General features: G+C 42.6%; 2 protein-coding genes and 1 long non-coding RNA gene across 7 annotated transcripts in view; 1 reads left to right on the top strand and 2 right to left on the bottom strand.

Moving 5' to 3' along the window:
• Positions 1 to 5,312, bottom strand: part of Osbpl1a (oxysterol binding protein like 1A) — a 177,718-nt gene extending 172,406 nt beyond the window's left edge. For 2 of the 4 annotated variants that reach the window (XM_048447930.3, XM_048447932.3), the window contains exon 1: positions 5,170 to 5,312. The gene's annotated coding sequence lies outside the window, so the exon portion shown is untranslated. The remainder of the gene's footprint in view (positions 1 to 5,169) is intronic. The other 2 variants (XM_048447933.3, XM_048447934.3) reach the window with 1 other exon arrangement.
• A 33,497-nt stretch (positions 5,313 to 38,809) lies between these two features.
• Positions 38,810 to 43,778, bottom strand: LOC148120059 (uncharacterized). Its single transcript, XR_015734741.1, has 2 exons — positions 40,991 to 43,778; positions 38,810 to 40,743 (listed from the first exon to the last, which is right to left on the bottom strand). It is a non-coding gene; the product is annotated as an uncharacterized LOC148120059 (long non-coding RNA).
• Positions 43,779 to 43,787: 9 nt separating this feature from the next.
• Positions 43,788 to 65,167, top strand: Impact (impact RWD domain protein). Of its 2 annotated transcripts, XM_048447927.3 has the most exons (11): positions 43,788 to 43,951; positions 44,708 to 44,836; positions 45,946 to 45,998; positions 47,038 to 47,100; positions 50,508 to 50,593; positions 54,863 to 54,985; positions 55,672 to 55,769; positions 58,262 to 58,335; positions 60,200 to 60,290; positions 61,937 to 62,071; positions 62,712 to 65,167. In XM_048447927.3, the coding sequence occupies exons 1-11, from the start codon at positions 43,916 to 43,918 to the stop codon at positions 62,775 to 62,777; spliced, it is 954 nt and encodes a 317-aa protein (XP_048303884.2). In that variant the 5' UTR covers positions 43,788 to 43,915; the 3' UTR covers positions 62,778 to 65,167. The 2 variants fall into 2 exon arrangements, with proteins under 2 accessions (XP_048303884.2, XP_048303886.2); XM_048447929.3 differs by lacking the exon at positions 44,708 to 44,836 and having other exon boundaries at positions 43,789 to 43,951.
• Positions 65,168 to 68,971: the final 3,804 nt, after the last annotated feature.

The following is a 68,971-nucleotide window of genomic DNA, read 5'->3' as shown; positions in this document are numbered from 1 at the left end:
AGAGAGCATGCAGGCTGGAAGCAGAAGGAAGATCCGCTTGCCTAGGGGGAGTGTGTGGGGCTTGTCTCTTAAAGGGACAGCACAAGTCAGCAGCAGTCCCCCACAGCCTCTTAAGTTTGAATGTTAGTCCAAAGTTACAGGAACTGTGTAGGAAGGGGTTAAAAGGTGTGGCCTTGCTGGAGGAGGTGTGTGTTATGATACAGTGCAAGTGGGACCCTGGCAGGTGAGCCCAGGATGGGTGAGGGCTGTGAACGACAAATACACCATACAGACAGAGTAAGTGTGAAGTTTATTGAGACGAGTGGGGGACAGGGAGTGGGAAGGAGAGGGAGAGGCCTGCCTGCCTGCCTGACTCCTCAGAAGAGCAGTGGGGAAAGAGAGATTGGGAATGGACGGAACTTATCTCTTAAAGGAACCTTTGCACCTGCAAAGAAAGGCAGCAGCCATAGGACCCTGGGCTGGCTAGGGTATTGCCTAGGTTCATCCCTGCCAGAAGACGGGGGGGGGGGGGGGGGGGGGGGGGGGGGGGGGGGGGGGGGGGGGACATAATGCCTGAATCCTAACAGTGTGGCCTTGTCGGAAGAAACTACATTTCTGAGGGTGAGCTTAAAGGTTTCCAAAGTCCACATCAGGAAAAAAAAAATCTTGAGCTTTTGGGAAAGGAAAGATTCCAATGACAGAGGAGTAGGAATCAGAATTGCTGACTTTTCAAGGCAAAGTGAGTAGCTAAGAAATTCTCAAGTTCTGGGGGAAAATCATTTCCAATCCCAAAATCTACAACTAGTTAATCAAAAGCAAAAGTCAAATAGACATGCAGAGAGGAGCTGGGACTTCAAAACTCTACCAGTCCAGCTGTGCTTCCAGATGTGCATGCACAGTGGTTCTTAGAAAACTAAGGTGGTCATGGCCTCAACTTCATTCAAGGAATGCCAGGGAAAAACAATGAACTAAATACAAACACTAGTTATGTTTGTTATAAAAGGAGTTCAAAAACTGGCCTTTGCCACAGCCTTACAAATACATCTCTGGCTGTGGTCTCAGCTAGCTGGTAAGCTTTTTGTGCCCCATAGAGATTTATTTTTTTAATTTTTAATTTTTTTTCCTGGAATAAAGTTTGCTTCTGGTTTATTAGACTTTGGTGGTCTGTCCCCATATCTGCGTGACCCCCCCTCCCACCTCCATGGACCCAACACCCAGCATCACAAAGGAAAAGAAAAATCACAAGCAGATATTTATTTTATGATTGGATATCAACATGCCAATATAGTACTTTAGCTACATTATGGTCTAAGAATTTTAATGGGAAAAAATTAAATGTTATAAACAAATATACATAGAAACTAAACCTTAAAAGGTATTTCAGATAACTGCTTAACTCTGCGTTCCAAAGTGGCCACTGCTAAATGGGATGTGTCCCCATGTTGTGTTCTTTAACTATGTAGGAGCTGGAGAGATGGCTCAGCAGTTAAGAGCACTGACTGCTCTTCCAGTGAACCTAGGTTCAATTCCCAGCACCCACATGGCAGCTAATAACTGTCTGTAATTCTAAGATCTGACACCCTCACAATGACATGCAAGCAGGCAAAACAGCAATATACATAAAATAAGAATAAATTATTTTTTAAAAAATTACTATGTAAAAGGCATAGAAATGGTCAGAACTTTTGCTCTGATTACTTGTTCCCAAGCAACTGATAACTCTTGCACACACGTTTTTACAACTATGGCATTTGCAATGATCCAAACAACTAGATGCATTTTTGTTTTAGAAACCTGGCACTGGTAAGAGGTTCCTAGCTAATCTAACAGTGAGTTTCTGGTTGAAAAGCCAAAACACAAGAAATTAAATTATTTGCCAAGTGGATGATAGCAGAACCACAACCACAGTCCAGAACTTGCAATGTCGGGATAAAATAATGCAATCTATCTCATAAACTTCAGGCCAGTGCCACGGATTCTGGTCATCGCTCCCATGTGGACACTGAAGAGAGGAATCTGATTTTAGGCTTTCTAAAACCTAGCAGTTCAAGGAAAGCAGCGGTGTGAGAGCGGTTTGGGGAGCGCTCTCTAGTGTTTCCAGTTAAAGATAAAGCTGCTTAACTTTTCATGCAGAAAACTTTTTCCTCTAACTCTCAGGTAATCTCTCTGCCCCGAGGATAAGCACCGTTCTTCTGCACAGCTGCCTATGCCCAGGCCACAGGCCACCATGTCAAACCCTCAGGCGGGAGACGATCCTCTTAACACTTATCATTTGAATCACCTCCGGTCTGTGTAGTCAGAGTCCACTTAATGCCACACAGAAAATTCTGCCTAATAACTGGGTAATTATCATTTCATATAAATCCGGTTGAAAAACTTAATGCTTGATGAACATTAAATAAGGCCTTCCTTTACAACACTGTTTCAACTTTATGTGCTACATCTTATTTTTTATCTAGGAGGAAGCTTCCTGCACCCCCGACTTCAATTTCAACTTGAAGATTCTGAAACTTTAGGGTTTTGTTGTTGTTCTTTTAGTTTGGTTTTTGGTTTTTCGAGACAGGGTTTCTCTGCCACCACCACCTAGTCAGAGTCTAAAACTTTTAGCTAGTGTTTCAAAACAGCTGGTCTACAGAAGCTACAGAGGAGTCTCAAACTGGACAAATATTTTAATAATGACAATACTAACATGGAAGTTGGTGGAATCTTATTTTTAATAAACATTTTTGAACCTTAGACAAGATGAATTTCAATTTCTCCCACTTTATTTCATACTTGAAAATCAATTATCTTGCAAATGAAATTAAAGTCATATAATATTGATGCATCACAGTTTATACACTATAGAAATCTCTCTTTAAAGAGAAGTTGTGAGGGAAAGAGTCTGGCAGTTGCTCTGGACAGCGTGCCATTCCTGAGTGCAGGACATCCCCTAACTCAGCTCCTGGTCGGGACTAGAAGTGTGAGTCACTTTTAAAGGGAAGTAAACACAAAGCACGCTTGTGGTTTGCTTTCCAATGGCACACGATGGGACATGTAGGTATGGACTGCTTTCATGTGTCATAATATCCTCCTTGCGGGCTAATGAATGGGAAACGCCAATGGAGTAACCTAAATCATCTATTTCTTACACAAGTGCTTCCCACAGACCATTCACACTGTCAGCATCAGTTCAGTTTTGGGAGAAAAAACTTCAAGTTCAGTCACGAAGACCATTTCAGATAAAAGACACGATACCCAAAATCATAAATATACCCTGTGCAGAATATGTGACATTTCTGTTTCTCATTGCTGTGTGCATGGTATGTGTGGCATGTTCATGTGTCTGTGTGCACAGCACATGTGTGAGGTCATATAATCTCTCTCCTGGCCTTCTATCTTGACTTGGGGTCTCCTGGTCACCATCTCTAACAGCTAATAGCGTAGGTGTCACAGAAACTTCCAGGGATCCCCCTGCCTCTGCCTCCTCTCATAATGTGGCAGCCCTGGGATTACAGAAAGACCAGGTCCTCACAACACTAAGTAGTTCACCAACTCAGCCATCTCCCCAGCCCTTTCTGAAACTTCATTAATGAACTGGCATACGCCAATAACTACGCTGCAAAACCTATGTACTCTTTCTAGGAACCTCAAAGAATTTACAATGCCATCAACAAAATCCTGGCTGAAGCTGACCCAGATTAAGAGACCTGCCAAGGTTCTTAGCCCTTCACACTTCTCACACACAGGGCTATCTTATTCTCTCTCCTCCATACGTTACTAGTTGACTTCTACTTTTTACTGACTTTTTTTTTCTGTGAGCACTTATGAAGTCAGCTTCTTACTGTGTGAACATGTAAGAGACCGTCACCAAGTCCAGTGAAGTAGTACAGGCTTGCAATCCCAGCACTCAGGAGAATGACAACCAGGGAATAATATCGTCTTGAAAATAAAACAAAAATTGCCAAAACAGAGCTCTAACTGAAAAATACTATGATCACACAGTTCTCAGTCAAATCAACAAGAGAAAGTTTGTAATTTAGTGGAAAATGCATCATAGAACCCCCCCCCCCCCAAAAGAACCAACCAATTCTTTCACAGACTGGTTCCTTCTGGAACCATCTCATTTCCCTTTAAGAGAATACAGGAGAAGGGGACTTTTTAGAGAAATCCTGCCTGGCTGTTCACAGGTATGCAAACTGCTTGAATAATACCTGCAAAATGAGCAGTCCCCAGAGACAGGAATTAAACACTGCCACCACATCCCCGATGATATACAATCAACACTTAACAAGTGTCACTGAACAACTATTTCCGATAAGGCTGCTTGAATTCTGGGAGTTAACTCTTATTTTGATTATCAGCTACCAAACACCGCTGGGAGCTACTCTGCCCGAGAGAAACTAAAAGGATAAACTTTGAAAGTGTTAGTGACATCTTTCTCTGTGTAGGTTGTACGTGGGGCTCACCTGACAAGTTAAAATTAGAGTATCGGAAGAAAGTGGACTTTGTAGCTATTCCATAATTACAGATGCTTACAATTTCATCCGAGGAACTTAGAATTTATATTAACCATGGTGCAAGGGAGAAAAAAAAGCAGCACTGCGTTAGCATGTGAACACTGATGACCTCCAACATAGTCAACAATTTCCAAAAGCTAAGAAATGAGTCTGTTCCAAACTATCCACTATGTGTCTTTTACAGAGAACTGAAGGACTTCAGCAAAGACCTTACTGATACAAAGCTAGTTCAATTCCATTATCAAGCAGCCTTAGAAACCAAATAGCTACTGGGCAGCATTCAATCAGCTTTGTCTAACTTACTAGCAGACGCTGAGCCATTCAATTTTACAATGCTGCCTACTTAAAAACACCGGACAGCTGACAACTCCAAGCAGGAAAACGCGATTCAATGCCTCCTGCAGATCTCTGGGGCCACGGGTTAAGAGTCAGGGCAGCTGCGGTCATTCGATTGCTAAATCGCCTTTTGCTGTCGTTGGGGTTTGTAGAGGCGGTCCGGGACAATGGTCTCACGCACGACGCGTGACTTCCATTGTCAATCAATCCTCCGGCTGGAAGGAAACTACAAGTTAGGACACGCGCTCCTAAGTCGCTCGCAGTTGCGCGGCGTGTCGCACCCGCAGTCCTGGCTCCCACAACCGAGATCCCGAGGCTCCGAGGCCCGTCACGCCCCACCCCGAGCCACACTGACCTGCGCGCTCGCGGGCCCGCTCCTGAGGCGGCCTCCACACAAGCCGGGCCGTGCCACCGGGCGGCCGTCACCCACGCGGACCGCTTTCACGAGGACGCCCCGGGGATCCCGAAAATGAAGCGTGCGGAAGCTGAGAAACCGCGCCTCCGGAGCCAGGAAGGCCTGGGAACGCGCGCGCCAGAATTGTTGGCGCCCGGTCTGGCACGTGACCTGCTGCTGGGCCACGCCCCTCTAGACCACGCCTCCTGCCGGACCAGCCTAACTGGCCGCCTCCTCCCAGGGGCGGAGCCTCCGCTCTCCTCCCGCCTTTCTCCTAAAGTAACTGGGGACCAGACCTGGGCGATGCAGAGGGAGGCAGCATCGACTCCGAGCAAAACAGTGGGTTAATACTGTGACGACTCCTAATAAACAGATACATTACCCTGAAATCCAGGGCTATTTCTTTAATTTTTATTTTGGTTGCTACTAGACCCATGTAAACTTACCTGGCAGTATAAATTAGCCACACCTACTTCTTTTTGAACTCACACTTCATACAGATGTAAAAACTAGTATTTACATCATACTAGAGATGCGTGAAAGATGCATAGAAATTGAATGGAAATAAGATTTTACAAAATTCCCTGTGCTTCTTCTCAAGAAATAATCTCTGGTAAAGAGCATACCTTTTCACACTCTGACCCATCTAGCCAGAGGACTTACCACACAGTGAAGGTTCAAACTCATATAATTTCATCTTTAAAAAAGAGTTATACATAAGCTCAAAAGCTAGCTTGTTAACATCTCAACTTCTAAAGGTTTGCAAAAGGATTTAACAAACGTATTTGTTTCCGGTGAAGAATTAACAAGCATCATTTTACATTTTAAAAAGGCTGAAGGTCTTGACGTTCATTCGGGTCTAGAAACTTGTACTGAAAGCCTGTCACAAGCAGATTCCTTATTAGACTGAGTGTGACCCATCGCATGTGTCTGCCACATATCACAGGTCTTTACAAGTGATGTCATTGGAGAACACAAGCAACCCGTTCTGCAGGTTGATTCTTTTCCTAATAAAACAGGCATTAACTACTGCAATGTCTCCACTGCAGATTCCAGGATAACTACCACGGTGATATTTGCTGAGATGAAACCCTGGGACTTGAAGGAAAAAATATCGGACTATTTTATTATGTAAACATTTTATAGGGAGACTTAACCATATTCACTGCAGCTAGGACATTGACATCAGACCAAAGTAATGATTCTACCAGAGTCCAACTTGGTGAAACAGTGAGTTAGACTTATAGGTTGGGGCTTACTTAGGGAAATGCGAATGACCACAAAGCGGCCACATCACTAAAAAGTCTCAACTCAGCATAGATAACAACTTCCCCTGTGCTGTGGAGGTAGACTATCCCACTTGGGCAACCATCCACCTTCTACATACTCTAGCAACATCTAAGACTACATGTGGCTGGGGCAGAGTCACAAATAACTGGGATGGAAGCATACGAAGAGAGTCTGGAGCCTCAGGTGAGCGTCGGTTGACGCCCCCATCTCCTCCTGCTGGGGGTCTCCCGCAGGTTGTCACAGCTACTGTGATGAGGGTGGTAAAGACTGTTCTGAGGACACCGGTCTACAACACATCTTCACAGGGAAAATAAAAAGTGACTGTTGAAATAACTTCCCACGTGATTCCATGAGAACCTTCACTCTCACTGTGAGGGTTAATGCCTTGAATTCATTGATTGCTCACTTATAAGTCCCTTCTTCAGTTTGTAAATGAAAAATGATCTCTAGCCCATGGCAGGATGAGGCATTCCGTTCTTGACAGAATTACTAATTGTACTGTGTTTTTACAAGTGTTTTGATGTTGCTGTTTTTGTTTCTTTGGTAGTATAAAGAATAAGAAAGGAGGAGCTCACTACTTATGTTAGTCACTTTGCTGTTTCTGTGATAAGACGCCATGGCCAAGGCAACTTAGGGAAAGAAGATTTAATTTGGGCTGTGGTTCCAGGGGGTTAGGGGCCATGGTGGTGGGGACTCTGGTCTGCATGCCAGCAAGCAGCAGCCAAGTGACGAGGACAAGCTGAGAACTCTCATCCTGGAACACAAGTCTGAAGCAGGAAGAATAACCAGAAATGGTGGGAGTCTTCACTCCTAAAGCCTGCCTTTAGTGACAAGATCATACCTCCTCTATGTCCCCAAACAGTAGCAACAACTGGAGTCAAATATATGAGCCATCAGGGGATATTGTCATCCAAATTCTCACCACCGCTCTTCCCGAGGATTCAAGTTGCATTCCAAGCACCCATGTCAGGTGGCTCACAACCACCTGTGATACCAACTCCAGGGCATCTGAGACTCTTCTGTCTTTGTGGTTACTTTCCCTCACATTTTCACAGACACACATCTAAATATAATCTTTAAAAAATAAAATAAATATTTTTAAAAAGCTAAGAAAAGATACAGTCTTGTCTTTTTTCTTATGGGACAGGTGAAATACCCCATAATGATAATGTAATAGAATCCATTATTCTAGAACATCACTGTTCTGCAAAACTTTCCACAGAGACAGAGTGGTTCTGTCTTGTCCACTATGGCTAGTGTCGGGAGCCACTAGCCATTTGGAACTATAAGACACTTGAAATGCAGCTTTGTGGTAGATTCTTATTTTAGCTTTAAACTTACATAGTCTTTTATGGCTATCAGTTGCCATTTCAGACATAGAAATTCCATAAGTATTGTCACCTTGTTGTCCTCAGTTGTAACTCACCCTATTTAGAGAAGCATCTGGCAGTTATACACCCTCTAGACTCAACAGATAAATGTTTTCCTTCATGTTCCACTCTGAGAACATGAGCAGGCAAGCATTTAACTTCCATGTGAAGGCTATGACAGCATTATAACCCCTCTCAGCAATGTATGTTAGAATGGAGATGCATCACATAAGAGAACCAGAAGCTTAGCTTTGGAGAGATGGGAAAGGAACCAGAGAGCAGCTACTCACGGCCATACTGTTTCCATGCTAGCCTGACCCAGACTGGAAAGTGAACCAGAGACTTTGAGAGGAGGAGAGGTTTCATCAGAATTGGCTTCAGCCAGGACTCACCTTGGATTCCTTGTTTGAGTCAAGCCCCGTAGAATGCTTCCCTACCACTTTCCATCCTCCTGCATCCCTACAAGTCTTCCCAGAATAGGAGCCTCCTCAGAATCCACTACCTACTTTGTGTTTTGCCTTAAACACTGCGGAATGCACCTGATATGTTGCACGTTTTGAGAATGTGCCCTGATGCCAATGTGTCTTTGAACATGCCAAAGTTTTCTTAAGTCTTATCAAAAGGAGGGGATTATGGTCTGAGGCCTTGGGGAGATTTGTAGGTAATCAAGGCCTGGAACATTGAGAAATAGGTAAGATGTCATCAGATAAATCCAGATAAATTGTTGACTTGGGAGAAATTAACCATCCCAATGCCTCATATTAAAGCTTTATAATTAATGTCAACTTCAGATCATCCAAACTATGAGGTGTTGGGAGACACGGAGACTTAAAAGGTGAATTTTGTTTTGTTTTGTTTTACCTTTACCCAAGTATTTAATAATCAAAAGCAGCTAGTATGCTTTAAAATACTAAATTATTTGGACCAGGTGTAATGGAACACACTTAACCCCAGCACTCTGGAAACAGAAGCAGGCAGATCTCTGAATTTTAGACCAGCCTGGTCTCTATAGTGAGTTCCAAGTCACCCAGGACTGCATAGTGATTCCCTGTTTATGCGTGTTTGTTTTGTTTTTTGTTTTTTTGAGACAGGGTCTCTCTGTGTAACAGCCTTGGCTGTTCTGGAACTTACTTTGTAGCCCAGGCTGACCTCGAACTCACAGAGCTCCACCTGCCTCTGCCTCCCAAGTGCCGGGATTAAAGCAGTGCCACCACCGCCCCAGCGAGGCCCTGTATATATATTCCATTCAAAATGTCCACTTCCTCCCCTCCTCCCATTCCCTTTTCGCTCCCCCATTCACCCTCCTCCCTCCCCCTCCAATCTTAAGAGAGGGCAGAGTATCCTGCCCTGTGGGAAGTCCAAGGCCCTCCCCCCCTCCATCCAGGGTGAGGCCCTGTTTCTAAAAAGACATACTAAATAGATATGGAATTGTGTGCACCTGTCTTTTCCCCTGGTTGTGACACAGGTGTCTCAGTGACCACTTCCCACCAAGGACCGATGTTGATGGCTCCTAACAGGGAAAGTCCAGAAAGAACCCGATATGCAACAGTACTTTCTTGTTGAAACCACCAGCCCGCAAATAATGATACGGAGACTTATTATTAATTATGAAAGCTTGGCCATTAGCTTAGGCTTGTCCCTCTAACTCTTACAATTTAAATTAACCTGCTTTTCTTATGCTCAGATTTGTGAAGTCCTACAAAAACCAACAAGGAGATCAAATCCCAGATGTGAAAGCAAAGAGCCTTTATTTTATGCAAGTCTGCAAACTCTGTCTCTCTACATGTCTAATGTATTGGAATAATGGGAGAGCCCCAAGCTCAGAGTTGGGTTTTTAAAGTAGTAAAGGTGGGGGTGAGGGGTTTCTAAGGTTCAAGGCCCCGATTGGCTGACACTGTCTAGGGGTGTCCTGATGAGTGTGTGCTGGCAGGTGATCCTATCTACCATGGCTGGAACTTTAGGCTTTTCCTTTGGATGGTCTGTTTTTGGGTGGTGCTCTGGTAAGCTTAGTTTATGGTCCTCCCTGTAGCCAGGTATTGCTTCGGGGTAAACTACAGAGACTCAGGACTCCTTTAAACGTATCTGCAGCAGAGTCCTACTCTGGCAGGTGATAATGGTTGGAAGTAAAGAACTCCTTTGGGTGGTCTGTTTCTATTTAGTTTATCATGGCTGGCTTCTACACTTTAGTAACCTACGGTCTTCCACCTGGCTCAGTTACCTCTACTCTGTATTCTACTCTATAAGTCTGACTTCTTCAGTGTCCCCCTGGCTGTAGAGGGCCAGACTTGAACTGCATAGAAACTCCGTGCAGGGGTGACTTGAGGGAGCATTCTCACTTACAGGCTTGGCAAACCAAGTCAGCAGCAGGCAAACCACTCCCATCAGTAGAGTGCCCTGCCAATGGTCAGTCCTTGAGAACACAGACGTGCACTTTGGTTCAAAGGCTCTGATTAGGTTGTGGTTTGTCTTCTGATGAGGTGTTTTTACATATTATATTACAGCAAGAGTTTTTCCCATAACACCGAGCTTTTCGTTTAGATTAGCTAGGGCACAAAGCTCTTGAAATTATTTGCAACCAAGTTCCTAGTCTATGAAACTATTTTCATGTATTAGTTTCATGATTAGTTTGAATCGTGATTTGAGTATTATAAAGAGTATTGGCTTTACAATAAAGTATGCAGTTGTATCTCCTACTCTGCATCCCGTGTCCCGATTTCTGCGGCACTACCCAGGGTCATCCATCACCGAGGAAGTTGGGGAAGGGTCCCCAACACCTGGCATCTCTCATAATCTGGTGCCTAGATTCCTCCTCTTCTTCCTCTTTCTCTCTGGAAATCCCACCTATCCGCTTCTGCCTCAATATTGGCCATTCAGCTCTTTATCACACCAATCAGAGCAATGCATATTCACAAATGTCCCACAACACCTGTAGGCTTTCTTAGTGACAAGTTACAAGTATAGAACTGGCCAAATTAAGCAAATCAGAAATGTTGTCATCAAAGAGTTTATCTGATGAGGATTAACTAAGGTACTTCTTCAGATCTGAGAAAAAACAGGCTTTCCGGGGTTCCACTGCTAAAGAAAATGCATGCCAAGTTTCTTTCTTTCTTTTTTTAATTATTTATTTATTTATTATATATACAATATTCTTTCTGTGTATATGCCTGAAGGCCAGAAGAGGGTACCAGACCTCATTACAGATGGTTGTGAGCCACCATGTGGTTGCTGGGAATTGAACTCAGGACCTTTGGAAGAGCAGGCAATGCTTTTAACCACTGAGCCATCTCTCCAGCCCCATGCCAAGTTTCTTTAACTCTTTTTTTTTTTCATGAGAGGAGTCAGGGATGAGCAGGGTTTTCACATGAGACTGAGGTTCCCAGACAATGTTTCCAGCCTTGTTCTTAGCCTTTGCTTTGAGACATCCCAAGAACTGGTTTTCCAGCTGTGACTGAATGGTGAGCAGTGTGCCTAACAGCTGGCTAGCCCTTCTCTGCACCCTCAGAAAGTCTGCCTGATCATTGTTCTTATTTGCTTGTTTTTCATACAGAGTCTTATCTCGTCCACTTATAATGGAGCTGAGGCTGACCTGAGACTCCACTGTGCCACCGTACCTGCCTGTGCAGTGCTGGGAGCTGAACCAGAGCTCTGTGAATGTTGGGCACAGCTCTACCAACTGGGCTACAATCCCAACTGCACAACTCCCTGCTGAGGCTTCCTTCTGGGAGCTCTTATTCTTAGCCCAGCAGAAGGGGCAGGATCAGGGTCTGTCAAATGCCCCCTTCTAACTAGTCTTAACGAAGATGTGGTGGATGAGCTCTGGCAACAGAACAGTTCTCTGGGAGCGGCAGTGAGTCACTGAGTTCACTCTGTTTTCTCAGAATTTCCCAGAGTACAAAGCGTAGTCCTTAGCCAGGGTAAATGTGCAAAGTCACAGAGAGAGAAGCGAGAGCAGAGAAAGCAGAAGTCCGGGGACAACAGAAGGAGAGATGACCAGGCCAGGAAAGCGAGAGCAGGGAGAATGACAGTCCCTTGTGTTGTGTAAAACACAGAGCAGAGGGCAAAGGGGTGGCAATGCGCATGTGCGGCACAGCTGCGGCTCTGCAACCTTCCGCAGCACCCGGGTGGCTCTCTCTGTATTTTGGCAGATAAAGAGTACACATTGCCAGGTGTACCTTGAGTGCTTTTCTACTCGGTGAGCCAAAATACAGCTTACCATACTACTATTAACCCGCTTTCTCATTCTCAGCTACCCAACTGTTAAGCTCTAAAGAGCAAACCTGTCGAAACCTTTCTTTTCGGGAGCCATCTTGTGGTGCTTAATATTGTCGACTTTCTGGGGCTTAGGGTCACCCAGAAGACAAACCTCTGGGAAGACAATGGCAGCAAGGTTGAACTGAAGAGAAAAGACCCGCTCCCCCCATGTGAGTGGCGGGAAGGAGGAAGTAGGCAGAGTTCCAGGTCCACCTCTCTTCTTCCATTGGCCTCACGTGCCTACCGCCACGCTTCCCCCTCATGACGGGCTGCATCCCCAATCCGTGAACCGGAAAGAACACTTCTCAGCTGTGTTGTCACGGAGTCAAGGAACTGTGACAAGGGACTGAAGAGACGACTCCGGAGGCGAAGGGACATTGCCACCGAGCCTGACAACCCGAGTTCCAGCCCTGAAACATACATGATGGTGGAAGGAACCAACTTGGGCAAGTTGTCCACTAACCTCCACACACGGACACACTTACAGATAATTTTTAAAAACCCCCAAAGTAACTAATACAGACGGCTTTCTCCACTGCCTCTTCTGTACTTTGTTACTATATAACTTCTAAAATACGTCTCTTTTCCCCTGTCTCAGTGAACAGGAGTCATCTGGCAGTCCCTGATACGTCCGGGTCACAGGGATCCCTCCAGATGAGTCGCTATAGCATGTGAAGTCACAAAGGCCTAAGAAGAGTATCTCATGGGCCAGCCTTTGGGCCTGATTCAAAGGCTGAGTCAGTCACAGATTCATGGATCTTATATCCGGAAGAGTCATCAGAACTCATCCAGTCCAACCTCAAACCAAATGGTCCTCGACCATGTTTTGAAGAGGTCTCTCCAAGGCTGGGCTGTGAGGTTTCAAAGTTGTCAGGTCACTATATCTCATTACAGACCAAAGGGGTCATTTAGAACCCTTACTGTTAGAAGTTCCCTTTAGTGTGGTGGTTCTCCCCTTTCCTAATGCTGTGACCCTTTAATATGGTTGTGGTGACCCCCAACATAAAATTATTTTTGTTGCTAATTAACTGTAGGGTTTGCTTCTGTTATAAACTGTAAGGCAAATATCTGACATGCAGGATATCTGATATATGAGTCCCATGAAAGAGTCATTCAATCCCCTCCCTCAAAAGGGGTCGCGACCCACAGGTTGAGAACTACTGCTTTAGTTGGTTGGAGGGGCAGGGATGACTGAGTTGGTGTAGTGTTTACCTCCTGTCTTAGTTAGGGTCTCTATTGCTGTGCAGAGACACCATGACCATGGCAACTTTTATAAAGGAAAACATTTAATTGAGGTGGTGGCTTATAGTTCAGAAGTTCAGTTCATTGTCATCATGGCAGGGAGCATGGCAGCGTGCAGGCAGACATGGTGCTGGAGTTGAGAGTTCTACATCTTACAGGCCACAGGAAGTAGACTGAGACACTGAGCATCGGAAACCTCAAAGCCCACCCCCACAGTGACACATTTTATCCAAGAAGGCCATACCCACCCCGACAAAGCCACACCTCCTAATAGTACCACTCCCTATGAGCTTATGGGGGGTCAATTACATTCAAACCACCACACCTTCCAAGCAGGGGGGACTGAGTTCTATGCTCAGCATCCACATGAAGTGTTGCTGCCTGGTGTGTCCACATTTGTAATCCAGGTGTTGGGAAGACTTAGACAAGAGGTTCCCTGGAGCTCACTGGCCAGACAGCCAAGCCAAATCAGAGTTCCACGTTGGGTGAGATAGAGGAAGACAACTGGCAGTGACCTCTGACCTCCACATGCTTGCACACACATGAAGTGTTAAAACGATAAAGAAGCTTCTCTTACTATGGTAAGTGCTCCCTCCACAGGCCACTCTCTGCGGGTTTTCATTGTTCGAATGAAAACAGGATTCCCCATTCACAGGGTATCCTAAGAATTTAGCAATAATTAGAGATGTTGTGTGGCATCTTCTTCAGAATTAAACCGCTCCCTCCAAATTGAAACATTGTCCTGGAAGGGGGCAGGGTAGCTCCTGAGCCTCGGAAGGTAAATAAGAGGTCCCTGATCTTGGAAAACAAAACTTGAAAGCTTCCTGAGGGCTACCACAGGGGTAAAGAGAGGCTGGGGCGGAGACTCAAGGCAGCCCCCCTGCAGAGAGCCCTCCTGCTGAGAGAGGACCCTGGACTGTCTGTCAGCAGCTTCAAGCAGTGCAGGAGGGCTCTAAGCATCCAGCTTCTCTAAGCTCCACCAGTGTTGTAGTGGGCTTTCTGTAAATCTCTGTCTCCTGCCTCCATTTTTGGAGGCCCTGCCCCTGTGCCCCTTGAACCTTGAACCCTCCCGGAGGAGAGTCTAGGTAGCCCGCCAAACCTTGACCCCTACCCAGAAAAGGTCAAGACCACTCCCAAAGGCTATTTAAACTCCCCCCTGCAACGTGGCTCTGTTGGCGGTTTTCCAGTTCCCCTCTGGGCCACCCTAGAGCGCAGGAGTCCAATTAAACCTGGATATCTTTTAATTTGGTCTGACTTGATTTGACTGAGATTGTTTTGTGTTGGCAGAGAGCTCGTGTTAGAAAATATTCCTACCGCTTTCCCAGGACGCAGCTGCTTTTGAGTCATCCCTGCTCCTGTGAGCACTCCTACCCACACTCCTCCAGTGACCCCAGTAAAACAGCAGTGGCTCATCACGGTGGCTATTGCTGCAATCCTTCCTTCCATCTGTCATGGGCTCCCTTTCTGGAGTAGGTGGCATCACCTCAGGAAAAGGCTGTCATCTTGGTTTTCCTTCTCCAGACTTGACATTCCAAGACGTTCCAAGCCATCTTTGTGTGACAGCTGGTCGTTCCATTGTTCTTTGGAGTTAGTACTTTTCTCTCTTCAACCTGACTGCCAGAATGAGGGGACTCAAGTCATTTCTATGAAACTGGGAAATGCAGAGATGCCTGGCTGCTAAACCCAGTTTCATCGAAACTGCCCAACCAGTGATGGCTTGACCAGTGTCTTTTTCACAGCTACAGTGTTTCTGAGCTCTCTGCTTCCCTCTGGTGGTAACTGATTTTACGTCAATTAATAGAGACTGAAGGATGGCAGTTGGGAGGGTAAATGAAGGGTTTAGGATTAATGATGGAAAGATGGGGAGAATGGTGGGTAAAGACTAATCTGGGCAGAGAAATTGCCATTCATCATTATCTCATTCATTTTTCAATTGATATAGCATTAAAAATCATTATTTTGTAAGTAGACACATGTGAAAGGTATTATCTTAAACTTGTTGACAGATAAAAGATAAATTTGTGCCAGGTGGTGATGGCACACACCTTTAATCCCAGCACTCAGGAGGCAAAAACAGGTGGATCTCTGTGAGTTCGAGGACACCCTGGTCTACAGAGTGAATTCCAGACAAGTTCCAAAGCTACACAGAGAAACCCTGTCTCGAGAAAAAAAAAGAAGAAGAAGAAGAAGAAAGAGAGAGAGACAGAGAGAGAGAGAGAGAGAGAGAGAGAGAGAGAGAGAGATTTGCTAACAGTCTTCCCCTTCGAGACTTAATCCATGCATATAAGACGAAGACCTTTAAGTCAGAAAGTGTACTGAAAGATGGAAAAGATGCAGGTTCTGGGCTCTCATGGTGGAAGGCTATAGTGAAGGCCTGAGGGGGAGGTGTCTTCGGAAGCTGAGACACTGAATCATTCAGGAAGACACATAGAAGTGCTATGAAAAAAACATGCTGAGTATCAGAAAGGAGTTCCTCAGCCCCCCTAGGGTTCCCATTCCAATGAAACAAAGTTAGGCTAATGGGAGAAAAGTATAATAAATTCATTTAATCCAATTTTTGCAGTACACAAAAACATTGAAAAATAAAGAGCTGCTCAGGGCTGACTCTTTGTGGTTAGGTTCTCTTTGTTAATATTATTTGTCTTGGCTTGTGTGAGTGTGGTGTTAGGGATAGCACCCAGGACCTTGCACACCTAGAATTGTTACTGTTGTCCGTCTTGTCTTGTGTGGGTGTGGTGTTAGAGATGGCACTCGGGGCCTTGCACACCTAGGCAAGCTCTCTAACAGCTGGCTACATCCCCAGTCTTTATGCTTTTATGCTTCATGACAAATGAAGAACATGACAGATTAAGAAGGCTCATCCAGTGGTGACAGACTAAGGGGAACCCCAAAATGCCCACATGCTCAGGCTCCTCTTGATCTGTCTGGATGACATTCCTCTTTCCTGAGTATGAGATCAGATTCCATGTCGAACAGGGGTCTGATGACCAATATCAAACAACAATCAGAAAAATCTTCATAACCAAGTTCTACACAGAAAGGCAAGAGAAAGTTAGAAAATATTTCTAAGTTTTATGTCCAGCTTTGGGGAGAAGGACTAGTCTCTATGTTCTACCTTGGGGAGGAAAGGGGGCAGGATATAGAAGAGCCTGAGAAAAATGTTTCTTCGGAGCCCTTCCCTTTAGTTCAGAGTGTAATGGTAAAATAAAAATAAAAAATGCTGCAGGATCCCCGGCAGCGGCAGGCAGCGGCCCATGTGGTGGCAAGCAGAGGGCAGGGGGTCCCGAGAGCAGCCAGTCCCAGGCAGGGAATCTCCAGGTCCCCAAGCGGTGGCTGGGCCCCGGCAGGGAGATAGGCAGCAGGAAAGAGACAGAGACATGAATAGGTAGGCCATGCAGAGTGAGGTTGGATATTTATTTACCGAGTTATGGATGGGGAAGGGAAAAGGGGAGAAGGGCAGAGAGGCAGAGAGAGAGAGAGAGAGAGGGGGGGGGGGAAGGGGAGAAGAGGGGAGAGGCAGAAGCTACCTCTTCGAGAGGGAGATAGAAAAGAGGAGAGAACTCAGGCTGGAAGCTAAAAATCAGCCTGTCTCAGCAGACAGAGGGGGGGAGGAGTGGGCGTGGCTTATCTCTTAAAGAGACAGAACAGATCATTACACATAGTGCTCCACAGGCCAAGACACTGTACCGAGGGTTCCAGTGGTCTGAGTCCTCACACGAGCAAGTAAAATATGGTACATAAAGTGACAAGGGAGGAGGAGAGGAAAGGGTAGACATAGAAACTGGAAGATTTCTGTATATGCAAGACCACACCACACATGCTTGGACAAAGTATGCACTGAGCCCTCAGGAAGACTCAACAGCCTAGTCAGTTGAGAGCCAAGGACTGAGGGATTGTGGGTGGAGGACTAATTGAGATTTATGTAGGCAATACATGAAATTCCAAGGTGAGTGTAGAATATGAAGCTGTGGTCAGTCTTGTAGAAATGACTTGAAAGCTGTGAGACTTGTAAAACATGGGCAGAAATGGTATGGAGGAAATAGGTCAATACTGCACTTGACAGTTGGAGGAAATGGGCCAATGCTGCCTTTGACAGTTTGTAGGAAATGGGCCAATGCTATGTTTGACAATTTGGAACAAATGGGTCAGTGCTGCACTTGACAGTTTGGAGGAAATGGATCAATGCTGCACTTGACAGTTTGGAGGAAATGAGCCAGTGCTGTGTTTGACAGTTTGGAGGAAATGGGCCAGTGCTGTGTTTGATTGTCTCCTTTCGAAGCACAGACTTCACTCTTGGAGCCCTGCATCTCTTCTCTCCCGTCTACAGTCAGTAGATTACTTTACTTCCAAAGCCATTAGATGGGAGCTCCATAACTCTTACCATCATGCCAGCAAACTCACCAGCTCCCATACCTTCTGATGGAGAGGAAAAGGACCCCCCCCCTGCCTAAAACCACAGCCTCAGCTAGGATGCACAACCGGTCCCTCCTTCTGTCCCTATCAGCCCTCTCTCTCCTAGACTTTCAAATGCTCTCAAAACACATGAACATCCTTAAACACCCTCTTCTCAGATGGTTCCATTTTCCTTTCTTTCTTCAGACTTACCCATGAAAGAGTAGTCTACACTGGCTCTCTCATTTCTCCCTTAACTTCCCTACTCTGGCTTCCGCTCAGACTGGAGAAGGCAATGGAGTCATTCTCTCAAATGGATCTTCACAAACTTTTGCTTTGTTTGACCTTTCAGCACTCGCTGTGGCACTGGTGAACCCTTCACTCTCTGCAGGGTCCTTCCCGACGTCTAGGGTTAGGAACCACTCTCTGCAGGATCCTTCCTGATGTCTAAGGTGATGTCTAAGGTTAGGAACCACTCTGCAGGATCTTTCCCAATGTCTAAAGTTAGGAATCACTCTCTGCAGGGTCCTTCCCGACGTCTAGGGTTAGGAACCACTCTCTGCAGGATCCTTCCTGATGTCTAAGGTGATGTCTAAGGTTAGGAACCACTCTGCAGGATCTTTCCCAATGTCTAAAGTTAGGAATCACTCTCTGCAGGATCCTTCCCGACGTCTAAAGTTAGGAATCACTATCTGCAGGGTCCTTCCCGACCTCCTATGACCAGGTTAGGTGATTACCACACTCTTTCCCATTACTTCATGGTTTCTCCTAGGAAAGCATTGCTCTATGCTCTTGATTTATCTCTTAATCAAACTGGAAGCAAACTGGTCACCAGTTTAACCCCTTTATCAAACAGTATATGCCACGTGGTATGGAGTCAGTGTTTGTTGAATAAATGCGTGAACCAAGACATTGTACTATGTCAAAGGGGTTTTATCTAAATGGGAGGTGGTGTAGGGAAAGGAATGTACACAAACCTTAACATCAGAAGCTAGGTCAAATTCCAGTTCTGTCTCTTAGCTACAATACAACATCTTAGACAATGAATTTGAGTTCTAGGTTTGAAGATCAGTTCAGGGTCCAGGAACTGGTATTGAGTGCTGGCAACTCACTGTTGAAGAAATACATAGTAACTGCCATCAAGGACTCTGTTGACAAGACCAACATGTTGATACAATGTGAAAATTTGGAGGAAAGAGCGTGTCAAATTCAGAGAATAATTTGTGAGAAGGACTGTAGGGAGTGACTGTGTGCCTCATTAGGAAAAGTGAAATTGCCTACTAAGGTTAGAGCATAACCTTCCAAAGTCGGAAACATCTGGGATGAGAAGAGACCGGAGGGATCAATGGAAGCCACATCATGAAGGGCCTTTTATAAAGTCACTATCATGGAGTTCAGGATTCATTCTCAAGGCCATCCACGTAAAAGGGTTTTCAACAAGAGTCCCATGTTTAAATTTCTAACAGATGAGGTCATATGGAAAATGGGCTGAAAGAACAGACAGAACTTGGTGACTCCGTTGCATGAAAGAGTTGAGGGGCAAGGAAAAGGAATGGTGGTACCCCAATTTGTAATGTACGTGAGGGTTTAGAGAAGTGCCGTTTGCTGATCGTAAGGCTGAAGAAGATGGAGAGGTCTTTGGACAAAGGGTCCTTGTGGATTGACCTAAGTGGAAAGCAGGAGGGAGAAAAGGAAATGCTGGAGTCAGGAAAAAAGCTGGCAAGTTACTGCTGCAGTTAAAGGTGAGACAATGGGTCTTGAACTAAGGTGAGCAGCTAGAGGGTCCAAGGTTACAGAAGAGGAAAGCACATATGTGTGCACATGATCATGTAAGCTCAAAGGAGACGTCAGAACTAGGGAGGATGGGGTGCCAGCAGGAGATTATCAACAAGAGACAAGTTGAGCTCAATAGCATCTCAGTCCCCTCCCTCTGCCCCACCCACACTCTAGAGTCGTCCTCCTCACAATTCCATCCCCACCCCCTATGAACAGTTTTTCAACTATTTATGCCCATGGATTCATTAGTCTGCAGTTACTGTTTCTCCTGGGTGACTCCTATTGTATGGTTTGATCTGGCATTCAAATACAGTATTCCCTTTATCCTGGGGGTCTTGACAGCTACCTGAAACTGTAACAGTCCTGGGCTGCTTTTCCGTCCCTTGCAGGGTGCCTGAGCCTTGTGATCCTTCGGTAAATCATCCCTTTCTTAATCTCAGTTAAATCCTTTGTGTATCTCATTGGTGTCCTACAGAAATCCTGATCCACTGTTTATATTAATCCTGTTTCAATCACCAGTGTGTATTTTGTGGGTGCATTAGTTAATTTGTTCTATCAAATGGTGTTTAAGTAATTGCTGTAGTCAAAACTGCAGTTTAATACCATGTATTGAAAGCTCTGACTCTTTCAATAGCATAATTTCAGAAATGATTATTCACAGTTACTAGTGTCCACTGATTGCTATAGACACTCCAGAAAGTAGTTTGGACAATTCTGTCCTCTTTGTCATTCCCATTCCTTTTGGAGGCCTTGTCCAATAATTCACCTAACGATGCAGTACCATAAATGTATTTCCGGTAGTTTCTTTTTCTTGAGAAAATGTTTCTGTTTTGTCCAGGCTGTTCTCAGACTCCTGGGCTCACGTGATCATCACACCCCAACCTCCCAAACGACCGGGACTCCATGTGCATATCACTGTGCCCAGTCTGTCTTCAGCCATAATGGCCATCAGTTTCTTTTTTTTATTTTTATTATTTTGTAATTGTGTGTACACATGAACACATGAATGCAGATGTGTGAAGTTCGGAAGATGTTGGATCTGTTGGAGCTGGAGTTACAGCAGCTATGCTGGCTCTATACCCTACAAAAGCAATGAGCTTTCTTAACTGCTGAGCCGTCTTCCATCCTCAAGTTGCCAATTTCTTCGAAGCTACTAACAGCCACAAAATGTGCCAGGAACTCACTTACTTATTTACAATTCTCAAGATGAACATTAACATCCTTGTTTAATAGATAAGGAAGAAGGGCTCAGTGAAGCTAAATAATCTGCCAAAAATATTTAGCAATAGTACATTAGGAAATAAACCAAGGACAGCATGTCATAAACTCAGACGCAGACTCTGTGCCTTACTGTTAAGGACAGACACGCTGTGATTGTGTGATGAGTTTGGGTGAATGTAGGGCAGCAGCCAAGGGTCACCAATAAGCCAGTTGAGGATTCTTTTGTCCTCCCTGAGTAGTGATCATGGGTAAGCAAGAAGCGCACTCACTGGACTCTGATTTTTATTTCAGTGTTTGGCAGTAGGCTGGTGGAAGCATGTAGCACCCTCAGGAGTCACAGTTTTCTGGCAGGCCTGCGGTATCAGGACAGTACGTCCTCGGCAGCACTTAGGTTACAGCTTTCAGCTTATGGTCTCAGACACTGCCCAGAGATGACATCCCTTTGGAGCACTTCTAAAAGCCAGGTACCCAGGTCCTCTGTGGTACCTCACAGTCCATCAGGAGAGCTGACTCTCCCTCCTCCACTCTTCCCCTCTCTCCATTCCTCTTCTTCTTCTTCTTCTCTCTCTCTCCCATGACTTCCCCCTCTTTCTACCCTGGCTGCTCTCCAAATGTTCTATTGCTTGTACCATTGCCAGGTGCTTGGATGTCAAGTGCGCCATTCAGGAACCAGGTGATAGGTGTGATCAGTATCACCCAGGCATGGGCACTTGTTGCTATGCAGATGGGGCCAGGTCTATGGTGACTTCTCCAGCTGCTAGGCAACTGTCACGAGGCTTCCCTGCTTCTTTTGCTACCACTGCCACTGTCATCGGAAATCTCCTCTGGCTCTGCTGCTTCCATCTTTGGGTTACCAGGGCAACCAACACTACTCAAAGTAGATACAGAAAGACCACCCAAAGAGAACCTTTATTGGGACCACTACTGCTACATTACTGTAGGCATCTTAGGAGAGAGCTTTTCTGGGTAAGTAGACTCACTGAATGAGGCCAAACAGCCTCCTTGGAGTCCCAGAAGGGGTATCCAAACAAAGCTATTGCTTGAGTCCATTACAGCATAGCTTCAACACCAATCACAGCCATTGAGGCTTGTGTTTTGGGTCAATCATGACCTTGCCTCTTGGAAACCTCAAGGGGAAGTGCTCCTTCATTGACCAAAGTGGAAATGGTTCTAGGGTCATTAAAGTTCATCAAGGTTTGTTCTAGCAAAAAAAAAAAAAAAAAGTCAGGTACAAACTATTTCAAACAGTCCTAGCTGGAGCTGAGCCTTCAGGAGCCAGTACCATCAGCTAAATCTTTGCAGAGTCGCATCAGGATGTTTATAGAGTATTCAAGATGGCCAGTGCTAGGTTATTAGACTACCAGTTCTCTTGCTCAAGGCAGCCAGGAGAAGTCCAGCATCTGCATTAGGGAGCCACGTTGCCTGCTCTGATGGTCTTGCTTAGTGAAAGGAAAATAAACTTCAGAAGGAGCATATATTGGATAAACTTAAATAACTTACTAACTGGACAATGACTTCAATGGATTTTAATAATGCTTAACACTTGCCCATTGTCTAGGGCACTGAATGTCTGTCTCAGTGGGAAGGAGGGGATGTTAAGAAGTAGTTGAATCCTTTCATGATAAAGGTCTTGGAGAGAGCAGGGATACAAGGAACATACCTAAACAAAATAAAGGCAATATACAGCAAGCCAACAGCCAACATCAAGCTAAATGGAGAGAAACTCAAAACGATCCCACTGAAATCAGGAACAAGACAAGATTGTCCACTCTCTCCATATCTATTCAATATAGTTCTCAAAGCCCTAGCTAGAGCAATAAGACAAAAAAAGGAGATCAAGGGAATACAAATCGGGAAAGAAGTCAAACTCTTACTATTTGCTGATTATATGATAGTTTATAAGCGACCCCAAAAATTTTACCAAGAAACTTCTACAGCTCATAAACACTTCCAGTAATGTAGCAGGATACAAGATTAATTAAAAAAATCAGTAGCCCTCCTGTACACAGATAATAAATGGGATTAGAAAGAAATCAGAGAAACATCACCCTTCACAATAGCCACAAATAGCATAAAATATCTTGGTGTAACTCTTACCAAACAAGTGGAATACCTGTATGACAAGAACGTAAATTTTTGAATAAAGAAATTAAAGAAGACACCAGAAAATGGAAAGATATCCCATACTCTTGGGTAGGTAAAATTAATAGAGTAAAAATGGCAATCTTACCAAAACAATCTACACATTTAATGCAATGTCCATCAAAATCCCAGCAAAATTCTTCACAGACCTCAAAGAAGAATACTCAGTGTCATATGGAAAAGCAAAAAACCCAGGATAGTCAAAACAATCCCATACAATAAAGGAACTTCTGGAAGCATCACAATCCCTGACTTCAAACTCTACTACTGAGTTATGGAACTGAAAACAGCCTGGTGTTGGCATAAGAACAGACAGGAGGACCAATGGAACCGAATAGAAGACCAAGCTATCAGTCTACACACCTATGAACACCTGATTTTTGACAAAGAAGCAAGAAATGTAAAATGAAAAAAAAGCATATTTAACTAATGGAGCTGGTATAACTGGATATCAACATATAGAAGAATGAAAAGAGATCCATATCTATCGCCATGCACAAAACTCAAATCCAAATGGATCAAAGACCTCAATATAAAGCCAGCCACACCGAACCTCATAGAAAAGAAAGTGGGAAGTACACTTGAATGCTTTGGCACAGAAGACCACTTCCTAAATGTAAGAGTCTGCACTTCCCAATGGATACCCACACCCGGTTCAGGCTGCGCGCTTTCCTGAACTCGAGCCCACGAGAATGGACGATTGTCCTGAGGGTTGGAAAAGAGACACACACAAAAGAGACCTTTGCTCATTTACCAGAGTAAATGGCAACTTTATTAAACTCAAGTCGGGTATATATACCAGTGGGTTAGAGGGATCGAAAATTCAAGGCCTCCTCCCATCCAGGAGCAGGAGAAGAAGATTAAAGCTTCCCAGTCCCTCGGGCAGGGTCAGCTAGGGGAGGCAGGCTATCGGCCCACTGCTAAGACCTTGAATACAAGTGGAATCACCATAACAAAGAGAACCAGGTTCTTGCTAAGTTATCCCCTCAAGCCAGAGCTAGTGCAGAGTCTCCAGGGAGCCGGAGGTCACACGGCCCTGCGAATCTCCAGGAGAAGGGAAAAACCTTGGCAGCTACAAGTCTCCCTTTTTATATAAAATATGATGACTAGCACCTTGTCTTAGGTGGTGATGGCCAGGCAGATTCTTTACCCGTCGTGGAAAAAGTATTCCAGGTCAAAATACCTTTCTGTCTTAGGTCAGAGTCTCCTCCCATTCAATCCTTACCCGTCTTTGGTTACTAGTCATACATTGAGTCCAGCCAGATTATGCTGAAAGATATTCCAAGGCGAACGCCTACTAGGGCCAGGCCGTGGCGGACCTGAAGCCACTGGCCAGGAGAAGACACTCCAGCGTATGCATGCATAAGCATTCCTGGAAGAGACCCTGCTTGCACAATATCTGAAACGTTGGCTCAGAATAGCACCCTTGGGTAGGGCTACAGCACCGGCAAATGGGACCCCTGGTATTACTAGCCAAACTAAATTAGAGCCAATTAGCAATTTTGTATTCCGGGGTCCGAGAAAAAGCAGCAAAATCTTAACCTGTGACCAGCAGAGGTTAAAATCCACACCCAGTTGTAAAGATTGACTACAACGTCCAATTGTGAATTTAGATACTTTGAATAGCATGGTAATTCTGTGTATCTGGCAAGGTTTTAGCCTTGAGCACCCAAAGCTGCTATCAGGGCAGGGGAAGTAGCTGTTTTCCCCTCAGGGGGTCAAGCAGCCTCGGCTGAAAGGGACAGATCAGGTGGAGAGACAGAAAGCTGGGAAAGGGGTAAAATCAGGCACTGGATCATCTCTCAGGAATCTGCCAACTCCGCTGCCACCTCTGCCGCCGTGTCCGTGGGATCTCTCGACCTCGCCTCGTCCTCAGGTTTCTGAACAGAGGAATCCACGGTCCGCACCAGACGTTCAGGGACCCAGATCGGGAGCTCTGCATCCTGTGGAAATACGCAAACCGCCCCTCTGCCCCAAATTAAGACCCGGTCCGGACCACACCAAGTGCCGTTTGCCAGATTTTTCCACTTCACTAAGGGCTTCCCGGGGGAGCTAGGCTACCAGTGATTCTCAGCCGCTGTACGTGAGCCAGCATTCACAGTCAGAAAGTTTAAAATGTATAAAATGAATGATAGATGCTCTCTGGGGGTAGAACTGTAATCCCCCCTTTTAGTTTTGTGCAGATAAGCCTTAAGAGTGCGGTGGGTCCTCTCTACGACCGCCAGCCCCTGGGGGTTATGGGGTATACCGGTTTTGTGAGAAATATGAAACTCCTGGCAGAACTTAGCAAAACCAGCACTGGTATAGGCTGGTCCGTTGTCCGTTTTGAGAGATTTAGGGACCCCCATGTAGGCAAAAGCCTGCAGGCAGTGGCTTTTAACATCCCGTAATTGTTCTCCTGTATGAGCTGAGGCAAAGATAAGGTGTGAATATGTGTCCACAGTTACGTGAACATACTGCAAACGTCCAAAAGAAGGAACGTGGGTAATATCCATCTGCCATAAATGGTTGGGAGCCAGCCCACGCGGGTTAATTCCCAAATGAGGAACAGTTAAAAGTTCTACACATAAAGGGCACTTCTTAACAATATCAGTGGCTTGCTCCCAAGATATTTTATAATGAAATCTCAAAGACCCAGCATTGAGATGAAAGCGATCATGAGCTTTCTTAGCAGCTTCATAAGATTCTTGACTAACTGAATAAACCTGGCGAGTGAGTTCATCAGCCAAGGCATTGCCTTCACTCAGGGGGCCAGGAAGATCGCTATGTGCCCTCAAATGTCCCACGTATATGGGAACAGACCTGGCCCAAAGCAATGCTTGAATAGCCAGAAGCTGAATCTGGACTCGAGACACAGAAGCAATTTTTTGATCCAGTTTGGCTGCAACTTCCCTAGGGGCAGAAGTGACCACCTGTCCCACCACAGTAGGAGGAACTACGCCTCTGCACAGATGAATAAAATCATCCAGGTCCTTGTTTCTATGCAGGCGCAAAACTTCCTGGCAAGACCTGTTAGCATTTTCATAGGCTAATAGCTTTATTGCTGGCAAGTAAGAATTAATATCCCCAAGAGTACGGCTGCCCACCTCTAAGAGGCGGTTTATAAATGCAGAATAAGACTCTGTGGGTCCCTGTACAATTTTTGAGAGTAGTTCTCCTGTTCCTTCAACTGGTAGAGATGCCCAGGCCTTTATCGCCGCTGTTGCCACTAGAGCGCAAACTGCGGGATCGTAAGTGGTTTGCACTGTGAGATCAGAATATTGACCCCCTGTAAGTAACACATGGAGGTCGTGCTGGGAGAAACTGGCGGAGGCGGCATTAAGCCCCGCGGATTCCTTGCAAATCCTTCGCAAATCACCTCTCCACAGTAAAAATTCACCCCCAGAGAGACAGGCTTTGCAAAGTTGTATCCAATCGCTGGGGGCGTAAGGTTGAACTTAAGGAAGGACTCCAGCAATGTTATAGTGAAGGAAGCGCGAGCACCGTAAGCAACGACCGCCTCCTTTAATTGCTTGACCATTTTAAAGGTCAGAGAGTCAGGCTGTCTGATACTGAGTACTTGCTGGCCAAGAGTTCCTTCAGTAGGATAGACCGACCTATCTCTACCGAGATTATCAGGCCTGTTTGAAAACTCTTGAGCTCCCACCTCCAGATTTACAGGGGCGAAAGCTGTAGCACAGCAGTTTAGGGTAGCAGAAAATGCTCTTTGCGGAGGGTGCCTAATGGGGGCATCTCTGCTAGTGGCCCCGCTTTCCTCCTTCTCTAGCTGTTTGGTTAGAAGTGCGATTTCGCCTTCTAATATTTCTTCTTCTTCATCTAAATTATCAATGCTTTTGACTTCTTGATCCTCAAAACTCCTGATAGAGCTCACAGATTCTACTTTCTGAATTTCCTCAAGGGTTTTGTTTAAAACCTCTAACTGTTCCTTCACTAAAACATCTTCACTAAGGAGGGCATCTCTGATAAGACGCCATAGCGAATAGATCGCTAGGGGGACGGCTTTAGTTCCCCGTTCTCTCTGTGCAACCCGTAGATCCGCCCTAACTTATTCCCAGTCCTCGATATTAAGGTTCCCAGTTAGAGAAAACCAAGGACTGAGCTCTGAAATTACCTTGATAGTCCCTTGTACTGTGTCACCTTTGATCCTGGTGCCTAGCTTTTCCACGAGCTGCAGTAGCTGATCTGCTAACTGCCCTTCTAGCTCCGGAGTGGACATATCAGCACCCACATTCCTAAAAATCAAACTGTTCAACCTGTTCACCCCCTTATCACCCGTGCACAAATGCACATTACAAAACTGGCCAGATTCCGGATCGTGGGGGGGCCCTCACCTCTATTTGGGGTTCTCGTGGTGGATCCACTGACGGCAGTACGTGACTCTTCAATTCTTCTTTAAAGCCCACTCGAGGGACGCCATCTGTAAGAGTCTGCACTTCCCAATGGATACCCACACCCGGTTCAGGCTGTGCGCTTTCCCGAACTCGAGCCCACGAGAATGGACGATTGTCCTGAGGGTTGGAAAAGAGACACACACAAAAGAGACCTTTGCTCATTTACCAGAGTAAATGGCAACTTTATTAAACTCAAGTTGGGTATATATACCAGTGGGCTAGAGGGATCGAAAATGCAAAGCCTCCTCCCATCCAGGAACAGGAGAAGAAGATTAAAGCTTCCCGGTCCCTCGGGCAGGGTCAGCTAGGGGAGGCAGGCTATCAGCCTACTGCTAAGACTTTGAATACAAGTGGAATCACCATAACAAAGAGAACCAGGTTCTTGCTAAGTTATCCCCTCAAGCCAGAGCTAGTGCAGAGTCTCCAGGGAGCCGGAGGTCACACGGCCCTGCGAATCTCCAGGAGAAGGGAAAAACCTTGGCAGCTACACTTAAATATAACCCCAGTAGCATAGACACTGAGAGAAACAATTAATAAATGGGACCTCCTGAAACTGAAAAGCTTCTGTAAAGCAAAGAACATGGTCAGGACACAGAATGGGAAAAGATTTTCACCAACCCTACATCAGACAGAGGTCTGATCTCCAAAATATACAAAGAACTCAAGAAATTGGCCATCAAAAGAACAAATAATCCAATAAAAAATTTTGTGCAGACTTAAACAGTGAACTCTCAACAGAGGAATCTAAAATGGCTGAAAGACACTTAAGGAAATGCTCAACATCCTTAGTCATCAGAGAAATGCAAATTAAAACAACTCCGAAATTCCATCTGACATCTGTAAGAATGGCCAAGATCAAAAACACTGATGACAACTTATGCTGGAGAGGATGTGGGGTAAGGCGAACACTCCTGCACTGCTGGTGGGAATGCAACCTGGTACAGATCCTTTGGATATCAGTGTGGCGATTTCTCAGAAAATTAGGAAACAACCTTCCTCAAGACTAAGCAATACCACTTTAGGGTATATATCCAGGGAATGCTCAATCAAACCACAAGGACATGTATTCAACTAGCAGCATTGTTTGTCACAGCCTGAACCAGGAAACAATCTAAATGCCCCTCGACCAAAGAATAGATAAGGAAAATGTGGTATATTTACACAATTGAGTACTACCCAGCAGAAAAAAAACATAATAACATTTTGAAGTTTGCAGACAACTGGATGGATCTAGAAAACATCATATTGAGTGAGGTAACCCAGACCCAGAAAGACAATTATCATATATACTCACTCATAAAGCAAAGATGACCAACCCACAAATCACAATCCCAGAGAACCTAGACAACAAAGAGGACCCTAAGAGAGACATACATAGATCTAATCTACATGGGAATTAGAAAAAGATAAGATCTCCTGAGTAAATTGATAGCATAGGGATCATGGGAGAGGGCTGAAGGGAAGGAGGGAGGAAAAGAGAAAAATATATAGCTCAATAAAATCAATTAAAAATAAAAGAAAAAGAAGTAGCTGAGAGGTAAGCCTGCTTGACACTTTACAAAGATTGAGGCAGATCAAGTTCTACATGGGGCAGTACAAGAAAACTGATTTAAAAAATAGGTCACTGGAAATGGAAAAGAGGATAAACTCATTTCCCATGCACATTTAGAAAAACTGATAAGAAGGCAAGAGTTTACTTTTCACCAAAGGGCAGCCCACGTATTCTCACATGGGAGTTTCTAGGTGTTAAGAGCTATGTCTTACTAGTATCCATTGTCTATCTAGTAACCATTATGAAACGATTGGTAGCAAGCCTCTCGGCATCTTTCCTTTCCCCCAGCATCTGTCAGCAGCAAGCAGTGCAGTACACAGTAGCAACATGCGGCACCCTGTAACATGACAGCCCCTGCATAGGACCTGGCTCTTCTGTGAGCTGTAGCAGGCTTTCTTGCACCATCAACTAGCTCCCAAATCAAGACATTATCAAATATGGATGCTTGGCCTTATTTTATGCTTGTTCCACCAGCTCTTTTACTTTTTTTAAAAGATTTATTTATTTATTATGTATACAGTATTCTCAATATTCTGTCTGCGTGTATGCCTGCCTGCAGGCCAGAAGAGGGCACCAGATCTCATTACAGATGGTTGTGAGCCGTCATGTGGTTGCTGGGAATTGAACCCAGGACCTTTGGAAGAGCAGGCAGTGCTCTTAACCACTGAACCATCTCTCCAGCCCCCCCACCAGCTCTTATAACTTAATTTAGCCTGTTTCTCTTCATTTACATTTTGTAGACAGAGAATGTTTTTTCGTTCCCAGCTACCCAGGCCTAAAATAATCACACAGAAACTTTATTATTTGCAATATTGTTTGGCCAATAGCTTAAGCGTATTTCTAGCTAGCTCTTAAATCTTAACCCATTTCTATTATTTTATATTTTGCCACGAGGCTCATGGTTTACCAGAAAGGTTCCAGTGCATTTGTTTCCTACAGTGGCTACATAACATCTCTTCAACTCTGCCTCTTTTCTCTATTTATCTTTTCCAGCCTGGCTATATTCTGTTAAATCATTGGCTGAAAGCAGCTTCTTTATTAACCAATGACAATAAAACATATCCACAGCGTACATCACCTCCCACATCAGGTGCCCGTAGAGCAAGCCACTCTTCTGTGTGATTTGGTTCATGCGGCACCTGTGGGATCAACCCCTCCCCAGGACACATGCCGATGCCTGCGGCTGTGCTTGTTTAGTAGCCGAGCTACCTCCAAGGCCACTTCCATACTGCCTCCATTCTCTGAGCTGCTTTCTTTGAGTTCCCAGCTAGCTCATCCAGCGTTGATGATTGTAGGCAAGGAAAGGCCACTGGAGAAGTCTTTGTTGGACTTAATGATGATACGCCAGGAAAGGTAATACTGGAGAGTGTTTCCTAGCAGATTCACTGAGCAAACTTAAGCAGCCTGCTAATCTACCCCAGAAGGGATATTTGGACCAGTCAGCCTTGTCTCTACTGCCAACCACAGTAATGTTTGTGCTTTAGACTTAGCACGGTATTACTACCAGTCATGATAGTCCCTCCAGGGCATATAAAAACATTGATGTTACATATTTGCTTGGTACTGATTCATACTGTGAAGAACATTACACATGATAAGAGCTTTGACTGAGGAGGGTAAATTGTCCTGCTAATTAGGAGTCCTGGTACTTTCTATGCTGCTCTCCTGTCAAACACAAGCAGACACACAGCACAAAACTATCAGCTAAGGTCACTTCGTGAATGTGATAAAATTAGACACATAAATCCAGTTTGCCAGAAGGATATGATGTCGGCCATTGAAATGATCAGACATCACCCCTCCCAGTTAATATGAGTGAATGGCTTCAGCTCCACTCCACCCTCCTGCATCCTAGAGAGTTCATTAAGGAACTAATCAAGGGATCCAGCACCCAATCACACTTTAGTATTTTAAATTTAGTATTTTTGACAGTCTCCAACATAGAGTAATTCCTTTCCTTCAGTGTGAGCTTAAACCTTCTAACAAACTCTATGGCAAACTTTCCTGTGAAGACTTTCGAAATGTTGCCTTGAGGTATAGTAAGCTTGACTTTCTTGGATACTAGAATGCTCCTAAGGGCGCTTTACAGAGAACATAATTAGAGGGGGCGGGAGGAAAATCCTTGGTGATGAGGTATTTTTGTCCTGGGAATTGAAAGGTAAGAAGACAGCCATGTGAGACCAGGACGAACATTGGACTCCGAGGGAGTAGAAAATAGCTTTATTTTATAGCTGACACTTGATTTCACATGCATCAACCCTGAACTTTGAGATTAAAGGAAAATTTACCCTGTTCTCTTTTTCTTAGTCAAAAATGTTCTTAGAAAAAAACCAATAAAACCCAAACTAAAGAGGCAGAGAAGCCCAGCCTGGGAGACCTTTGCAGAGTGTGTATAATATTGAGAAAGGTGTGTTTCCCACTCTCCCCCAGAATGCTGGGCATACCCAAACCTTGTTAAGGTTCAACAAATAATTAGCAACAGAACCACCAAATATTCCGTCTAGAAATACATTTATTAAAACTAGTTTTAATAAAATGTTTGGAAGGATTTTTTTTTTTTAGCTCGTGGGTATGGGAATGTATACATGAATTCAGGTACCCATTAGGACAGAAGAGGATATTGGATCCCCTGGAGGTGGAGTTCACGTCGCTGTGAGCAACCTGACATGGGCATTGGGAACAGAACTCAGGTCCTGTGTAAGATCATCAGCACTTTAAATTGCGTAGCCATATCTCTAACCCTGTGAGTTAAAAAAGATTAGAACATTTTTAGTAAGTGGAAACCCAGGTCCTTCTTAATGATGAACCAGAAATAGATGTAACACAGACCTGTATCTACTATCCCCAGGAGAATGCGAGGCACACCAAAGGGTATTGTGTGGAGATGCTTTGGCTCTGATGTGTTACCCATTGACTGCCAATTGGTTTGGATGATCTGGTTGGCTAGGCAGCTGTTGCTTCCCCCCCCCCCCCCACTCCACAGGTGCCCTTCCTAAAGCTGTGTCCTTGATCAAGGAAGAGACAGAGGAGGAACAGCCTTTGTGAAGGGAAAATGTAACCTCCAAACACACTTCCAAGATCTATTTGCAGGAGAACGTGACTAAGTTCTCAGGACCTAGGCACATCTGAATGAGGTGCTACGCACGGCAGGATGCCTTTAAATAAAACACACAGAGCTGGGCTTAGGAAAGACATTTCACTAATTCTGTCATTTGAAGTCTTTGGGAGTGGGAGAAGATTCCATAGTGAAGGTCTTCGGACAGAGATACATACCATCAATCTCTGATTGATTTATAATACATACTAGAAGAGAAATCACTCAGGAATTTAGCATAAGATTCTGGTTGTGTGTAACATAGTGATCATGAACTTGAATGGCCTCAGAACACTTACCCTTGAGTTCTCTGTGTATTAAGGGACGAATTTCTGTGGAATACACATGTGTAGTACACACCATTAACTAGGAAATTACTCTTCTTGGGGTGAAATACATTTATAACTCCCTGGAATGAATGGTGTTCTGGAGGTGAATATGGCTATACTTCTCTGGGATGAACTTTAGAACATTGGGCTTAGGCCTGGAAGTGATGTGGTCAATATTTCACAGTTCCTTGTAGATGAGCTCTCAAATCATATATCAGACACCACACTTCTGTTCCCTTTAACTCTCTTGAAGTCAGCAAACGTCTCTGGAACAATTGCTCTGTGTGTATTCCATGCATACATGCACACATAGAAGCCAGGTCAACATTGTGTATCTTCTTTGGTAACTCTCCACTTTATTTTCCTTTTCTTTTTCTCTTCTCTTTCTTTCCCTTCTTTCTTTGTTTTTTTTTCTTTTTCTTTTTTTCAAGAAAAGGTTTCTCTGTAGCTTTGGACCCCACCCTGGAACTTACTCTATGGCCCAGGCTGGCCTCAAACTCACACAGACATCCTCCTGCCTCCGCCTCCTGAGTGCTGGGATTAAAAGCCTGTGCCCCTACCGCCTGGCTCACTTTATTTTCTAAGGCAGGGTTTTTCACTGAACCTGGAAATTGTTCATTTGAGATTTAGCCAGTTTAGTTAGTCAGCTTGCCACAGGGATCCTGTCTCTGCCTCTTGAGTCCTGGGATTAAAGGTAGGTCACTATGCCAGCCAGCTTCTAAATGGGTTCTGGTGACTTAAACTCTGGTCCTTACATTTGTATGGCAAGTAATTGATCCACTGAGCTGCCTCCCTAGCTCTGACTTAAGTTTACAGCAACTGTTTACACAGCTGTCAGCTAATCTGCCCAGACCACAGGGTTCCTTACGGTGACATAATACTAAAAGGTTTTCTTCCTTCCTCAAGCAAGTACTTGATAATACTGACTCTGTTTCCTCGACTATTTTATTGAAAGCTTCTATACAAAATTATAGCTTAATATCCAGCACTTAAGTCTCTGTGCTTCTATCATGTTTCTCAGCCACAGTTGGCAAATTGTTGGCCTGGCACAGGCAGAAGCAGCGGCTCTCACAGTGCTGACTGTGGTCTGTTGTAAACTGATTTTCACACAGAGAATGGATCATTACAGTGTATTAAGCAGGTATGTTTATTAAATGTAGTGACATAGTCTCTTCATGTTTTGTTCTAGAAACACTTTATGTGTGTGATGTTGATACTCCAGCCAAGGGGTCACATATTTTAAGTAAAGCTTTGTAGCTGAACTACACCCTCAGCTCATGGTTTTTTTTAACATGTTAAGAAATATTTTTCTTAATATTTTAGCAATAAATAATAACACTAAAAGTCAATATTTTTAAAGATAAATGTAGACGCCATGAAAATTTGGGTTTATTTAAGTGAAAAGATTGATCCACGTAAGAGAGTCATTGACAAGCATGCTAATTATGTCAATTTAGAGTTTTAAGCACTTTTTATTGATGGTCAGACCAAAAATGGGCTTGTGCCTCTGAAAAGTCTCCTGGTGTTCAGGCTCTGAGGTACAGAATTTTAAAGGAAAAGCCCACAAAGACCACCACCATTTACATCAAAGTCAGATGAGGGTCAGAATAACCTTAAATGTTCACTCCTGGCAGAGCATAGTAATTATTTTAGACACAACACGTCAATTTTTGACGTATATTTTTTAGTTATTTTAATTTACTTTTGTTATTTTGGTTAGTTCATCAGGACCATAGTCAAGGCATGGAAACCTCAAAAACACTGTCAAGGCAGATGTACTTGTTGGGAGGGGGGCAGAGGGCCGAGAACCATCTAAGCAAACACACAAGATGACGCTGCCTTAATCATTCCATAAGCATTCTGCTCTTCATGGCCTGGACAGCACCAGAGCGCAGAGAGTTTTGTGTGCCCCCGAGAGGGGAATATTTAACTGGTTAGGGTGGAGAGCTCCTAGTTGGGAGTTAGTTAGCAGCCTCTAATTACCCAAGTTTCTCAGCTGGTAGTTTCTGATTAGATAAGCTTCAGTTTACATTGAGTTGGGGTTCAGTTTGCTTGTAAAGGAACAAGAGGCACTGGAACTGTGCTGGATGGATTTATGTTAACTTGAACCAAGCAAAAGTCATCTGAGAGGAGGGAACGTCAATTAAGAAAATATTTCCATAAGGTCAGGTTGTAGGCAGACCTGTAAGGTATTTTCCTTAATTAATGATTGATGCGGAAAGGCTCGGCCCATTGTGGGCGGTGTCATCCCCCGACCTGATGGTCCGGGATTCTGTAAGAAAGCACGCTGAGCTAGCAAAGTGGTGCAAGCCAATAAGAAGAAGCTCTCCTCCACGGCCTCTGCATCAGTCTCTGCCTCCAGGATTCTGCCTGTTTGAGTTCCTGTCCTGACTTCCTTCAGTGATGAACAGCAATGTGAAAGTGTAAGGCAAAACCTAAAAACAAAAAAAAAAAAAACCTAAAAAACAAAACAAAACAAAAAAAAACCCCAACCCTAACTAAGACAGGTTGGCAGCAGGATAGTGTGATAGTGCTCTGATAGATCTGACCATGTTTTGTGGAGGATTACGGAAGGACTTTGGAACTTTGCACTAGAGGAACCATTGAGTGTTGAGACCTTGGTGGGGTGTTCTGTAGGACCTGGAGGATAAGGATGTTGAGAGTAGTGTGGATGATAGAGGCTTAGCTTGTAAGATTCCAGAGGGAAGCAAAGGCTTCCAGGCCATTTGTGTGAGAATATGCCATGTTTGGTCAGCTGGGGCTGAAGAGTCACCTGCTGGTTAACAAGAGACTGACACCATTGAAGTGAAACTTTTGAGTTACTGGGACAACTGATGCTCTTAGCTGGAGTGGAGAAATTCGCAGTGATTACGAATAGATCAGAACCAGCTAAGGGAGCTGGCATGAAACCAATCTAGGCCCTCTGCATCTGGGTGACAATTGTGAAGCTTTGTCTTTTGAGACCTGTCCCTGATGCATGAGCTGGCTCTTTGGATCCTATTTCCTATGGTGGGACGTCTTGTTCAGCCTTGATGCAGTCTTGGGTCCTGCCTCTCAGCTTGATATACCATGCTTTGTTGATTCTCATGAGAGGCCTTACTCCATCTAAGTGGAGATGGAGGAGAAGTGGATGGGGGGGAAATGGGGGAGGTGGGGAGAGGGGGTGGGAGGAGAGAAAGGAGGGAAAACTGTGGTTAGTATGTAAATAGGTTTTTTTTTTTTCTCGAGACACGGTTTCTCTGTAGCTTTTGGAGCCTGACCTGGAACTAGCTCTTGTAGTCCAGGCTGGCCTCGAACTCACAGTGATCCACCTGCTTCTGACTCCCGAGTGCTGGGATTAAAGGTGTGTGCCACCACTGCCCGGCTCTAGTATGTAAATAGTTTTTAGTAATAATAATAAATAAAAAACATGAAAAAATAGATCAGATCTTTGTGAAATCTTTGGTGGTGAAGGCTGTACCTTGTGCTGGCAGCTGAACTTGGTAGTGTAAGAGTCACCAGGTGGTGTTGATTTTGAAGGTTTGAAGGGGTTTGTATAGCAGCTGAAGCTTGTACACTGTGTGGCAGGGCTGGAGTCCCTGAAGGAGTCTAGAAAAAACTGTTAGTGAAAGTACAGCCCAGTCACAGCAAAGGGATACAGCAATTTTGGAGACTCCAGTACCATGGGATGAGCACCAAGCACAGCAGCGGCAGGGGAGCAGAGCCAGCGGAGCCTGAAAGACAGATTGTGTGTGCTGCAGAGCGTGGAGCCAGAGAAGTGACTCAAACCCTTTGAAGGACCCTAAAAGATCACAAGTGGATTCCAGATACCTGAACATTGAGTGATTTACACTGTTGGAGTTTGGTTTTGCTTTGTTCAGATTGTGACTGTGCCCTGGTTCCTCCCTCTGGAAGAAAGAACTGATTTTGTTTTAATTTTATAGGAGTCACTTTTGAAAGACTTTGGATTTTAAAAGATATTGGCCATTTTAAAGAGCTTTAGCTTTTAATGTGTTTGAATTTGTCAAGACTGCAGGATTTTTGAAAGTTATTTACATTTTTAGTGTGAGATCTTGGGAATGAATACGAAAGGGGAGATTTTGGTTTAATGGTGATGTGTCTGTGTGTCAAGTTGACAAGGGGTTAATAGTGCTGGATAGGTTCATGGATTTATGAAAATTTAAGAACATTTTCTTAATTAGTGGTTGGTAAGGGAGGGTCCAGAACATTCTGCATGGTGCCATCCCTGGGGATGACTGTCCTGGGTTCTATAAGAAAGTGGGCTGAGCAAGCCATGAAGAGCAAGCCAGTAAGCAGTCCCCCTTCCTGTCCCCTACATCAGCTCCTGCCTCCAGGTTCTGCACTCTGTAAGTTCCTGTCCTGATTTCCTTCAATGATGAACAGTGATGTGAAAATGTAAGCCAATAAACCCTTTCCTCCCCAAGCTGCTTCGATACTGGTCCTCATAGCCATAGTTACCCTAACTAAGACAAGAACTGTCTAAGCCTAATGACCTCCCAATGAAATATTTTTATTATAAGGACAAAAGTTACCTGTTATTATATATCCTAAAGCAGCTTGTGAAACTCTAGACTCCTAGATCAATAGTTCTAAACCTGTGAGTTGTGAACCCTGGGTGGTTGAACAACTCTTTCACAGGGGTTAGCTAAGACTATCAGAAAACACAGATATTTACGTTATGAACCACAACAGTAGCAAACTTACAGAAGTAGCAATGAAAATCATTTTATGGTTGGGGTCACCACAACATGAGGAACTGTATTAAAGGGTTGCAGCATTAGGAGGTTGAGAACACTAGACTAAATGAAGACTCTAAAATAAATCAGAATGTGTAAGAATTATATTAGAGGAAGTATCTGTGAAAATAAGGGAGAGGTCTGGAGAGGCCCAGAGAGGGAGGAGAGAGGGACAGAAACAGAGAGAGAAAGAGAGCAAATTGACACAGACATAACAAATGGATACAGATATGACAGTGATTTATAAGGAGTAAACAAAACAGATGAAAGTTATGTGAACTCTCAGGGGAGTTCAACAAGGCCTAAACCCCCAGTTACCTCATCAAAGAAGTCTCACCTGCGGCCGAAATGGTTGAACTTTCTTAGATGAGATGATACTATTGCTCCCTAGACTTTACTTTAAATAGAAGAAACATGGAAGGACTGGAGAGCTAGCTCAACAATTAATAGCATTTGCTCCCTTCCTTATGTTTTGGAATGGTAATGTATATACTGTGCTGAAAATACATGATGTGGTTTTTGATTTTTATATTTTAAGTGGGTTATAGTTAATAGATTGCTGTGAGTCTTAGAAGAGACTTTGGACTTTAAACAGTGTTGAGGCTGTAATAGACTATGAGAACTTTTGAAGTTAGATTGAATGCATTTTTGCATTGTGATAGGACTATAAGTCCACGGTGGGGGAATGTGGTGGTTTGGTTAAGAATAGCCTCTTACAGTCTCATATATTTGAATGCTAGTCATCAGGGTACAACACTACTTGAGAAGGATTAGGAGGTGTGGCCTTGTTGGAGGAAGTGTGTTGCTGGGGCCACTGGGTGCCCAAGCCAGGCCTAGTTGTTCTCTCCTGCCACCTGCAGACCCGGATGTAGAACTCTCAGCGACTTCTCCAGCACCAAGTCTGCCTGTGAACTGTGAGCGATCGGCCGTGATGATGATAGATTAAACCTCAGAAACTTTTTGATGCCAAGAGGCTTTGTCCTTCTGTGATCTCAGCTCTTCTCATTTTAAAGACAGTATATGATTTTTCTTAAGTAAAAGGCTTCAAGCTGCTCCTCCTATCACGGCTGGACTCCAAAGTCCTTCCTGCAGAGACATTCAGGTGTAGCCATTTGTCTTTGTCTGACTAGGCGGTAGTCCTGAGGGCGTTGGCTATGTGCCTTCTGGGACTTCTGCATTGTCATTTTAACCACATAGCTATCAGTTTATCTTTAAACAGATCACCTTTCCTTTAGTCTAGTCATATCTTGATTCAACTTCCTTTAAGTGCCTATTGTGTAAAATAATAGAATTTGTTTTTCTGAAAGCACAGGGCTCTTCCAATAGATTAAATAAACAGATGAAGTGGTTGTAGCTGAAGCTATGGGAGATAAATTAGAGGGGTGGCTAGGAACACACCTTGTGAAAGGTGTTCACACATGGTCGTGAAAGGCAGGCCTAGCAAAGGGTCTCCAGGTGAGACAGTCATGATCACGACAACATTTTGGATGATTACTCTGGCAGAAGTGAGTAGGATTACTTAAAGGAGGTCCGGATGGCAGCAGATGTTAGGAAGGTAGATAATGAGTCAGTGTGAGTCATGCTAGTGACTAGGAGTCATCAGAACGTGTAATCTGGCTATAGAGGTGAGAAAATATTGTTCTTTAAAAAAAAAAAAAAACATGATGATGGGATGCCCCGGGCGGCTCGCGGAGCAGCTTCTAGTCCAACAAGGATGGCTGTGGGTCCCTGCAAGATCTCCAGGGTGGCAGTGCCATGCGGCCAGGGGAGTCAGGCGGGCGGTTATGGCAGATAAAAGGCTCACAGGACATAGTATTATTTAAAGAAGAGGGAGACATTTATTGCTTAAAGAAGAGGAAAACAGAGAGACATAAGAGAAACATAGAGAAAAACAAAGGCACATGTACACATGACAAGAGACAAACACAAGAGAGAGAAAAGATGGCAACGGGGGAGGTCAGAAGTGGCTGGGGGTGGGCGTGGCTAGCTCTTAAAGTGACCGCAAAGGAATAACATTCCCAGATCCTTTTTATAATAAAAAGTAGAAGGTTAGACATTACAGTTTGAAGGAATTGGGGCGGCGAATTCTCAAGGCTGCTTCCGGCTGATTTGTGGGCGTCGTCTTTGGGGGGGGGAGATCCGAGAGAAGCTGGGTGCTGGTCACATCCTGGCATAGTTGGTCTCTGCTCCCGACAGGACAGGTGTCTGTGGCATGGAAATATCTGGTGTTCCTTGTACCTGGTTAGAGTATTGGCAGAACAGAGGACAAAGTTAAATTGAGAAAAAATTTTTAGGACCAGGGAATTGAGGGGTTTGTATCTGACCTGTTTATGGTAGGTTCTTTAATTCGGCTCCCTGGAACTCATAAGAAAAATAGAAGTTTTAGACATATACATTGTATTAAGAACTCCTTGGGTTTGTAAAAACAGAAATTATAATGAAAAGTATTTTTATTTGGTGAGACAACCTGGCAAAACCTCTTAGCTATCAGACTGTCAGAGATCTTTGAGAAGGATAAGATTTTACTTGAGTTACTGATTAAAAAATGACAGAGAACTTACTTGGTTGGCATCTAGAGCTACTCTTTTGAGTCCTCCCTGGTCGCTGAAGGTTGCATTTGACCTTTGTTGTTTAATGCAGAGCCTGTCAGGCTTTAGAAGACCCTGTGGGCTAAGAAATCTTTAGGAAGACAGGCCTACCTTGACCTGGGCAGCTAGGCTGTCGATTCCAGTGATTCTGTCCACGTTTGGAGGTCTTCGGTTTAGGTGAAAGGCAGTTTTTGCCCAATGGTCAGCGCTTAGCAGTCGAAGCAAACTGCAGATGTACACTGGTCTTTGACAGTTTGTCTTCTGTCTTCTCGGAGGAAACAGAGTGCTTGCTAGGAGCCAACCTGTCTCTTTTTGTTATGAAAAGTTTTTTAAATAATTAAACATTTAAATATCACATCCCCCAGATCTCTGAACAGTTGAGGCTGTTTATTAGGTATAACTGCAGTATAGAATCTGTCTGGAAGGTTGGGTTTGAGTTTGACTGTACTGACTCTTAATAGGTAAGATCCACATTTGTAAAAAGACAGAAAGAAAGAATAAAAACTGTTTGCAACATCAAGATTAGTGGCAGAACTGACAATGGTAGAAAACAGCTTAAAAGTACATACCAGTTTATGATTTTGTAGTCTGAAACGAGATGAAATGAACAATCATTATACATAGAAAGATTGAACAGGAATTAGGCAGACTGCATGTTCCTGATGGGCCCTATCAGAAGCGCGTCACTATGCAAAACACCTGTAATCACAGTTAAGGAGAGGATTTCAGTGAACATCGAGGAGGGGGAAGGGAAGGCAGGACATACATAACAGTGGGAGAGCTTGGTCGCATGATCTGGCTCTCAGTGAATCTAGTGATAAAATCACCTGACCCCAATGAACATGGCGGCGGACACGTGTTGTGGCTTGAATGGAAAAACCGCGGGAATTTTAAAACCCGGGGGCCGCCTGGTTGTTATCCAGAGTCTGAATTGTGAAAAACCCGCATAAACAGACAATTTAAGGCATATTTAGGCTGGAATGACTTGCTTTCCCAGGTCAAGACCGTGAAAAACCCGCAAAAACCGTGGCATCTCGAGCCTATGGGGAACGGCTCCCCGTTTAGGTGAGATGCAAATGAATCGACCACCCAGGAAACGTAGGTGAGCGTCCCCAATCCACGTGTGGGGTGGTATAGGCCGAACCGGATCAGCCTTTTCATCTGTGAGAAAGATAAGAAAGAAGAAAAGAATGAAATAAGAGAGGAAGAAGACTGGAGGCCCTGGGCCCCAGGTGCGGGAATGCACGGGCTTAAGAGGATGCAAGCCGTAATGAACGCCAGCGACGGGGCGGAGAAGTACCCCCCCCCCCCCCCCCCCCCCCCCCCCCCCCGCCCAGAAACACGGGGAGGACCGGTCAATCCCGGGTTAAAAAGGCTCAGATAAGCTGGCTGGAGTGAGAAAACTTACAATTAGAAGCTGGTGTTGTTTGTAGGAATGAGTTCAGGCAGTTGGTGGTGTTGAGAAGGCCCTCGGTCCCGATTCAATCCCGGAAGTTGGTGCTGAGAGTCCTGGACGAAAGGTGAAGCTGGGACCCCGGTCCTTGGTGGGTGAATCTCTCAAGTCCACAGCACCAAATATTGTTCTTTTAAAAAGACATGATGATGGGATGCCCCGGGCGGCTCGCAGAGCAGCTGCTAGTCCAACAAGGATGGCTGTGGGTCCCTGCAAGGTCTCCAGGGTGGCAGCGCCATGCGGCCGGGGGAGTCAGACGGGCGGTTACGGCGGATAAAAGGCTCACAGGACATAGTATTATTTAAAGAAGAGGGAGACATTTATTGCTTAAAGAAGAGGAAAACAGAGACATAAGAGAAACATAGAGAAAAACAAAGACACATGTACACCTGACAAGAGACAAACACAAGAGAGGGGAAGATGGCGACGAGGGAGGTCAGAAGTGGTTGGGGAGTGGGTGTGGCTAGCTCTTAAAGTGACCGCAAAGGAATAACAGAAAAAAAAAATCATAGGAATGTGGTATCCCTCAAGTTTCAAGCTTAAGTATTGCTTAAGGTTTTCAGGGTAGCCAAGTACTAAATTGGAGAGGTTAGAAGACTAAGATTGGGAGTGAGCTTCTCAGCGCGGCTTTCTATGGGAGAGCATCTAATCATTTGAGTGAGGGGGCGTAGAATCAACAGGCACAAACGTACAGTTCCTTGCTGTGTCCAGGATTGGTTTGAGAGCCTCCCAAGCGTCTGCTTAGGTTTGTGCTCAAGGTTCACAGTAAGCAGCCCCCCACCCCGTCCCCAACTGATTATTTACAGACTTTCCCCCAGTACAGTCTTCAGAAGGTGGGTTGTCTGCTACATTTACTACTTTTGTAACTCTTTCCTTCTCAAAGTGCTGTCTGTGTATTCCAGTTTAGTGGCTTATTTTGGGGTTCTTTGTGCTGGTCACATGCTTAAACAGGTCTGAAAAATGGGAAAAGTTTTGTTTGAATGTTTTGCATTTTCCTGTTCCCTTTGGCACAAAGGGCCATTTTTATTTACAATCTGAGTTCAAGAAAAGACTTAAAGATTACACCTGTCAGGAAAGTGGGAACTGATAGGAAGTCCGGTAAAACGTGCAGATGAACTGGGTTGTTGGGAAGATACTCTGACATGATATATATACCCATGCCTAAAGAGGGCACCAGATCTCATTGCAGATGGTTATGAATCATTATGTGGTTTCTGGGAATTGAACTCAGGACCCCTGGAAGAGCAGCCAGTGTGCTTAACCTCTGAGCCACCTCTCCAGACCAATGTTCTATATTTTATTTAGAAGGTCAAGACTAATTTATTTTTTTGCATGTGTGTGACACACACATACACACTGAAGATCTAACTCAACTGCTTTTTGCATACAAGGCAAATGCTCTACCATTGAACTAACACCCCAATTCTCTATGTGTTGGTTTTCAAGGTAGGGTCCCTGTCAGGATTTCAGTGAGGCCCATCACTATTTAAACTAAAACATTCTAATTTTCATTTACACAACAGTTTGCTGAAGAAATGATTCCATGGCTTTGCAAAGGGATTTAAGTTTGAAAAACACTATTTTATCCAATGACTGTTAAAAGACATAGTTATGAAGAGCTCCAAGAGAGTTCAGTGTAAAGTGGAAACTGTTTGAATGATAGCTAACCCCACAAGTCTTATGCTAATAACAAAACAGGAACTATCTCTGGGCCATTTTTAGAGTTGTCTCAATTTTGTTTCACTATATATAGCTTTGTTTACCCTAGAACTCACAATGTAGACCAGGCTAGCCTTAAACTCAGAGATTCCCATCTCTGCCTCCTGAGTGCTGGGAGAAAGGGCATTTATGACCCCTAGCGCCTACCCTTCAGTTTCTTAAAAGAAGTGCTTGGCATTTGGTTTTGCATTCTAATGTGAAGTACAGTAAGAGCTTTATAAACACTGGTTCCCATAGCAACTCTAGGTACTCCAGCAGTGCAGCCTTCCTTACCCAAGGAAAGTTTAAAGGGGGCATGAAAACTACCTTAATTACTGATGAAGGAAGAGAGAAGGAATACAGGGTTTTGGATACTTGTATGAGAAAAAGAGGCGGCAGGAGACAAAACATTTTGTGAACAGAAGAAACATCTGGACTGAATGCCAGTGAAAAACAAATTACCCATGCTCTAAAATGCGAATTTAGATAGAAATGACACCAAGGAAGCCAGCCTTTGCACAAAGAATTAAAGATCTAGTTCTATGCTAATTGGAAGTGTCTCACATGGAAATCATTCTCAGACACAATGTTGCATCACAAGACCACAGTGAAAAAATAAAGCTTCTCACATTTTCCAAAATATATATTCTCTCCAGCTCTAACTCCTTTCGTAAATGTTTGCCAAAACTGACGAACGTTTGAACTTTTTTTTTTTTTTTTAAAACAGAACCAAACGAAAACTCTGCCCTGAAAGGTGACTATGAGAGTTCAAGCTGGTGAACTTGGATCCCTAAACTCTCCCACGGGTTCCGATGGTGCTGAGGCTTCTGTGGGCGGCACACAAGACTCCATGCCTGAGACACTTGTGACTCTCCAGGAGAAAGAGCCCGAGGCACCTGGCAGCAGCTTGTGCAAGCAAGCGTTCCCCGGATTACTCACAGACCACAAGGGAGAGACCGCGCATGCGCAAGACAATTGCCTAACCCGGCGGTAAATCCAGCAGCCTAGGGCCCCTGGCCCCGCCTGGCTGGCGACCCGGAAGCAGATGTTTGTATAGGTGGCGCTGGACTTTCAGTTCCGGTGCCCCATAGGTCTGTGCGGTGGCCGCTTCCTGTACTTTTTCTCCGGACCTGGGCAGTTGTTGTTGTTGGTGTTACTAGTGTGGTTGCTCCCGAGGGCCCCATGGCCGAGGGGGACGTAGGGAACGACCAGAGGCAGGTGAGGTCCCCCGGCAGGGAACGGCAGTCCAGGCACAGCTGGTCTTGCCTTTAGGGGGCTGTGTTGTTCTCTCCACGGTAGCCTGTGAGCCCCGGACTCATCAACCGGTAGCACGTGACTTAGCTATTCTGCCTCCCATTTTCCAACTTTAGGCCTATTATGGCGTTGATTTTTAGACAGCGTCACTCTGTATAGCTGTGGCTGGCTCACTGTGTCAACCATGCTGGCCTGGTACTCAAAGAGATCTACCTGCCTCTGCCTCCAGAGTGCTGGGATTAAAGGTGTGCGCCACCACACATGACTGCCATTACGTTTTAACCCCGAAATTCTTCAGCGCTTTGAGGTAGTTAGCAAAAAGAAACAAACAAACAAAAAAACCTACTGAGTCCCGTTCCCAATTTAAAAGCAAATCTGAACCAGAAATACTCAGAACGCAACAGGAATATGGTGATAGTGGTTTGAGGATGGCCTTTTCATGGGTAGATCTCATTACAGAATATGTATGTAAGGAAGTAAGTGTGTGTGCGTGCGTGCGTGCGTGTGTGTGTCTGTGTGTGTCTGCTTGTGCATGTATCTGCACACCTGCAAGCTGGTTGCAGTCATAGCAATAGTATCAAGAAACCAGACAGCAGAGCATGCTTAGAACATTTGGCCTCATAAGACTCCTTTTATGTTAATTGTTAGTACCATAAAAGGTAGTGAGAATAGGTTTATCTATGTATGTTCATTTGTTGACTTTTTAAAATCAACTTTCAGAATGAGGAAATTGAAGCAATGGCAGCCATTTATGGCGAGGAGTGGTGTGTCATTGATGATTCTGCCAAAATATTTTGTATTAGAATCAGCGATAACATAGATGATCCCAAATGGACAGTTTGCTTGCAGGTATCTTTTCTTCTTTATAGCTGTTTTCCAGTCGACAGTATTTAATATATAGCCGATGCCATGTGTTTCTTTTATGATTATTCCAGAATGGATTTCTTTCTGGATTGCCTTTGCTGATTATTGTCATGATTATACAAACAGATATTTAAATCTCAGGTCACCCTCAAGTCATGCTTTTTTTTTGATTGTTGCAATCTTGTCTTTATTTTTCTAATTATTAAATCTGTTACTATTCTATTTTCAGACTTGAGTTATACTTCCTTTTGTTACTCTAATCACTAACAGAAGGTTTAGATTAGAAAAGGTGGCTAATATTTAAGAGGAAGACGAGGTTATGAATGAAAATTCATAGAACGATACTTGTCTTGTTATTGAAATTTACTTGTACTTAGATTAAAAGATTAATCGTGACTTTCTGTCTTAGCACGTATTCTACAACTGTGATGTTTTTATGTAAAGAATGCCAAATTGTGAATTTTCCAGTATTTGTTTCCACAATATTGATTTTAAAAGACATATGTTTTTCACAGACTATCTTTAATGGTATTTTATAGAGTTCTTTATTTTTACTTGGATAATGAAAACTAGCATCACCATTCATTGGAGTCAGGGTATATAGTGCCTGTATCTGCTTCTTTGTCATCTCTCTTCTTAAGCTTCTATTTTTTTAATTTTAAAAAATTATTCCTATTTATTTGTTTATTTATGTGCATTGGTGTTTTGTCCACATGTCTGTCTGTGTGAGGGTGTCAGATACCCTGGAACTGGAGTTACAGACAGTTGTGAGCTGTCATGTGGGTGCTGGGAATTGAACCAGGGTCCTCTGGAAGAGTGGCTGGTGCTCTTAATCACTGAGTCATCTCTCTAGCCCCCTTGACCTTATTCTTAACTTTCATTCTTTTATAGTTTCTCTGCCAAGAATTCGCTTCTAAAAACATAAAGAGCCTCTCTAACAACATATTTTTTGTAGACTCATGAATAGTATATAAACCAATGGTTTGTCTTCTGTCTAGGCAAATTAGAAACTTGTTTATTGACTGACGTTATAAATGTAGTTGCTTTTCAGCTGTGATCAGTGTAAGCAGATTTGTTCTAAAACTTCCTTGTAGGTGAATTTACCGAGTGAATACCCAAGCACAGCACCGCCCGTTTATCAGCTGAAGTAAGCTACATTTTACCTTTATACTTTTATAGAAATATTTTACTGTCAAAGGTAGTTTCTACACAGTCATTGTGTTTATACAAAATGCTTTGTTTAAAATAAACATAGACAGTAGAAACATCTAAGTTAATATAGAGCATTTTACAGAATGATGTAAAACACATTGATACATCTACTTAGTATAAAAGAGAGTGAGTTCACAGTGGGCAGGAAGCTGCAGGACTGTGTTTAGAGATGGGGAGGAAAGCCTTCCTTGTTGTTCAGCTTCCTAACCCAACTCTTGGATTAACTTCACACTGCCAGCCTTCTTGAAATGATCCAGAGTACTCTAGGTGGTCGCACCTGCTTTCTCCCTCTGCTGCTGTTGAAGAACCACCTTTTAGTTGTCCCAGGTTTCATTGGCAGGGTCCTGATCTGTTGATGCTGTGACTTGTAACCTATGTCACCTTTAATGCCATAGTTTAGAAAAGTCATGGGAACAGAGTTGCATAAATTGGCTATGAAAAGTTGTATCTACAAGTGTTATTTTTGTGTGTATTTCAAAACTATGCTAATAAAACTAATAAAAATAGTTCTGTATTTTTTTTATCTAATTGCAAATGATAGAGAATGCTCTTAAGTATCTTTTCAGAAAAAAAGCATTTTTACAATCACACACAGCTTGCTTACTTGTTGGACTCATGTGTAAGAGTCTCCTATTAGTTAGTCTAGCTTTTGCAGCTGAAAACAATGGTAACTCCTGGCACTGTGGCAGACATTCCAAAATTGGAATGTTAAATTCTTGAACAGGTTCTGCCACTGATACAAATTTGGGCAGGTTTGTGGTACCCTAGGAACTCAACTTCTGTTTTTTTTTTTAAGTCATTAAAATTCAGTAATTTTTGTGTGGATTTTGCTATGGTTTCTTGAGCAGATTAAATGAATTAAGGTCAATGAAAATGTTTTAATTTTGTATAGATCTAAAAACACATTAATGAATATTTCAAATATTCATCCAATTCTTGGATAATTTTTTATTCTGTGTTTTATTCAATCTTAGTGCTCCTTGGCTGAAAGGGCAGGAACGTGCAGACTTATCAAACAGCCTTGAGGAAATATATATGTAAGTAAGTGACAGGTAGCTCTTCACAAACATCCTGCTACTGATTTCTGCTCTGGGCTTTTCTTGACAGATCTGCTCATACTTTCCTGAATCTTTTGTTAGGCTCTTTTATTAACAAAAACATTCACATTAAGAAAACTAAAAGGTAAGCTGGGCGGTGGTGGCACACGCCTTTAATCCCAGCACTCGGGAGGCAGAGGCAGGCGGATCTCTGTGAGTTCGAGACCTGGTTTACAAGAGCTAGTTCCAGGACAAGCTCCAAGGCTACAGAGAAACCCTGTCTCAAAAAAAAAAAAAAGACAAAAACTAAAAGGTTAATTACATAACTTAACATTACATTTGATAGAAAAATATGGTAATATTTAAAGTTGGAAGATGTAACAATACTTATTTGGCTTCTGAAGACAAGTTGAGAGATGCAATTCACATACCATAATTATTCACCTTTCTGAGTAAAGGAGTAACCTTTACCTAGAATGTAAAACCATCCTGCATTGCCTGCCTTTTATTGAGTTGCTGGGTAGATGACAGACAGCGTGGGCTTCCTTCCCCTTTTCTCTGCTGTGCTGTCAGCACCACCATGGCCTTTGGAGAGAGAGAACTTCATTTCCCATTTACCCTGGTATTTCTTCTAAATCACTTTTTGTTGTTATCCCCGGTAAAGTTGTTTTCAGTGTTGGGGGAAAGAATTATGAGGGAGTAGATTTGATCCCCAGTAAAACACACACACACACACACACACACACACACACACACACACACACACGGATGAATGTGTACCAGCATAATATTAGCAGCCTGTTGGGTTATATTTAGGCTATTTTGGTCAAGCATCTGGAATTAACTTTTCAATAGCATGCTTCCTTGTGTTTATTTTTATACTGATAGAATGAGGATGATATCATTGTAAGTATTAAATAATATCCATGTAGTAGTCTTTATTTTGCACACAGTATTAGTTTGTTAGCTGTGCACTATTTAAATGAAACTCTTGTGCTAATTTACAAAGCATAGGTTTATTTCAGGTCCCATCTGTCATTGATCAGCCCTGTTGCTTTGGACCTCTGAAGAAGCAAGTGTGTGGGAAAGCAGAATTTCCTACTATGAACTAGAGAACATAAACAAAAAGGAAGATGCAGGGGCTTAGTAGACAAGGCTTTCACCTTTGTTCAATTTAACCAGCTTCTGATTCTATAAAGGCTTTCATTACAGCAATGAATGGCAAAAGTTTGAAGACCAGTTGTTTTTTTTTTTTTCTTTTAAGTAAGTCACACTAACTCCTAGTGGATAGTTAAAAGATAGAAGTAGATTCTTGTTGCAGGAGGAGACAAATATAGTGTAATTCTTCTAATACAAATATTTCTGTACTTTATTGGTAGACTTTTGGGGGTCTGTGGTAGAGAATGATTTCTGCTTGGCCCAGATGGCCTCACACCCAGTGTGTGTAGCTTCTCAGGCAGCAGTCTTCCTGATGCCAGTGCATGGAAGCCGCAGCTGTGCGGCTTCCCGGGGAGCTCTGCGAGGAGGAGACATCTCAAGTGAAGGTTGAGTTTCCTCTGTTGCTGTGGGAAATTACTAATTGTAGACATTCTTCTAAGGTATTATTTTTCAAATGCTAAATGAGGAGTCCAATGTGGTGACCCTAGTCTGAGAGCCCAGTACAGAAACAGATAGGAAGAACATGGATTCCAGGTAGCCTCGACTCCATAGTGAGTAGACATACAGACTAGTTTGGGCTGAGTGTGAGTTTATATTTACAAAGGGATGATTTTCAAGTTTCAAAGAGACTAGTGAGTGTAAACTGTGATAATAAGCATTTTGGCACTTACTCTGTATCGTGGGTATTATTAGGGTGATGGTGATGAGGAATTCAGTAGAATAAGAGTGGGAGATAGATCTTTATATAAAGCTGTGATTTTGTACAGAAAATGGTTACCAGCACTAAGAAAGGGCTGACATTATCCTGCTCCCTGCTGTAGCCCCAGAGCCTCATGCAAGGTAGCCTGTATACTGGAGGCTCTAACTGAGGGAGGGCTCCCAATGCACCAAAGTCATTGAGTCTTGTGTTTCTTCTAAGCCTCCTAGTTTGAAGATTCACCCAGAACAGACAAACCTTCAGCAGTATGGGCCTGTGGGTTTTATACAAATTCATCCCATAGACTGTTGATGCGTCCTTATCATTAGCTGTTTGATAGGGGAGCAAAATGTAGTTGACTTGAGCTTTGAACCTCGGTTCTGAGCTCTTATTTCAGCTCAAGCCTTCTTAATTGGTGGACGAGCTAACTGATATCTGTAAATTTGTTTTCTTGTCTCTGTAAGCGGGGAAATAATAGCATTATCTTTGGAGAGCTCTGAGTATCAGCTGTGTTGTTGTATATAACGTCCTTGGGACTTGGTGTACACTTGATCCATTGGATCTTGCACTGTCCACAGAAGAGAGAAGTAAATACCGTTTAAAGAAGTTCTCTGTTTTTACCAACCTCTCCAGCTGATGTCGTTCTCGCGACAAATAAAGCTCGCAAAGGGGTGCAGCAAAGACTGTGTTAGTGCTGGAAGTTAGGCACCAGGGAGACGGCTGGGTTGGATGGTCTGGAAGAGTGCTTGTTTTGAAAGTTTCCTTTGGTGACTCCTGATAATAATTTTGAAGGGAGTTTTGAAGGAAATCAGTAAGGTCCTGCTATGCCATAGTTTGGTCATTTCTTTAAACACACTCCAAAGCTAACAGAGTTAGCATCACTCCCTGAAAACAAGATGCTTGGTCTTTATTTTGTTGATGTCCTATCATTTAACTTCAAAGCTCAAAACATTCTTTTTCTCAGTGATTTGAGATGAATTTAATTATTTGAGGCAGCCACACATTTGAAACTAAAATGAATCAATTACATAATAGACTAGTTTGTCAAAAAACATGTTATGGATATAAAGCTGTTGAGTTCCATGTGTTTTGGATCTCTTAAACTAAATTCCTGAGAGAATCCCAATATATTCTGTACATCTTGTTGAAGGATTTGTGTGTCAAATAAGTAGATTGAGTTGTTCAAAGAGTTGAGAAAAGCTAGTGGTGATTGGATACAAATCCTAAAACCACTCATAGATCAGAATAATTCATGTCTATACCTGTCTCATTTGTGTAGTTCAGATTTAGACACTTTCCTTTCCTTGAACATTCTCCTTAATTTAGTTTTAAGTAAGGTATATTAATTTTGGAGCCATTTGGAATCTTTAATGCTGATATACACAATATATCAGCATTATGTTACTCAGACATAAATATTGGTAAACTTTATGTATTTGGAAAGGCATGGTTAGATTTTATTATAATATCTTGGGTTTATAATTGTAAATAAATATTTTGAATTTGAGATGTGTTTTTGAAATAATGAATTATATCCTTGAATTTTGTTTAGACAGAATATTGGTGAAAGTATTCTTTACCTGTGGGTGGAGAAAATAAGAGATGTTCTGATACAGAAGTCCCAGACGGCAGAGCCAGGTGAGACTACGAGTGATACTTTGGTCTGCTTCTAATTCGGAGCAGTTAGATTTTCATATGGATGTTATTATTGAAATTACACCTGAATATCTATATTCTGGTTTGTGGTTTCTTTGTCTTCTTCCTCTCTCTCTCTCTCTCTCTCTCTCTCTCTCTTTCTCTGTGTGTGTGTGCGCACGCGCGCGTGTACGCGCGCATATCCCTAGCTGTTCTAGAATGTGCTCTGTAGATCGGGCTGGCCTCGAACTTAGAAATTTGTCTGCCTCCGCCCCTGTGTGCTGGGATTAAAGGCAAGCGACACTATGTCCTGCAAAGTTTATGGATTCTGTATCATAAGAAAAGGTTCCTCTTGAGAGTTCACTTACTCATGTAGTTATAGCAATTTCTTTCTATAAAGTGTCTCTGTGGATTATACTTTTAGAATGTAGAATTTTCTGGGGAAGGAACTTGAATCTAAAGTACATTCTTCTTGAATCATTAAGGTATTGTGATCTTAGTAGAATTCCTCAAGATTTGGACATATAAATTAGATATTAGTCTTAAACAAATCTAGTATTCATCAGAAAAGAACTCTTGAGAAGTATTTTGACTAATATTAGGATATAAAATTTAGTTTTAAAGTAGGCTTTCAAATGAGATACAATTCACATTCCATAATTATTCACCCTTCTGAGTAAAGGAGTAACCTTTACCTAGGATGTAAAACCATCCTGCATTGCCTGCCTTTTATTGAGCTGCTGGGTAGATGACAGACAGCGTGGGCTTCCTTCCCCTTTTCTCTGCTGTGCTGTCAGCACCACCATGGCCTTTGGAGAGAAAGAACTCCATTTCCCGTTTACCCTGGTATTTCTTCTGAATTACTTTTTGTTGTCACCCCCGGTAAAGTTGTTTTCAGTGTTGGGGGAAGAATTATGAAAGAGCCCTGTGGCATATTTAGAATTTCAAAAAGAGGGTTGTTGGCAGAGAACCAATTGTGTTGTAGGTGAAAGTTGATGGCAGTGTATGTGTTTTCAGATGGCTTTTTTTTTTTACATTTTTTTTTTATAGAAGCAAATATTTTTACTGCTTTGTTAAAAATCAAAGAGGAGTGGAGAGAGTGGCATAAAGACACTGGTCTCTGTAACATTTTCAAAGTGTTTCCTTTAACTTTGGGTCCATGTTCTGATTTCTCAGCATTCAGAGCATGAATGACAAAGAGTGAGTCTCTAACAGACGTCAAAACCCCACGATTTGGCCAGTTTGTCTCGTAGATTGGGCTAGCTGGAGCAGTGGAGCATGTCAGCGGCTCCGAACGTTTGCGGTCATTCAGCTCAGCAAACTCCACTTGTTTACAGTGACTCCTTTACGCAGCCCTTCATAGCTGCGGCTCTTCAGATTCTGAAGCTGTTTAGTGTTGGAAAGTACTTTAAAATTTTATTTTAAAGTTTCATTTGAGTCTTTTTCTTTAAAATGTTTTTAGCCTGGGAATGTAGCTTAATGATCGAATATATACCTAGCAAACCTGTACCCATTTTTTTCTATTCTAATTTTTTGTAAAAATAAAAAAACGGCAAACAAAAAACCGTGCTAAAGAACTACATTAGGGTAAGAGTTAGTGACCTGGGCACAGCTTGAGAATTGTCTTCTCTAGGCAGCTACTTGTCAAGTAATTAGTCATTTTATTTCAGTATAATTTTGTTTTTTTTCTACAATAAAATCTTTAAATTTTTAAATATGTTCACACAACTTTTTAAATTTTTTTTTAATATTTATTTATTTATTATGTATACAATATTCTTGTCTGTGTGTCTGCCTGCAGGCCAGAAGAGGGCATCAGATCTCATTTCAGATGGTTGTGAGCCACCATGTGGTTGCTGGGAATTGAACTCAGGACCTTTGGAAGAGCAGGCAATGCTCTTAACCGCTGAGCCATCTCTCCAGCCCCAACTTTTTAAATTTTTAAAAGAAACCAGAGCCTATTTTAAACTTATGAAAGTGATAGAAGCAGTAACACAGTCTTCACGTCCTTACCTGATCCTGTACTGTCTTGTATAACTATGGGACCTTAAAGAGCTTACCCAGGCTTCACGAGTTTTACCACTGACATCTTTTCTTTTGCTATCGGACCTTGTCCAGGATTCTGCACTCCATTTGTTTATTAGTTTGATTTCTTCTATTCTGTAATCTGTTCCTTGGTCTTTTCTTAACTTTTTCTTTCTTTTTTTTTGTTTTTGTTTTTTGTTTTTTAGAGACAGGGATTTTTTTTTATCATCTGAGTTTTTAAAAATAATATATAATTTGAAACTATTCAGGTTAAACTAATTTTTTTTTTGTCCGTTAGACTTGTTTATTCAAGTATCCGAAAACACTCTTTCCACTTCCTCCCCTCCTCTCAATACCCTCCCGCTCCCCCCACTCCCCCCATTCCCTCTCCTCCTCCCTCACCATTTCCAAGAGCAGTCAGGGTTTCCTGCCCGAGACAGGGATTTTTAATAACTATGGAGCCAGTCATGGAACTCGCGCTGTAGACTGGGCTGGCCTCGAACTCATCGAGATCCACCTGCCTCTGCTTCCTTAGTGCTGGGATTAAAGGCATATGCCACTACCCCCTTGCCTTTCCTTGACTTTCTAAACAAATACCTGAGCATATGTACATATGCATTTGTGTGTATGTGCGCATGTGTGTGCAGGTGCATGTTTGCGCACACATGGAGCCAGAGGACAGTGTTGGATGTTATCTGTAGAAATGGCATTCTACCTCCTGAAATGGACTCTCATTGGCTTGGAGCACCCCAATTGGGTTAGGCTGGCTACTCAGTGAGCCTCATGGGTCTTCCTGCTTCTGACCTCTGTATCAGTGGGAGGGACTCTAGGGATAGAACTCAGATCCTTTGCTTATGTGGTAAGCACTTTAGTGACTGAGTCCCTCTCCAGTCCCTTTTGTTAACTTAAATAGCTTTGACACTTCTGAATTTTCTGACCATTTATTTTATGGAATGCTGACGGTTTGGTCTTGTCGCTTGTGACTAGAGTGAGCTGTTTCTGGTGAGAGCACCTAGAAATGATACCGTGTCTTTATGTGCAGCCCTCTGAGAAGTGCGTGAGCACATGACACCACACCAGGAAGTTCATAAGATCAGTTTGTCTCCTGACTATTAATGTTTACCTTGATCCTTTGGTTAAAGTGGTATCCACCAGTTGTCGCCACCATAAAGTTAGTATGTTGGGCTTCTCCAGAAAAGCAAACCCCATACTTGCATGCATATAGAGCTTTATTTTGAGGAATTGGCTTGTACAGGTATGAGGATGGCAAGTTTGGAATTAGCAAGGAGCAGCACAGTGTAATTTAATGTTGCAGTTTATGTCCAAAGGTAGTCTGCTGGGAGAATATCCTCCTCATGGAGGTCAGCCTTTTTCCCTTAGTGTGGATGAGGCTCCATTGTGATGGAGGACAGAGCTGGTAGCTGTGAATGTCAATCCCCTCCAGAACATGGCCTCATAGAAACATCAGTAATAGTGTTTGTTCAGAGATATCCACATTAGGGTCTCACTAAGTTAACATGTAAAATTAATCATGGTAGTTAATGTCTTTCCTTTTGTGTGGGGAGAGGTGGATTTATTCATTTAATTTACTTACTGATTGATTGATTGATTGATTGATTGATTGATTGATGGGAAAAATAGGGCTCTGCTATGTTGCCCAGTACCCAGGTTGGCCTCAAATCCTCAAGCTCACATAATACTCTTGCTTCCTTCTTCTAAGACTGTAGTTTTGGGGGAATGTTCCTCAAGGGTCCGCTGAGGCTCTTCCTTTTCTTCTTTCTGTACTGGGGATTGAACCAGGGATGTGCCATGCAGGGAGTACCCTGCCCCTGAGCTGCTCTCCTTCCCTTCCTGTTCTTTCTTGAAAACACTCTTACCCACAGTCTTAGTACCCATCAGTAGTCTTATCAAAAGTCACTCTGATTTTTATCTCATGGCTAAAAAAACCCCCTCATATCCTTCATTTATTTATTTTTTAGAATTCTGTTGTACGAAAAATCATGTTTTCTTCTGTTGAAGAATGGTGTGTAGAGGTCAAAATCCAATTTTTGCTTCTATTTTTAGACAGGTCTCACTGTATAGCCCTGGATGACCTGGAACTTGTTATGTAGACCAGGCTGGCCTGGGTCTAACCAAGATCCGCCTGCCTCTGTCTGCCTTCCAAGTGCTAGGATTTCAATGATTTTGGTAGGTGTAATTTCTTTTTAGTTTCATGGATCAATCAAATAATGCCTCATATTCATTTAGGCCCAGATGTAAAGAAAAAAACTGAAGAGGAAGATGTTGAATGTGAAGATGGCCTCATTGTAGAATATCAACCAGAAAATGCAGTTCGAGCATTAGACTTCAACATCAGTGAACATGTACCAGGTGTGGTGTTTCTAACTAGTTCCCCTGGAGGAGATATTTCTAGGGAGACCTAGAAGCAGGAAAGGTTAATCTGTGAGGGAGTGCTTACTTGTTTGCTTGTAGACGTTGAGATGTGTTCCCTTCCTTTTGGTTAGCAGCAGCCAAGACAGGGTCTTTACCATAGTTGAGTCACAGTGATTCTTAGACTTGTTGGCAAGGTAGAGCAGCTAGAGATCACTGCCCTGCTGTGGGCGCTGTCTGGGTGCAGGACTGTGTTAGATCCCATATGTGACGGAGGAGCAGCTCTATTAGAAGACGTTCTATCACAGCCACACAGTATAAAGCCAGTCAGAGACTTCCCAGTCCAGATGTTGGCCTACATGGAGAAACAAGCTGTGGTGTGAGCATTTGTCAATCTTTGGTCTGAGTAGCCCTCTACTCTCTTAGAAGTTAGATGCTGTCCCAATTTAAACTAGTACAGCAGTCTAACATTTGAGTCCTGGCTTTGTAGCAATGACAGGTGAAAATCATTTATTTTTCTCTTACAAACAATACATTTATGAACATTTTACTAAAAGTTTTATTTTGGTAGATGATTATTCATGCTGCTTTTGCTTAACTTTTCCATATAATATTCTTTACATCCCAGTTCTTTTCCTTTATAGCTGATTTTTTTTAAAAGGTAAATTAATTCTTTGACTTTATAGAAATAGAAGAATTACCTCCAGTTGATCATGGCGTTCCTATTACAGACCGAAGGAGCACTTTTCAGGCACATGTGGCCCCTGTAGTCTGTCCCAAGCAGGTACGTGACTGTGTCCTACCCACCTTGACCCTCTTCAACCAGTGTGGTTCTCGTAATGGTTTTACATTGACACCTTTCTTCTCACTCTTATGACTTCACATAAGAAATATATCATTTATTTGTTTTCCCACTCCCAAATTTCTGTGACCATGAGAGATTTGCTTGTTTTTGCTTTTAAAATTGTATTTAAATTTTGCTTTTTTTATTGAGGATTAAACTAGGTCATTTCCATTCTAGATAAGCATTCTATCACTGAGCACCAACAGTAGGGTTGTATTTAGATTCTGATTGGATCTTATCCTTTTTGAAAATCTTTTCTTAATCTTTAAGAAAAACTTGTGTTATAGAAATGCATGATGCTTACCAGCTGGTCAAAAAGGATTATTTGTTCTACTGAATATGTGAAGCTAAGTCTTTTCTACTGTTGCCTGATGAGGGAGGTCATTTGGGCCCATATGTCAAGTCCAGTCTTCCACATGTCATTTCTTGGTGTTAACTGACCTTATTCCTACCAAAGGATGTAAATGACAACTCATTCTTCAAAACCTCTGTTTGTAGGTCCTTGTCTGGTGCGGGAGAATTATCTGTATTCTGTCAATCATGTATTTTAATAAAACGCTGATTGGCCAAGCAGGAAGTATAGGTGGGTCAACCAGACAGGAAGTTGAGGCGGGGCAATGAGAACAGGAGTATTCTGGGAAGCAGGAAGCCCCCTCTGACACTCCTGCGTAGACCCCTGAAGAGGCAGGGTGTAACCTGCCCAGCTGAGAAAGGTACTGAGCCGTGTGGCTAACGTAGATAAGGATAATGGGGTAACATAAGTTATAAGAGCTAATAAGTAGCCTGACCTAATGGGCCAATCAGTTTATAACCTAATGTAGACTCTGTGTGATTTTCTTTGGAATTTGCTGTCTGTGGGGTACCGGGCAGGATGGAAACCCCAACAAGCTGGCCCTTCATGTTATACTTGTCTCTCTTCTGTCTTTTCATCAGGGCCTATCTTTATGATCTAGCAGAAATTTAACTGTTCTGATGGCAAGGCAGTTCCAATTTTCCATAAAAAACAAACAATAGGAAAAGTTCCAGTCCATTGCTCACCACCCCAGGGGTAGCTCCTTCCTTTGGACTCTGTTTCTACTCTGACCTCCACCCCCCATTCTTTTCTTTGCAGTGCTGGGAATCAGACCCAGAACCTCACATCTCTATGCCAGTGCCCTATTCCCCTAGCCCTCCAAGCACCTCTGAAGCATTGACTCTTAGAAATAGAGTTCTTTTTACAAGGACTTTGCTCTCAGTGTCTGGGAGGGGACATTTATTCTGTCTGGATGTGTGCTCAGGAGGACCCCTTTTCCACTCAGCTGACTGATCTTCTCCAGTTACATTCTGTCCTTGACTTTGCTCATATTCCTCAGGTTCATTCTCACACACTCTAATGAATTTGCCATCCTGGACCCTCTTCTCAGTCACAGACTCAGTCACAGGCTGTGAGCTGAGATTGTCTTTAAGATGGTTGATTCCGAGTCTGCAACTTGAAAGTGGTAACTGATGACAGCAATTGCACAGTATGTGATTAAACTTGGCCTCTCGGAGTTCATCTCAAGTGGTTTTCAGTATTTCTCTTGAGTTTGAGGCAGTCTGACTGCATCTCACTCTCTTTTCCACCCAGTCTTCTTCTCACAGAATCTTTACTGATTTCCATTGCAAGGAAAAAATCTAAACTCTAGCCATTTGTTTAATTCCTAATGTACCATTAATGGTGCTTCTCGCCTCTTCTTCAGATTCTTAAGGAGCTGCATGCAGCATTTCCTCAGCCTCTCTTCTTACTCCTTACAGGGTTGACAGGAAATCCAGATACCAGTTAATGCTGAGTCTTGGATAGACCTTCATAGCACATACTCATATTCATTAATTTAACATTTATGTAGAAATACATCTGTTGTTGATTGAAAATTTTGTTTTGACTCGGCATTTTTTTAATTGTTATAGTTATTTATCCAATCCTCCTATTCCTTGCGTTTGTCTTCTGAGTGAATTTCTTCCTTATGCTCCTTTTTCTCCCTTGCATTTTGATGCAGAAGGACTGTCACTTCCAAGGGCTGGCTCAGGACTCCTCTGTGAAGCATGCTTGATTCCTAGAGACAGTTATGATTTTACCACATTGGGAGCACGCCATACTGTACACCTATCATAAGAGTGGGCACATTGAGGAAATTTCAGAGCTAGCTTCTGGAAATGCTTGCATTTACATGAAAAGTTCTCTACCCGAGGAACACATTCTCATTTATTGTGCCTTAGACATACAGACTAAAACATCTGTTGGTTATTAGTGCTCGGGAGGTATCTGCCCTGTTAGATCACTTCAGAACTCAGTGGGCTCTTTAAGGAACTGTTTTGGTATAAGGTTTATATGAAAGCACTTTAATTCTAATTTTCTAGCATTTAGAGAGCAAATAAAAGTCATATTTGTTTATATCACTGCTTTTTTTTTTAAGGTGAAAATGGTTCTTGCTAAGTTGTATGAAAATAAGAAAATAGCCAGTGCCACCCACAATATCTATGCCTATAGGTAAGTGACTGCCAGTCTTTAGACTGTGGAATTCATAAACAGTGCTTGGGAAATTATGCATGATTTTTGAAATATAGCTGTTTTTTGTTCTACCAGTAGACCTGTGAAATATTTGCACAGTGCAGGAAGAGAGACAGAAGGAGGGCATGGTTTCTGCTAACTGCATTTGCTAGTGTTTGGTGTGTGTTGTCTTTCTGTGAGACACTTACTCTTTTCATACTATAACGTGTCCTATATTTTTAATTTGATAAAAATATTTTCTATATTTAGTTGATTAAAAACTGTTTCAATGTCTTTGGGTTCTACACCTCAATTTATTTTGCTGTTTCTTTTTCATTGTACATTATCCGATTTTCACTATTGGGAAGCAAGTCTGGCAGACATGTTTTGAACATAATTAGATTATTTCTGCAGTAATCTAATAGCTTCATCATTTCTCCCTTGTCTGCGCATGTGCGGGGAGATGTGCTTTTTCTGAGTGGAGGCCAGAGATCACTGTTGGGTGTTGTCCTCTATTGCTCTCTGCCTCACTTTGTGAGACAAGGCCTCTAGATAAGCCTGGAGCTCACTAGTTTGGCTAGACTAACTGGCCAGTGCATCCTCGCCCCCTGGTCTTTGTCCCCTCAGCGCAGGGTTACAGACTTAGGACCTCATGCTTGTACAGAGAGCTCTTACCCACTGAGCTGGTAAAGGGGTTACCTACCAGCTCCTCACCTTTTTAAAAAATGAAGTGCAGATATAATTAACAGGAAGAAAATGGTTTTATAGTAGAATTATCAAAAAGTATGAATACTTCTGAAACTTGATATATATTTCAAATTTTCCCAAATGTTATTTTTAAATTCATTTATACTCCTCCTATAAATAATGAGTTGAGAGCTTTTGGGGTTTGAGTATAAATGTTGCTGATTTGCGAAGACATAAAGAACATTGAAAATATACCAAATAATAAGACTTAAAGATGTAGTTTAGCCCTAAAGTAAAACAGAATATAGATATATGGAGTTGGTATAAATTTAAAATTCAGTTGAATGTTTATAAAGTCTAGGTTAGCCAGACTTCAAATTCAAAAGATTCAGTTTGCGTAAGAGAGTTTTTCCTATTAGTTGTTTCATATCTTTGAAAAAAAAAAAGGATTTACATGCATATGAATGTGTGCCCCCTGAACAGTATCTAGATAGAAATTTAATGTAGTCCTTTTTGTTTGCTTAGTTGCTTGCTTATTTATTTGTTTGCTTGTGGGTAGGGTCTCATGTAGCCCAGGCTGACCTCCAGCTTGCTTTATTGGGTGTTAAACTGATCCCACTCTACCTTCTAAGTGTTGGGGTCACAGTCACTTACTGCTATGTCCAGAAATATATTAAAAGTTGATAGCTGGATAAAATGAGAGGAAGAAAATGAAGCATTCACATACGCTGGCCTTCATCTCCAGTTTCTCATTCTGTCGTAGGCTCTTTGAAGACAGGAGTGTGCTACCTATTTCTTGCATATACCTCTGCAGGTCCTGTTGTATAATGCCTTGATGTATTATATTCTTCACGGCTGGCTTTCTGTCACGGCTCTGCATTAGGCTTTCAGGCTAAAGCTTTCAGGAAATTGCATGTGTAAATTCTTCTCACAAAAGCAGCACTTTAGTAAAAAGGGGAAACCGCTGGGTCCTAGTGTCCCCATTGTGAAGATGAGCTTATGTGCCCAGCCAACCACAAGAATGCCTCAGACAGAGTTCAAGAAGGATTTTAAGATAAATATGTTAATTTCTGAGGTGGTCATATTGATTATATTAAATTTGAGGACTAACATTTATTATATGACATATTTATTATACTTTGATGGTTCTAAGTATACCCCTCTCCGTATATTTTAGGATATACTGTGAGGACAAGCAGACCTTCTTACAGGACTGTGAAGATGATGGAGAAACAGCTGCTGGAGGCCGTCTTCTTCATCTCATGGAGGTCAGTGTAGAGCTCAACTCTGAATATGCACATACAAGCCGTAGAGTTTTCCAACAGACCAGAGCTCCACTTAGGAAGAATGATGTGTGGTACTGGTCATAAACATTGATTGAGAAGCACTCTTCACCACTGGATTGAGTCAGAGTGCCAACAGTTAATACCAAGTGTTGTTCAGGAAAAAAATACAAGCTTGTCTGCATCTGTGGCTTCCCTGCGTCTCTTCTCTCTGTGAAACTTCCTGTTAGTTGGTTACTGAAACATGGGGTAGATGAAGGATTTTTCATTGTTAAAAATTAAATTGCTTTTCTCTTTTTATGTTCTGAGCCATTTTCTTGGCTGTCTTCCAGAGGTTTTTGTTTGTTTGTTTTGTTTTGTTTTTAGTTTTTGTAAACAGGGTTTCTCTGTGTAGGCCTGGCTGTCCTGGAACTCACTCCGTAGACCAGGCTGGCCTTGAACTTACAATGATCCACCTGCGTGCTGGGATTAAAGGTGTGTGCCACCACCACCTGGCGCAAAGTTTGTGTATTTTTAACAACCTTGCATTTAATTTTCTTAAGCAATATTCTCTTCTTTATTAAAAATAGTTTCTCCTTTCTAAAAAAATATTTATTTTATGTATATGGATGTTTGTATGCATTATGTCTGTGTACCATATGCATGCAGTACCTGCAGAGGCCAGAAGATGACATTGGATCCCCTGGAACTGGAGTTTCAGATGATTGAACTGTTATGTGGGTGCTGGGAATTGAACCAGGGTCCTTGCAAGAACAGCAAGTGCTCTTAATAACTGACCCATCTCTCCAGCTCCTGTATTAACTTTTTCCTTGTTTTTCATAGGATTCTTGTTCAGTTTTTACAGATAAAGTAGCTTTTAAATTTTGTCTGTATGCATTCATCTGAGTTCCTTTATTGAACTGTTTTAGCCTTAAGTTTTCCAGGTCCGTTGTAGTTTGTTTATCTCATCATTTCTCTTCCATCTCGCTGTTTTCCTTCATGCATCTGGTGATTGCAGATTGTGCATTAGCTTGAAGAGTGGATTATTTTTTCCTCAGTAGTCATGGTGGTCTCTTTTATTCCTGTCTGTGGAGTTTGCTTTCCAGAGAGGCTTTTCTCTCTAGTAGGAGCTCTGTCTTGTGTGGGTCAGCTGTGAACATTGGTGGCTTCCCTTCAAAGGTCACACCTGTCACGTGTCGCAGGTCCTCTTCTGTTTGGTAGTTGGTTCAGGTGTTTGTTTGTTTTTGCTTATGTTTCTGGTAAAAACAAAACAAAACAAAAACAAACCATAGCTTTCTGGGTAACAGTCAATAAAATGGAAGTCCTGCCTTCATAGTTTTCCCTTCCCTCTGACTGATGGTTCTAAAGTTAACAGTTTAAGTTATAGAACACTGTATTGACCTACCAAATTTCCTTTGTCCTAACTTTTCATCCCGGAATTGTTAGAAACTATTAAGTGCATGCTGTTTTATATATCAGGTATTCCATTCTTTTGTTTGTTTGTTCTTTGTTTTTTTGAAACAAGGTTTCTCTGTGTAACAGTCCTGTCTGTCCTGGAACTCGCTGGCACCACCACCTGGTGGTTATTTCATTCTTACAACTCACATTTGTACATATCTATTTATGTGTAATTATGCTTCTGAAAATAACAGATTTTGAAAGTGAAGAATGTCATGGTGGTGGTATCCCGCTGGTATGGAGGAATTCTGCTAGGACCTGATCGTTTCAAACACATCAACAACTGTGCCAGGAATATACTGGTAGAGAAGAACTTCACAAGTTCACCTGTAAGTAGCTGTTGGTGCTGTGGTTAGAGCTTGCTATCACTGTGAACGACAAAAAGGAAATTAAGAATGGGTGAAAATATTAACATTGTACTGGTAAAGCTATTGAACTAGGAAGCTGAAGACCTAGACTTTAGTCAGAATATGGGAGAATCTGATTTTATATGTCTGGTCTGTAGAGTTTGTAGTAGAAAAAGCTGAAACCCCTTTAAGTAATATCTGAGGTCTAGAGAGCTGTGAGCTCTCACACTGAGAGTCGATGTTCTTGAGGGACCCGCAAAGTCCCCAAATTCTGTGTTGGTTTCAGATTATGTGCTTCCCTGACATGTATGTAGATGTGTTCTTTATATGTTGAGTTTGTTTTGCTTATACATTATATATGTTCATAACTATTTAGACTTGGGAGAATAGCGATAGATGAAATAATATTGAGAATTTTCAAGCATAACTATTACTAGGTAAAATGTTTTTCTTGGCTAATCTTACCTGACATGAAATATTATAATAGACTATAAGCCAAAGTGTCTTCAGGCACAGTGCTGATGCCTTTAAAAGTGCTTATGGTTTACCATTTAGACCAGCTCTATGGTTGCTGTGAGGCCCTGTCCGTATGCGGTGCTGCACTGACTGGTTTCTTTTCCAGGAGGAGTCATCTAAGAGTTTGGGAAAGAAGAAAGTAAAAAAAGACAAGAAGAGGAGTGAGCATTAATACTTGAAACTGTATAAAAGGTTAATTTCGAGTCATATGTACACATTCCACAGTGGTTAACGAACACACAAAGCGGACACACTTGATAGCTCGAGTCAGCCACCATCGTGGACACCAGCATACTACGTTTCCTTCTTTGGTTCTACATTTGCCGGAAATAGAGAATTTAGGATATATTCCCATGTGTTTCAGGCTTATATAGAAGAACTGATATAAGCTTAATTACCATTCCATATAACTCGGAGGTGCACCTGAGCTGACTGTGCATTTCAGTCTGTCAGGTGCCTTCGTTTGGTGGGGAGACGTGTCTTCAGATGACTATTAATGCCTGGTTTCCTGTGGTAGAAATTCCCATATTGTTACGTAACACGCGTTAGAGCTCCCTGTGGCTCATTAGAGTGGGAGCTCGTGAAGACTGACATCTTGGGAAGTCTTTTCCTTGTGATTTCACAAGTTTGTCACATTTCATTTTATAGTGTTCATCATGGAGTAATAGATTAAGTAAAAATCCAGACGTCTTCATTTGTGATTATGTGCTAAGTGTTTATCATGGCGTGACAGATGAAGTGACAATCCAGAAGTATTCGCCTGTGATTATGTGCCAAGTGTTATTCCTCAGTATTGTTGCAAATTGGTCGCAACAGTTTGTAAAATTTTAAAAAGTGATTTTTTTTTTTAGTTTCTGCCTTTTGTTTTAATTCCTGTAGTGGAGCATAGTGAGCCAAGTCTCCCGGGCCCTTCCATTCCACAAGTGTGTTGATGGAATATTACAATGTCGCTGGACAACCTGGAAGCCCCTTCCGTGTGCTCTTCCCTGTGCTGTGCCAAAGTAGGGACACTGAGAGAATAAGGTAGAGGTGGCAGAATGGCACTGATGCGGGCTGAGAACTGGACTAGTTTGATGCACACTTGCTCGACTCTTTTAGTTCTGTGGTTTTTGCTGAGAGGTAGAGGGACAGATCTTTTCATTAGAAAAAAAGTTTTTGTCTACAAATTCTTGGCAAATCTTCCTTTTGAAAAGTGTTTTCTTTCTTTCTTTCTTTTTTTTTTTTTTTTTACTTGTATGTTACTTGTAAGGAAAAAGACTGGGAATTTCCCTTTGAGATGTAAGTAAGTTGTACGCTGTTGTCTTTCAGACATGATGCCAACAATTACTAAGTTGATCAAGTGATCATAGGCTTGTTTGACTTCACTCCCAAGGAAGGGATGAGAAGTTAGGAAGCAGCTTTGGGATGGTACTGGAACATGCAGCATCTAAGGTTGGGCAGATGGTTTTCTTTATCCTTCAACCCTGAAAGATCCACACCTCACTTGGTATTTTAAACAGGAGCCCAGGACCCAGCTCTCCACTAGAGTGGGCTCTGAGACAGAAGTCTTATTTCCAACATTATTTAATGTTGTAAGTTATTGAGAATTATAGGATGACCTATATGTGTGTATTTGGAGCACTTAACCTCTGTTTCCATGAAATGCTGAGTATATCCTATGCATTAACTTACGGAAGTTAAGCATCATTTGCTAAAGATAATCTCACAGTCTTGACATTCCAGACGTGTGAGAAGTGATAAAAGCACTAAGGTCTATGCTGCAGGAGGAAGGCGTGATTTTTCCAGCGCTCTGGTTTTGAGTTTCTTCCCTGGTGTTTTGTCTAAAATGTATTAGTGTTTACAGAAGACAGAACATTTTTTATATCTCTGATCTCATTTTCCTTCACTTAAAAAATGTTATGTTTTTTTTAATGTTATAAGATTACTAACAATGTTTTGTGGGTTGAGCTCCTTAACCTTCTTCTCTTTAAACAGGAGGAGAGATCCCAAATTCCACAGTTCTAACTCCTGAAAATACATAGTTCACACTTACCATCAATACAAAATAATGATAACATATTTTCTCTATTAAAATAGAGAAAAATCATTTGTAGAGAATTTTCTAGTTCTCCAAATAATACCTTTCTATTGCCAGGCATCTACTGTGGTGTTCTCTATATTATTTTAGTTAAAATGGTCTTCCCATGCCAGTATAAAGGTAGCATCTACTTTGATGGGCATAGATAGCATTAGCTGCCTAAGGAGGTGTCTGTGGACCTCGAGACAGGCTGCTGGGAGGAAATCAGTTAAAACCAATCACAGAAGAGATGAAACAGATGCTGTGTGCAGGGCAGGTTCAGAGTATTGGGAAAGCTTTAACCACATCCGGTTCACTAGAGAGATAATCATAAATGGCGTATACAGTTCTTATTTTTTCCTTATGCATGGTTTTGTATATATGGCTATTTTTCTTTCCATAAAAATGGTATTAAAGTATATATACTGTTTTTTATCCTATACATTTCATATAGAAGTATATTGTTAACATTTTCCCATATCAATAAATATTCTTCTATGGCTTAACTTTTTATGATTGCATTGTATTCTGTTTTCGGGTTCTTTGTAATATACAAACTCATCCCCCAATTGTTTTCAGCAAGTTTTTTTTTTTTCAAATTTTAGCTCTTAGAAGCAAATGTGAAGTATTGTTTCATTGCATGAAACATGGAATTCTTCATGAAGGACTTACTTATTCTCACAGTACTTTGTAGAGTAGCCCCGTCCTTATCCTCATCACTATAGAAAATGCTTAGAGTATCAGTTTAAAAAAAAAAAAGTGGGAAAATAAGCGGTGTGGTTAATAAAATTCCCAATGTCCATAAAAAAGCGCCAATACAGAAACCCTTTGTACCATAACTCAGTCTTGCCTAGTAACAACATCATATAAAGTCCTGAGTTTCTTTTCCAGACTAAGGAAATGCATTCTAGACACAGCTCCTTTGTTAGAGACATGTTTCCAGTTTCCTTGAATATAGAACTGCCTTCCTCCTCTTAGCAGTGCCTGTCAGCAGAGACCTGAATCATCTCCATCTCACTTTTTTGGCGATGCTGGGCATAGAACCCAGGGCTTTGTAAATGTTAGGCCTGCCCTGGACCACCTCATATATCCTCAGTCATTTCCTCTTTTCACACATCTTAGCTAGGGTCACCCTCATCGAGTCTTGAAATTTCCATTGCACTAGGTTTCTAGCTTGCTCCAGGAATGCCTCCCACCCCACGCCTGATCCCTCCTGTTCCCATCCTACCCCCCATCTAGGTCCCTTTCCCCATCCACCCTCAGTATCTATTCTCTTTCCCCTTCAAAGTGAGATTCGTGAGTCTCCCCTTCAGCCCTCCTTGTTACTTATCTTTGTTTATCTTTTACAGCTAATATCCACTTATGAGTGAGTACATGCCAAGTTTGTCTTTTTCAGTCTGGGTTACCTCACTCAGGATGATCTTTCTAGTTCTATCCATTCACCTGCAAATTTCATGTCATTATTTCTAACAGTTGAGTAATACTCTATTATGTAAATGTACCGCATTTTCTTTATCCATTCTTTGTATGATGGGCATACATCATAGGTTGTTTCCATGTTCTGGCTATTACAAAATAAAGCTTTTATGAACATAGTTGAGGTAGTATCCTTGTGGTAGGATGGAGTGTCCATTAAATACATGCCAGGAATAGTATAGCTGGATCTTGAGGTAGATCAGTTCCCAATTTTTCGAGAAACCACCACACTGACTTCCAAAGTGGCTGTATAAGTTTACACTTCCACCAGCAATGGAGGAGTGTTCCCCTTGCTCAACATCCCCTCCAGCATGAGCCATCACGTGTGTTCTGACGGATGAGGTCCCCTTTATTGACTTTTGTTCTTAGTGCCTGCATTATTGGAGTTTTGTTCAGGAAGTTGTCTCCTGTGCCAGTGTGTTCCAGGCTGTTCCCCACTTTCCCTGCTATCAGGTCCAGTGTATCAGATTTTATGTTGATGTCTTTGATATACTTGGACTTGAGTTTTGTGCAGATAGATACTAATCTGACTCTTACATTTGAAACCTGTGATGCTTCCTGTGAGTCTTAGAAGCTGAAGGAAGTTATCTCAGCTCTCCACTGAACTTTGAAAACATAAGGAACTGAGTGGCTAGTATTGATCAAACTTGTGCTGTCCTCTTGGCATTGTTGGGTCCTCCCAGGACCTCACCTCACCCTCCACCCAAGTTTCTCCAGTTCAAGGAATGGGCTTCATTTCTGTTCCCCCAGCTTTGCATTCCTATAATTTAAAAAAGTAGAGGGGACCCCATATCTTTCTAGGAGTACAAATAAACTTTTTTTTCTGTAAATCTTAAATATTTATGGCTTTGTGAGACACATAGTCTGTCATAAGGATTCTGTTTTAGTTTTGATGTGAAGTTAGCCATAGTAATAAGAAGAAATGGAGTCTGATATTTTGGTAAGACTGCTTGGAAATTGAAACTTGCATTTCATATGTCATAAAATTATTCCCTGAAATTTTCTTTTAAACATAGAAATGTGGAAAATGTTATTAGTTCTAAATCCAAACTATGGTCTGTGAGGTGCAGTTTGTCAACCCCTGGTGTAGACCACAAGGAGATAGAGAGAGGCCAGAAAACACAGAATGGATGGAAGGCGTTACGATTTGAGTCTAGGGCAGAGGATTATTTTCCTTGTAGCCCAGATTTTGAGCTGTATTTGTGTAGAGGCAAGAGATGAATGACAAAGATGGTCATCAAGAAGTGGATTTTGAAATGAGACTTGGATTTAAATCTAGCTTCCATGCCTTGAACAAGCGATTAGACTCCTGTCAGCCTAGTTTTCCTTACCTGTAAAATGGAGGGAATTATCTCTTCTCCTGGAATTTGTGGAAGACTGAAATGATGTAATGTATGAGGTGTCATTGATTGGAAGCTTTGTGTGCAGTAGACAGCAGTAGATGATGTTTTATATGTTGGCCATTGGCTATGAAGTGAGTTTTTGTACAAAGAGGGAAAAGAGCAAAGCCAAGTGATAGATAAACTAAAATGAGCATCTCCCCACCCCTCCCCGCTGTGTGCACTCTTGAGTATGTGTGAGGTACTAACACCCTGGGAATCAAACTTGGGGCCCTGCATAGGCTGTGGCTTGTCCCTGAGCTAGAGCTAGAGCTCCTGCTCTCCACAGTCCTGAGAGTGGAGATGGAGGGAGCGAGTGTATTTAGGTGGTAAGAGAGAACACAGATTTGCATATCGAAGGGGAGAAAGAGGAGGTGCCAGTGACACCTGGGTAGCCAACAGTGCCATTCAGTCTAACCTGGTTTTCTACTTGGGAAGCCATCTCTTTTCCCACATACATCTCTGAACATCAGTGCTGTTGCTCAGCCTCATTTTCCTGGTGATAGCTTTTACTCCAGCTGCCTGCTGAGTGCTGTGAGCCTGAATATAATGATTCGCTTCTGACAACTTAGTTGCATTAAATTGGATAAAGGAAAAACCAGACACCAGGACAAGAATCTCCAGAGCATACAGCCCATAGAAGCTTCCTTGAAAAGAAGAGGGGGAGGGGAAGAGACGAGAGGAAGAGAAGGAGGAAGTGGAGGAAAGGATCAGAAGGGCATTAAGGTATGGGATAACCTCAAGATAAAGTGGAAAGTTCACTGAAAGTGAAGTAAGAAACCAGCAGTGGGAGGAAGGGTGAATTCCATGATTCTGAACTACTGGGGCATGTGGGAGGATTTATACAAAATGTAGTATGTCTGTACAGTGGAGTGCTTAACAGTGAGCGGGAATGCGGTACCAGTGCACAGACCAGCAGAGATGAACCTGAAGACATGTCATGCAAAAAAGCCACCTGCAGAGGTCACATGTTTGAGGATTCTTTTTCTGTGAAGTGTCCAGAATAGGGAGAAGACAGAGGTGTGTGTTGTCAGGCAGGATTTGGGGTGAGGGGATGGGAATTGATAATGTTTCTTTTTGGAATCATTAAAATGTTACTGGATTTTATTGCTCAGCACTGAATGTACTTTAAACTACTGGATTGTATACTTCACAAAGGAAAATTTTATGAATATATAAATTTTGAATTATCTCTCCTAAGAGTGTGAAATGAAAGGTGAATATGGTTGCCATCATCTTGGATAATGAAGCATAGTTGGGAAGCTGGAGTGCTGCTCAGGTGATAGAGTGCTTGCCCAGCATGTCCAGGTCCTGGGAGCCAGGCTCCAGCCCAGCAACAACCAGCGGCTCACACAAGTTCCAGAAATTGAGAGGTGGAGTCAGGAGAATTCCAGAAGTTCATGGATGGCTACATAGCAAGTTCATGTCAACCTGGACTGTTTAAGACTTCATCTA

Source organism: Myodes glareolus, chromosome 13 (assembly GCF_982192425.1).
Source record: "Myodes glareolus chromosome 13, mMyoGla1.1, whole genome shotgun sequence".
Classification (NCBI taxonomy): domain Eukaryota; kingdom Metazoa; phylum Chordata; class Mammalia; order Rodentia; family Cricetidae; genus Myodes; species Myodes glareolus.
The sequence above is the reverse complement of the archived record's forward strand: the minus strand, read 5'-3'. Positions and strand labels throughout refer to the sequence as shown.

What these genes read in the sequence shown, in the direction of transcription:
- Impact (XM_048447927.3), top strand. Translation starts at nt 43,916, where the DNA reads ATGGCCGAGGGGGACGTAGGGAACGACCAGAGGCAG. An exon ending in GTCCCAGACGGCAGAGCCAG is followed by an intron (nt 50,594 to 54,862) that starts GTGAGACTACGA and finishes ATATTCATTTAG; the next exon opens with GCCCAGATGTAAAGAAAAAA. An exon ending in CACAATATCTATGCCTATAG is followed by an intron (nt 58,336 to 60,199) that starts GTAAGTGACTGC and finishes CGTATATTTTAG; the next exon opens with GATATACTGTGAGGACAAGC.